Source organism: Chenopodium quinoa, unplaced genomic scaffold, assembly GCF_001683475.1.
Source record: "Chenopodium quinoa cultivar QQ74 unplaced genomic scaffold, ASM168347v1, whole genome shotgun sequence".
Taxonomy (NCBI): domain Eukaryota; kingdom Viridiplantae; phylum Streptophyta; class Magnoliopsida; order Caryophyllales; family Amaranthaceae; genus Chenopodium; species Chenopodium quinoa.
Genome location: NW_018742418.1, coordinates 884,227 through 956,315, shown reverse-complemented (window position 1 = coordinate 956,315; position 72,089 = coordinate 884,227). Strand labels below are relative to the sequence as shown.

At 37.4% G+C, this 72,089-nt stretch overlaps 3 protein-coding genes and 1 pseudogene across 4 annotated transcripts; 3 read left to right on the top strand and 1 right to left on the bottom strand.

The window, feature by feature from the left end:
- Positions 1-2,479: 2,479 nt before the first annotated feature.
- LOC110708347 lies at positions 2,480-6,065 on the bottom strand. 2 transcript variants are annotated; one of them, XM_021886465.1, is made up of 6 exons: positions 5,909-6,065; positions 5,614-5,784; positions 4,949-5,122; positions 4,070-4,261; positions 3,262-3,362; positions 2,480-3,180 (listed from the first exon to the last, which is right to left on the bottom strand). In XM_021886465.1, the coding sequence occupies exons 1-6, from the start codon at positions 5,967-5,969 to the stop codon at positions 2,668-2,670; spliced, it is 1,212 nt and encodes a 403-aa protein (XP_021742157.1). In that variant the 5' UTR covers positions 5,970-6,065; the 3' UTR covers positions 2,480-2,667. The 2 variants fall into 2 exon arrangements, with proteins under 2 accessions (XP_021742157.1, XP_021742163.1); XM_021886471.1 differs by having other exon boundaries at positions 2,851-3,184; positions 5,909-6,059.
- A 23,818-nt stretch (positions 6,066-29,883) lies between these two features.
- Positions 29,884-48,553, top strand: LOC110707623 (AP-1 complex subunit gamma-2-like). Its single transcript, XM_021885652.1, has 13 exons — positions 29,884-30,275; positions 33,324-33,626; positions 33,755-33,896; positions 34,367-34,540; positions 34,817-34,996; positions 36,605-36,759; positions 37,470-37,560; positions 38,286-38,449; positions 42,969-43,023; positions 43,325-43,447; positions 43,542-43,637; positions 45,040-45,148; positions 48,429-48,553. The coding sequence occupies exons 1-13, from the start codon at positions 30,244-30,246 to the stop codon at positions 48,551-48,553; spliced, it is 1,749 nt and encodes a 582-aa protein (XP_021741344.1). The 5' UTR covers positions 29,884-30,243.
- Positions 48,554-50,535: 1,982 nt separating this feature from the next.
- LOC110708338 (aspartic proteinase CDR1-like) lies at positions 50,536-52,226 on the top strand. Its single transcript, XM_021886452.1, has one exon. It carries the CDS (start codon positions 50,588-50,590, stop codon positions 51,968-51,970), a length of 1,383 nt encoding a protein of 460 aa, XP_021742144.1. The 5' UTR covers positions 50,536-50,587; the 3' UTR covers positions 51,971-52,226.
- A 5,845-nt stretch (positions 52,227-58,071) lies between these two features.
- LOC110707036 lies at positions 58,072-59,788 on the top strand (annotated as a pseudogene).
- The last annotated feature ends 12,301 nt before the right edge of the window (positions 59,789-72,089 follow it).

Sequence of the window (72,089 nt, the reverse complement as noted above, 5' to 3'; positions counted from 1 at the left end):
TAATTAGAGGTGTCTACCGTGCGGTTGTGCAAGATGGGTTAAGGTTAGGTGGGTCGCGGGTTGGGGTTTCGTGACACACGACACGACCCATGTACGGTAGGGTGGGCCGGGTCGTGTGTGGGTCAGAGAAATTGGACACACTAGGGTTGGGTTCGTTGGTTAGATAGGTCGTGGATGGGTTGAGTTAGGTTCGTGGGTTAGATGGGTCGTGGGTGGGTCGAGCTGGGTTCGTGGGTTAGGTGGGTTGGAGGGTGGGTCGAGATGGGTCGGAGGGTGGGTCGAGCTGGGTTTGTGAGTTAGGTGGGTTAGGGTCGGGTGGGTTCGTGGGTTTGGGTTGATCTGGGTTCGTGGGTTAGGGTCGGGTGAGCCAAATGACTAAGTGGATTGTGTGGGTCAAATATCTAAGTATGTTTTTTTTAATAGTTTTGAACTTTTATTTTGAAATAATATTTTGCACATATTTTTTTTTAAGGTTGTTTAATTTTTACAAAATTAACAATTTGATGGCTTGCTCTTAATTAAGATGCCTACGTATCCTTATATCACAAAATAAGGAATCAAAGCCAACGTAATTCTTATAATTTTAAAAGATTTTCCAAACCTTCAGCTTTGACATCGGGGTCAAGAATAGCAACGATTCCATAAATAATTGGGAATTCACTAAAATAAGTATGCCACTTACGTTTCATGCTATCAAGAATGGGACGAACTCCATTAATTTTCATATGCTCTTCGATAGTGTGAACAACTTTAACACACTCCAATATGACTAAATGAATGTTAGGTTCATAGATATAAGAGAAATATGAATTGCATTATCAAAAACATTTAAAACATCACGAACAAAAGAGGCATTAGTTCAATGACTTTTAGTTATTAACTCACTAGGATCAACACGAGTCTCATTGTAAAGTTGGGTCAAAACGTCACGATACTTTATAGCATCATTCAACAAATTGAAAGTAGAATTATATTCCAACGGGTAGGGGTATCAATAGATCATTGTCTTTTCTTAAGACCTCTCTCTTTACTCATAGCCATGTACTTCCATCTAATTGAGGAAGTAATCCTAATTCATTTTATAACAGTTCGATCTAATTGAGTTTAGCAATGGTTGCAACTCACCGAGACCCTTTTGAACAGACAAATTCAAAATATGTGCACAACATCTAACGTGCAAGATATTACCACCCAACAACAAATTCAACTTAGAGTCACTTTTCAAATAGTCAATACACATTGTGATTGCAGTTATATTATCAAGAGACAAAGAAAAAACTTTACCATTCAAGTGAAATTCTCTTAAACAATCCATAATACGAACTTTGATGTTAAAATCAGTATGTCTTTCTTCCATAGCTTGAAAACAGAGTATACGTTTTTTAATAAACCAATCATCATCCACCCAATGAGCAGTAGAGCAAAGAAAAGATTCGCCAAAACAAGAAGTCCATGTATCACTTGTAAAACTAACACGAACATCAAAAGTACAAAATAATTCAATCAAACTACTCGTATACTTATAATAAGAAGTTTGTGTGGGCCGTGCGGGGTTGGATGGGTTAGGCAGGTTGGGTGGGTGGGCCATGCGGGTTAGGAGGGTCGTGCGTGCAGGGTGGGCTGAGTCGTGGCCCTGCGGGTTGGGCATGCAAGGTGGGCTGGGTCGTGCGAGCTGGGTCGGGTTGGGTGGGTTCACGGGATAGGTGTGTCGAATTAAATGGGTCAAAACGGGTTGTGCGAGTTGGACCGAATCAAACGGGTTAAAACAAGTTGGGTTGAAATGGACTGTGTCTAAAATTTTAGACCCACGACACAACCCGAGCTAAAATCGGGCAGTGCCGGGTTGGTACCGGGTTGAAACCGTGTCGGACCCACGTGACCCACCAGCCGTGCGGGTCAGGGTGGGCTAGGTCCAACCCGGCCCATTGGCCACCTCTACATGTAATGATGCATTTATTAATATACTAGAGTCCAATAATACTTAATATTTAAATTTATTTTAAATTATCAACAAAATAAGTATTTTTTTAAACCGTGCATCACACGAGCACTGTACTAGTAATACTCTACTCTTTAGTTGTATGGCTATAAATTCCGCAAGAATATTAGGGTGCCCATAAGGTTTTGCAATTCTTGTAATAGCAATATTGAGTTTTCGGTTTAGACAATTCAATTCTTTTTGTACATTTATTTGGGAATCCCATATGGATTATTACTTGTATCAAATCAATTATTTTTTGAATTTGGATACATGCAATTCCTTCAATACCCAGAGGATGCTATTGTATTTTTATTTTGCATAATTTTTTATACAATCCCTTATTTTTTGATCTTCTTGTGGACCTTCTGAATTGTTTTTTGTTTGTTTTTTGGTTGTGAAAACCAAAGGGAATAATGACTTTGTGTTGTACTGTTGTACCAAGTCTGAAACTAGAGGTTATAATAGTCATTAAGGAGCATATATAATCTCAAAAACCGATTGATTTTGGGAATAATAAAAATATGTTGATTGGAATCACTGCAGCACAAAATCAAGGACAGCTAAACTTCAGCAATCAGCAGTATCCCTACTTGACGGACCTTGGACCATATATAGGCCCAATGTCATTTGAAGAAGCAACAGAAACACAGACAATAAGTTATTTACAGCAGCAAAGTTGAAGTAGTTCATCTCCTCTTGACTACAGTAGAGACCCCAAGGAAGGTTTCCTCAAGTACAGCCGGTGCATCCACATTGAAGCTTTCTATATTAGCTTTGATCAGATTATCGATCTTCCCATGACAGCTATCATCTGTCTCCACAACACCTTTGTGCTTCAATACGTTATTAAACATGTTGGATGATCCCGAGTCTCCATCAAAAGTGGTCAGACACTTCAACTGGTCAGCATATTTTTGAGACAGAAGACACTCTGAATTACCCAAGTTGTCAGAATCTAAAAGAGAAACATACTCCTTACATGCAATACTAGAAGTAAAGCTAGGATAAAACATATTTACTATAAAGCTATACATAAGAGACAGAAGAGAGAAAAAGGGCATAATCAGCTGCTTCAAAAATCTGATTGCTGGACTAGCAAGTACGCTTCTGGTGCCGAAGCAATGCATCAAAGTTTGTCTCCCCGGATTCATTCGGTAAGACGTCCATGACTTGCTGCTGTTGAGGCGTTTGAACACTTCCTGTCTACAAAATATTTCTTAATAAAGGTAGAAGTGTCCTAGCTTATGATAGAAAATCAAACATATAGAAATGGCACTTACAGTCCGGATTATGTAAGGACGAACAGCGAAGCCAACTAGCAACCCAACAACGCATGAAAATGCGAGGGCTGCTACCCATATTGTAGTAGACCCCACGGAACCTAAAAAAATAAGGACATTAACACAAAATTTAGACCATTTGAAGCAAAAATTTGTCAGAATCACTTGAAAGGGACACAGGTTCAGATTAAGGTAGCTAAAAGTAGGCTGACTACAGGACAGTATCAGTTTGTCCAAAGATACTAAAAAAAACTCACAAAGCTCTTCCTACCGACAATTTAACAAGAGGCACAAGAAAGTAATAGGCACAGTGCACAAGCAAATTGAGCAATTCCTTTAACTTATTTGTTCATAGTGTCAAAGAATACTTCATGACTAGAATGAAATGAGCAGACACATTGAAATAAAATTTTAGAATCTCTTGTGCACAAGAATGTGAAGAGAGATAAAAAGGAGAGAGGGGGCATCCTCTCCCACACCCTGAAAACAAGACCCTGTCCACAGAAAACTCTCCCCCTTGCTCGATTGTATGAAGTCCTACACAAGTTGACAGAACTAGCACAGGATATAAGAAGATTAAAAACTATGGAGTTGTGAGCAATTAAGTAATTAACCATAAGTTGAGATTATCAATGTTTCTTTTTGTGAGTGTTTCTGTGTTTGTGTGGGTGGGTGGGATGGGGGGGAGGGAGGGGGGGGGGAGTTGGAGGATAAGGTTGGGTGTAGAAGCTATACAGGCTTCATTAGTTTGATACTTGGGGTATAACTTCACTACTTTACTCAGGGATTAACACGGGATTAGAGATACCAGCTCTTGAATGAACACAATCCTCCTGCTTCAGATTGATCTGGCGTATCAATTTATTTCCATGGTCCATAATCAGTAGAGCACACATCTCAGGAACAAAGCATAGCTCAAAATCTGGAGAAAAAGTTGCATCTTTTCCAGGTCCATCAACACGACCAGGCTTTGTGGAACTTCCCGCAATAGTAGAGACACCTTTAGATAAGTCAACACAATTATATCAGCTTTGAGAACCTTAACTACAAATTCAAAGGTCAGTGAATGAAAGCGTAATCGCATACAGAAGTCATGTCTAGCAGAGCACTGAGTCTGTGATCAGTTCATCATACAACCATTAACCATCACTTTTTATTGATAGGAAGTCAACTTCCTTGAGATAAAATGATGATATAGCCATGCCTTAGATGTCAAACTTATGTAAAGGCATCTGTGATTTCGGAAAAATTTGAAATGAGCACGAAGTAACAGCACACAGACACAAGGCTAACTCAGAAATGTTTAGTATCCATTCTTGATCTACGTGAATCAAATTTAGCATTTGTTATACCAATTTTCACAAGCAAATATTTCTACTTCAACAAATATACCCCTTGAGATTTAGAACATGACATATTGACTATAATATGCCCATCCTGCCTTACTTCCATCAATATAATGTTAGTTGTGATTTCCATAATTTGTAATTAAATACAACTTTCCACAAAAATAAACTTTTCTGGCATGCGATGATAAAAGCTTATTCAAGATTTCTATCACATCCATTTTATTCGGGAGTAATCTTACAAAATCAAGAAAGTTTTCAACAATCATACTGCTACATACTTCAAATAAATAATGAGAGCATTGATGATCAAAACACAATTAAGGACAAATAAAATGAACCTGAAGGACTAATCTTTCGAATGACATGATTGCTTCTATCAGCAACATATACATTCCCCTTGAAATCCATAGCAAAGCTTCTAGGTTTGTTAAACATAGCTGAACTAGCATCGCCATCAGTGTACTTTTGCTCCCCATTTGGCCCATTTCCGGAAAACCTCTTCACCAAACTCTCTGAAATAAACAGATATAAAACCCAAGAAAAGTTAACATAAAAGAGATTCCACCAACAACAGCATCAAAACTCCTGAACGATGTTACTTCGACTTGAATTCACATACAGAAGTACCCATTAGTACATTACCCAACAAGAGGATTTTACAAGGTGTTAAACTTGGGCATTTCTAGAAAAAACATCAAATATAGGAACTGAAAAATAGTTGGAAGAAATACTAATTTATAGGAAACGAATAACATAAAATTCTAATCATATTTAACCATATGAGCAGAATTTAGAAGGGAACAAAATCATCAAAACAAATTCTCCAATGCACAACTTTGATCATCAATATCGTTTTAATTGGCCAATAAGATAACAATTCTCACTTTAACAAGATCAACAATACCCATCATTTATTCCAACATTTCATCAGCAAAAAAACCCAAGAAACTGAAAAATTATAAATAATTTTTTTAAAAAAAAAAGTTAATAATAAAAAAAATACCTTGGGAAAGTGGAAGAGAGAGTGTGTAAAAAACACTGTTAGATGAATCAAGAAGGAGGAGATCATGAAATCCTGGGCGAGATGCAACTGAGTAAGGATTAATTTTGAGTTTGTTGCCATCAAAAACTGTTGTCACTGTATACCCACCTTCATAAATCACCTCTGAAAACCCTGAAAGAAAATAATTCAGAAAATTAATAAATTACAGTATAATTTGAGTGATAAATAGAGCCAAACAAATAAACAATAGATAATAAAGAGAAAGGTTTGATTTATAATTTGATATTTTTACTACCATGGAAGATGAGTAGGTTAATTAGGGTAAAGATGATGACAAGGTGAGGAAGAAGACCCATCTCAATTTCACGGAAAAAATTTTAAAAACGAATGAATCGATGAAAATGAAGAAAAAAAAGACCTTCATAAGGAGTGAAAAAAAAAAGGAATTGATATATATAGCCCTTAAATATACTTTTTAAAATGGAATTAAGTTAGGAATTTATGATAATATCACGCGCAAATCGGTGTAATTATCCTCAATATTTTCTTTTTTAACTTCTTATATATACATAGCCCTCGGGGCTAAGTTTATCATTTTCCAAAAAAAAAATGAAGAAAAAAAAAAGACCTTCATATGTAAGGGCTAGTGAAAAAGCTCTAGTTATCGATTTGAAAAAGGGAAAAAAATGCCATTTATTTACGAAATTGCCAACTTAATTTACAAAATCTCATTTATATTTTATATACTCTCTCCATTTCGAAATAATAAAATAATCGCAACAAGGACACAAAATTTTAGAAAAATTATACGGAGTAGGGTGGAACCAAATGGGAAATTTTACAAAACAGAGGGAGTATAAACTTTCATCTGTTTTTAGTTAACACGCTTTATATGTTTTTAGTTATACTTTGGTTAACTTTTGTAATTTATAGATATAAAAAACATGTTCATTTGATTTTATTTGAAACGTCTCAATGTAAATGTTATTAATATCCTTTATATATATATATATATATATATATATATATATATATATATATATATTATTTTCAATTTTGGTCAATGATTTTAATCATTATAAATAATGTACAACAAACGTGATGAAAGACACTTGTCAACTAAAAACTTGAAGGAATTATAACGTTTTAGGGTTTGTAATCGAGTCGAGTCAAGAATTGACAGGTCTACTTGTGTCGGAAATAATTTTTAACATTTTTATTTTGCATAAGATTTTTTTTAGAAAAAAAAAATGGAAAAATGGAAACCCAACACCGTTTATATACATTCAGGTGCACATAGAGTAGGTGCACCCAAAATATACTCCCTTCATTTTTTTAAGTACCCCATAGTGATACGACACGCATGTCGATGCAAAACTTTGACCACTAATATCTTTAATTATCATTAACTATAAATTATAATAATTGAATATTAATAATCTACTCATTGAGACGATTCCAACAAATACTCACAAGACTATATTTTTTCTTATATATAATTCACAAACATTGGTCAACGTATGCTTAATGAATAGTGCCAAAATCCTCAATAGGCCAGGGCACTTACAAAGACGAAGGGAGTAGTTTTTTTTTTCCTCTTAAAATGAGTAAAAAACAAATACTAAAAAAATATTTTAAAAAACTCTTGGATGTACCTAGCATGGTTGCACCTAGGTGTATATAAATTTTTTTAATGAGCACCTTTACTTACATTTTGGTGTTAACTCACTCGTGCAAGTCACGAGGTTACATTTACTTTAAAAATATATGCTCCCTCTGTTTTTTTTTTTTTTTTTATTTGCATCACTTTCTCTTTTATGATTTTTTTTTTATTTTTTTTTTATTTTTATTTGCATCACTTTTATATATAGTAATTTTATACTATATTTTATTATTTCTTTTTTAAGTTTAAACCCCACCCAAATTATTTTATCATTTCTCTCTCTCATAGTCTCCAGTATTCTCTCACATACTTTGACTTTCATGTCCCCACATTACTTTTACCATAATAAATTATTCATCCACTCACATTATTATATTATACCAAATTCATTCTCCTAAAACTCCGCGTATTTACAAGTGTTGCAAATAAAAAAAGACGGAGGGAGTATATACAAATTCAGTGATAAAAGTCGCATATACATATTTCTCATCATTCTCATTTTTTACATACATTTCATAAATCTCTATTATACTTGTTGCATTTTTTTTCAGTTGACACACTTTGATTTTTGCATTATTCACGAACTACACTTTGATTAACTATTCTGATTTATAGCTACGACAAAATATAGTCATGTGAGATCCTAAAACATTGAACCTAGAGTAGGAAGGAGAAAGGATCACTCACTCAATTAAAACAGAGGTTTGGACTGTCCCCAAAATTCAATATGAACTTATAAATAAGTCCTTCCATCCTTGAAATCGCAAATTGAAACCCCACTTAGATATACTAGAGCAACGACCTTATTAATAACCTCAAGCACGAAGAAAAAGCTACTAAACTTAGCATCATAAGAAACATTTTTTTAAATAATTATTACTTTAAATAATTAAATTTATTTTAAAAATTTGAAAAAAGAACCAATCGTATAATGACACATGTCATGATTTATATTAATGGCTAACGAAAATAACGATCGTTTGTCATTAAAAATACATTGATGTGCTTTTGAAAAGTGAAGGGTATTTTGTAAATTTTGAAAAACTCGAGGGCATTCGCAAATTCACCATATACCCCTGAGTTTTTTGTTTATGCACCATATATTTCTGAACTTTTTTAAATTCATCATATACCCTCGAATTTTCACAAAATACACCATATACCCTTGATGACTAATGATTGTTAACTTCGTCAGTCATTAGGGTTAATTATAACCCAAAACCACCCTAAATACATTCCCCTACCCCCAAAACCACCCACATTCCTTCTTTCCACCCCCTAAACCACCCAAATTTTCTTTTGGAAAAATTAATGGGAATGATCCGACCTTTAGCCCATTCTTTTTTAATAATCCGACCTTTCGATTATTATTTAATAATCCGACCTTTGGGGGTCTTTAAGTTTTATTGGTCCCATTTGACCAGAAACCGGTTGAAGAGGTAATTTTTTTTTTTGTCATTACATAATTGGTAAAAAAAAAACAAAAAAAAAAATTAAAAAACCCAATAATTCAGCCATAGCCCACCACCACCCAAACCCAAACCCCAAAACCACCATCCCCCTGTGCCGATTTCCCCCCTCCCCCTGTGCCAATTTCCCCCCTCCCCCACGCCGGTGACGCGACCTACAATCCCACCGCACTCCTTCAATTTATAATGGATTAGTGGGTTGTGTTGCGAATTTCGGGCGCTTTTTTTGTTCGAATTGGTGGCTGTCGATTTGGTGGTTGGTGGCGTGTGGTTGAGTTGGTTGTCATCGGCTGTTTGTGGGCTATTTGCGAGTCTACAACGGTATTGGAGGTGAGAGATGGTGGTGATAGTGGCGAGGGGGGTGGTTTCGGTGAAGCCAAGTTTGACAGGAAAGGGAATTAAGCAAAGGAGAAGAGGAAGGGGTGTAGTGGTGGCGGTGAAGTGACGGTGCATCGGTGGTTGATGCGTGTGAGAGCAGCGAAGTGAGCTGCTGCGATTGTTTGCTGGGTGGCGTGAGGTGGTGCTGATTGTGGCTGATGTGGTGGCAGTAAGGGAGCAGGGTTGTGAGTGAGGAAGACGCGGGGGTGGTTCGGTGCTGCTGGTGATGGTAGGGCAAAAGCAGGGGGAGAGTGAAGGGGAGGTAGGCCGGCGGCCACCGGCGTGTCTGCCAGAGCAGGTACCGGCGGCAGGGGGCTGGCCTTGCTCCCTGGTGGCTGGCTGTTTTTTTTTATTATTATTTTTTTTTAGTTATTTTTTTTTCTGTTTTTTGTTTTTTTTTTGTTTTTGTTTTTTTTTTTGTTTTTTTATTTAATTTTGACCAATCACAGGTCGCCACGTGTCATGTAACCTGTTATAACAAGTTACATGACCTGTTGGGACCAATAAAAATTAAAGACCCCCAAAGATCGGATTATTAAATAATAATCAAAAGGTCGGATTATTAAAAAAGAATGGGCTAAAGGTCGGATTATTGCCATGAATTTTTCCTTTTCTTTTTTCATCCTCAAAATCAACCATACGGATATGGTTATGGAGATTTGGAGTGGTTTCGGGGGGTGAAGAAAGGAGATGAGTGGTTTCGGGGATAGAGGAGAGATCTAAGGTCGTTTTGATGCATATCCAATTTCACTCATCTTGTTGTCATTAGGGGGTATATGGTGAATTTTTTGTAACAACTCAGGGGTATATGGTGAATTTGAAAATTTTCAGGGGTATATGGTGAATAAACAAAAAACTCAGGGGTATATGGTGAAAAAACCGTTAAAAGAACGGAGGGAGTATCAATCAACACTAGGCGAAAAATGGTCTTTAGCATCGGTTCAAACCCCCCATTGCGCACCGGTTTTGAACCGGTCTAGATTTGGGGATGCCAAATCCCAATACTTTTCACACCGTTCAATATCGGTGCGAAAACATATTTTTCGCACCGGTTCTTGATGTGAATCGGTGCGAAAAAGTCCCCAAAAATATTAAAAAAAAACTTTTCGCAGCGGTTCTGGCTGTGAACCGGTGCCAAAAGTCCTGTCTCGCCTTTTTTTTATATAAAATACTTTTCGCAACGGTTCTGGCTGTGAACCGGTGCCAATAAATGGTTTTTTTTTATTTTTTTTTTATTTGGCAATAAATAATAATATTAATATTAATACTAATAATAATAATATGAACATGTACATCCTGCATTAATTCTACCATTATTATTATTATTATAATATTATAAATAATAATAATAATAATTTTTTCTAAATTGAAATAATAACAATACATAGATATTAATTAATAATCCCAAATGCAATACAATGAAGTGTCATATTTAAAATTCCTCCAAAAAGAAAAGGTAACATATTTACAAACAAATGAACAATACAAATCAATAATGTAGTTAACAAGTTCAAAAAGAAATGATATTTACAAATTAAATGTGATGAAGGACGCCAACATGTCTCGAACATCATTAAGTTCTTTGCTCATTAACGGACCTCCCTTTTGTACCTTGCAAAACTTGGAATAAACAAAAAGTATGTTAGAATTAATTACTTAGGTTATGCATGTAAAAACACATGTACAAGTTCAGTTAGGCAAAAATTTATTACTTAGGCCTATATGACTACTAGGATGCCTATTTTCTACATTTCTTGTCAAATCAACTCATTCTTACTCATAACATGTCATTATTACTTAGTTATAGGCGGCTAAGGCTTGAAATCACATGAAAAGAGCAATTCAAGTGTTTTCGGACGCATTTTGACCCAAAATGGCCTAAATAAGGCCTGTATGACTACTAGGATGCCTATTTCTTACAATTCTTATCAAATGAACTCATTCTTTCTTATAAAATGTCATTGTTACTTAGTTATAGGCGGCTAAGGCTTGAAATCACATGAAAAGAGCAATTTGAGGGTTTTAGGACGCATTTTGATCCAAAATGACCCAAATAAGGCCTATTTGACTACTAGGATGCCTATTTCCTATATTTCTTGTCAAATGAACTCATTCTTACTCATAACATGTCATTATTACTTAGTTTTAGGCGGATAAGGCTTTAAATCACGTGAAAAGAGCAGTTAAAGTGTTTTATGACGCATTTTGATCCAAAATGACCCAAATAAGGTCTATATGACTACTAGGATGCCTATTTCTTACATTTCTTATCAAATTAACTCATTATTTCTCATAACATGTCATTATTGCTCAGTTATAGGAGGCTAAGGCTTTAAATCACGTGAAAAGAGCAGTTAAAGTGTTTTATGATGCATTTTGATCCAAAATGGCCCAAATAAGGTCTATATGACTACTAGGATGCCTATTTCTTACATTTCTTATCAAATGAACTCATTCTTTCTCATAACATGTCATTATTACTTAGTTATAGGCGGCTAAGGCTTGAAATCACATGAAAAAAACAATTTAAGGGTTTTAGGACGCATTTTCATCCAAAATGGCCCAATTAAGGCCTATTTGACTACTAGGATGCCTATTTCCTACATTTCTTGTCAAATGAACTCATTCTTTCTCATAACATGTCAATATTACTTAGTTATAGCCGGCTAAGGCTTGAAATCACATGAAAAGAACAATCTAAGGGTTTTAGGACGCATTTTGATCCAAAATGGCCCAAGTAAGGCCTATATGACTTCTAGGATGCCTATTTCTTACATTTCATGTCAAATGAACTCATTTTTTCTCATAAAATGTCATTATTACTTAGTTTTAGGCGGCTAAGGCTTGAAATCACATGAAAAGAGCAATCTAAGGATTTTAGGACGCATTTTGATCTAAAATGGCCTAAGTAAGGCCTATATGACTACTATGATGCCTATTTCTTACATTTCTTGTCAAATCACATGAAAAGTGAAAATAAACTAAGTCAATGGCATACATCATCAAGGTGTAGTGTGTCTGTACAACGACTCAATATGTTAAACATGAATCCATCACGTATAGGCCACAATCAACTCCGTTATCTTGTTGTGCGCACTAGCATAGGAACAAAGTACATGAATCAAACATGCATAGCAAATTAGAAACATTTTACGCATTGTTTATTACAAAAATCACAATATCATGTGGCATTACCATCGGTGATTTCCATGTAGGACCTTGAGGAGCTCGACAATTTATCTTCTTCATAACATTATAGAAAAGTAAGTTCAAATATGATTAGTATGACTAATAAATGAGTTAGGTAATGATAATCAACACTGTGTAGCTATATTTACTTTTGCAGTATGGACTTCATGAGGAACTTTTTTGGATGAGGCAACCGAGCTGAATCAAAAAGGAAGATTGTGTTACTGGAAACACAAATCACCAGCAGGGTCCAATGCAAACTACATAATTCACAATAGAAAAACAAATAAATATTAGCCATGTATAACATATAATCAGGGGAAAAAAATGAATTTGACATAATTAGACGTACTCCTCATAACATGGGGCGAATATGAACTTGTCTCCCGCACGCACTGATTCCTTGATACTCCGTTCAACATAGTACAACACGTCAGGGTGGTTGCCTAAGATTCTAGTAGTGGAGATCTGCTCGGGGCATAACCACCCAACTTGACACGGAGAATCAATGTCACGTAAGTGCTCCTGCAGTGCTCTGCATGCATGATAATAGAATATTAATGGAAAAAGAAACGACAATCACCACTAATCTGAATAACATAATTTGAGCGGCATTGAATTACCTCATGAATGTTTGAATGAGGGAAATGTTAAGCATTAAACCACTTAGAAATTCCTTCACATCTTCTCTAGTGAGCCATGCACTTGCATCGTCATCATAGTTGAACAATGTCTTAGGTAGTGCAACTTTAATGGGAGTGTCACTAGGCAACATACTTACAAAGTTGTGCAGAGAAGTTAAATCTTTAGAGAGCGACTGAAGGACCGTGTCTGCAACAAGTGGAGTAGCTTGCATAGCAGAACCTCTCGAAGAGTTCTTGTTCGACGCTTTTTCACTCTCCGGCCGTTGTCTACTCCTCTTCTTTGGCACCGGTTGATCAATGCTTTTAGGCTGCTCCACCCTCCTTCTCTTTGGAGTTTGGCTTTTCTTTGAAATCTGATAAAACAAATCACACAATTGGTTAGAAAAGAAATCCATCTAACTCTTGGGAAGACCACCGGGAGTGGAGTAAAGAGTGAACCCAAAATCTTACCTGGTTGATCAACCTTACCCAAGCACATGGCCATTGAACAAAGATACCTTTTCCTCCTAAAGTGTAGTACTCTCATCATCCTCTAAGGGCATTGTACTAGGATGTCCTCGAACCCGGCATTCACATAATTGATCCCGATCGAGTAATGTTGTGGCCTAAGCGGTCGCAAATGGACCGTACCTTGTTCGGCCGGTTGTGCACTACCATACGCAACCAAATGCAAAGCTCCACTTTTTTATTCGCCCGGGTGAAGAAGTGCACAACGGGTCTCTTCCTACACCAATTTGAAAGATCACTTATTAGAACCAAACATATCATTAGGGATCGTTTCCTACACAATTGATAATGTACCCATATTCACTAAGCTAGAACTAAACAAAATCACCTGTAAATCTGGAAATTCATGAGGTGTTGGATTATCAAGCTCTCTCGAGTCCGCATGTGTAGGAGTACCACCCTGCAACAAGAAATTAATTAATGCCACCTTAGATCCCACGTAACTCAATGTGCCAAAACTAATAGATTTGAAAATACCTCATGTATTTCATCGTCTCCATGTATTTCATCTTCTCCCTGTCCATGTGGGTGACTACATGAGTCAGCTGGTTTAGTCGAGGGGAACGGCAAGCTCGGTAAGTTCATTTGCTTCGCCCAAGCATTGAATTCACCTACGATCTCGTTGCGCACTTGTTCCTTAATTGATGCCACTGTGGCAACCAAGTCATGTGGTGAGTTAACACTTGCTTGAGATCTTCCTGATTTGATATATTCTGGACCCATCACCTTTTCCCATCCTAGCAATGTCCCTCCCGCACCTAATACCTGTAATCCCCCATATTTTTTTTTATAATTGTATTTTTTTTTTTATACCAATATTTTGAAGTAATTTTATACTCGTATAAATATTTTCTTTTGGAAAGATTTGACAAAATAAAACCAAGAAAAAAAAAACTTTAAACCATATTTTTACTCCTAATTAAGTAAACTTACCTTATTTCTCCTTGTTTTTTTTTAAAGTAAACCCCTCCCAAAAACCCTCCTAAATAGCTTCCCCCTTATTACTCCCTCATTCACTATTTCCCCTCATTCACGAAACACACACACACAATAATAAAAAAAAAAATTCGCTGCTTCCTCCCCTTCGCTGCTGCCTCAACCGGAAACCATCATCGGCGACCTCGCTGCAGCCCCGTACCACCACAGCCGGTTCCTCTCATCTCCCTTCTCTTCTATCTTCCTCTCTTTTCTTGTTTAAATTCTTCAAAGCTTTAATCTTTACATGAATTTTTCGTTGATTAACAATTATTATAGTTTGATTATGTTTTTGAGTTGTGAAAGATTGCAAATTTATCGAGTTTATGATATGTTAAGCATATAATTAATTTTCAGATTTCATAATTTGTGAGATTAGGGTTTAAAACCTGATTTCATGGTTTTAGGGCTTAATAACGTGTTGCTAAAGTTATTTAATTTGAGCATGATTTTGTTGTGATTTTACTATGACTATGATAATGCTTAATTCAACAGCAAGTTCTTAATTTTTCGTAACTAATTTCTGAATTTCCGTTCGTAAAATTTCTTAATCACTTTTTAATCGCATTTTGACTGTAACTCGTCTGATTTTCGCAAAAAAATAGTGTTTTTCGTGTGTAAATGACGTTCTAATCATAACTCACTACCTTTGGTAGTGAGTACCACCCTCTCGTGGCCAAATTCAGCTTCTAAGTATGGTTTTTATGCAGTTTTTGATTTTAATCGAAGGTTTAATTGAGTTTTCATGAAACTAATTAAATTATAATTATATATTTCAAGTTTAGATTGTTGTAGTCCTATATTATACTATTAAACTAAAATTTTAGATTTTAATCTTAACTTTAAATAGCTTTAAGTCATGGTTTTATGATGGGTTTTCAAGTTCTCAACATACTAACGTACTATATAACGATTATTTCAAATAAAAACGTTTATGCGGTTGTTTTATAATTTTAAACTAAATTTTCAAATTTATAATGTTACTTTAAAATGCTGAAATCTTATGCTATAAGCTATACTTTTATGATTTTAGCATATAAACTCATGGTTCAAGTACTAAATATTAACTCTGGCTATTGGGAATAATTTAAGAGCATTATTTCAATGATTTAAAGGATTTTAAAGTAGTTTTATTGCTGTAAAATATATTGCTTGAGTGATTGATTGAATTACTATTGTTTGTTTAGGAGAGGACTTCGTAGAAGGTGACTTCTAGCTTTAAGGTGGCCAATCAATTTGTTTACTCAAGGTACGTACAAGAATACGAGGAACCTTGATTTTAGGAGCATGTTTAGGGACTTGGAAAAACCTAGAATCATGCTAGGGAACTTGTGGATTGGTTGGAATTGTTTGGTAATGAGTTGTTTGATGATGAATGTGATGGTTAGTTTAATTCATGCTTGAGAATGTGCATTGATTTTTCCTTATGAGCAGTATTTATGCAATAATGTTCAAAGTGAGCTTAGAAGCAAAGATATAATGAATTATTTTGATTACTTGTTCGTTTGTATTGAAATGGAATGAGTAAAGGGAGAATTAAAGTCTTATAAGACAAAGTTGAGAATTTGTGGTGCCTTATGCACTTAAGGTGTTTATACACCGAGGTAGTTAAAGGATGCAATAATAAATGCTGTTTGTCACTGATAAATTGAGAATTTAATTGGAAACTTGAATGATTGATGTATGATTGGTTGAGTTGTTTGCCTATGAGTTATCACCAAATTTTAAACTGGTAAATCACGTAAAGTGCAAGAAGGATGAGCAATAAAACTCTGGATTTGTGCACATCTAGAGTAATGACAAACATGGGTTGGGGTTCACGGGGTATTAGCCGTGCACTTTTTCAGAGGTCGTCTGATCTACGAGTCTCTTGTTTTAAATTCTTTTAAAGTATAATGAGTTAGATGAGATCTCATACTAGCTATGGCCACGGAGTCGCGCCCGTCTGCCGTTGGATGTTTATTAATGTCTTCCAAAAGGAGGCATAGGGTTTTCTTATTTATTGTTCCGGAACGGAGCACAGGGGGACAACCCGGTCTATTGCTTAATCCAATCAATTAATGAAGTGATCAATGCTATTTAAATAAAAACTTAATAATGAGTAACTATTGAGTCATGTGTTCGAGTCAATGACAATATTGTGAGTGTATGGAATGCTTGTTAGAATCATGCTAGGACTTTTTACTATATTTCGTAGCTTGTATGTACTCAGCGTTGCTGATTGCGTGCTTTTGTGTGTTTTCTTTGGTCATGGCCTTCGCCTTCAATGACCCTGTAATGATCCAATTATTACACTTGTAATATTGGGGAGCAGATTCATCACAGGTTTTTGCATAAACTGTCTTGCATCAGGGTGATGGGATTTGAGTGGAGAGTTGGTTAACCAGATAGCTAATTTCATAATACAGATTGAATTTTATTTTGGTGTTGGTTCCATTACTTCCTATTTTACTGGATTTGAATAAGGGCCGTTATGGTTCCAACTTGTAAGACTTTAAGTTTTGACTTCCAATTTTGAAGCTTATATTCTTTTTGAAACTAAGTTAGTTTTCCGCTGCTGATTTCTGATACTAGCCTTAAAGTTTGAACACGTGGCGGTAGCACTCCAATAATTCTCTTACAGGTCTTACAGGTTATACAGGTCTTACAGGTCTTACAGGTTTTACAGGTTATACAGGCTTTACAGGTTATACAAGCTTTACAGGTTATCACAGGTTTTTACAGATTTTCTTTTAAAGAGAATTATTGGGGTGTTACAATACCCGTCCTGGATGGTAGGGCTTTCCCAAAGCCAAGGTGAAAGGGTCTTTTTTACAGTTGGGACGAGCTTGCCTTTAACCAGTTCTTCAGTGTACTTAATCTGTAGCAAAAACAAAAAGGCAACATGTATATAGTTAATGTTTTTGTACTGTGATATTTATGCAAAAGCTTCATAAAGTTCATAGTTGCTTACGAGCTTATCTGCCATTTCTTTGGTTTCCGGAGTCTTGATGACCCATTTTCCGGTTTCCTTGTCACGCGCATGTAGAGAACAAAAGAAATCACCAGCACGACTCACCGTAGTGATCGTGGAATCGGAGGGTTCTTTGGAGGACCCTAGAAGCGAAGTGGGTTATACTCCATCCTTGACCCACGTTTCCCTCCATTCACCAAATGTCTTACACCCTATACGATGGGTGTATTGCCTCTGCAATGAATTTTTGGAATTTTGCTCCCTCAGTTCCTACATGAAATGTTAGTATCATTACTTCAAAAAGAGTTAATATATTATACAATTGTCATTAGATTTACTTAAACTTACAATTGCTTCCTTTTTACTTTTTTGAAGAACGAAAGCTTCCCAATCATCCTTCGATACGCTTCACCATTTTTGCCATGGGAGTTGCTCTTCCTCGATGACTTCATCATCATTGCCACCTCCTTTCTTCTTCTTTGGTTTTTTCACAACTGTCTTTGTGATCCAACCACGAACTAAGGTGGTCTTGAAGCCTCTGAATCTTTCCTCTAGTAAAGATTCAAACACCCTTCGCTTGGCGGCATCGTTAGGAATATTAAACAGACTCTGCAAACACAAATAAAAGCGATTATTAGTTTCCCCTTTGAAATAACAATAAAGTGAAGGTTTTTATAATTGTGTAAATGTGCAACAAAACACTTGCCCTTGTATCATTCCAAAATGTATCAATCAATCCTGGAGATACTTCCCGCCAACCAAGTGTAATCGGGAATTTGCGCGCACAAATGCCAACATAAACAGCATATTGACGACGCCATTTGCCTGTAGGTTGGCCCGCCTTGTCGTACTCCAGGACCATGGGGCTGACGGGTTTCTTGAAACTTGTCGTCGGACCCCTCACCTTTTTCTTAGCCAGTGCCTTCACCCCTCCTCCACTTTGTCCTTGGCTTTGAGTGTGGGAAGTAAGGTTCTCACCAATCGTCTCAGAGATTGCATTTTCAATAGGAGGCGCTTGTTCAGCTGAAATTTCAAATTCATCAAGCCTACGCTCCAACTCATCCTGAGCCTGATCTTCTGCCTCACCCAAATCAGGCTCCTTGTTCACATCATACAACTCGTCCTCATCCTCAGAGAAATCATCATCATCATCCTCTACATCCTCGACACAAATACGGTCCTAATCGTCCGCCATGAGATGTAAACACCTGCCATTACAAACATAACACGTTATTAGTTGTAAAATAAATAAATTTGTAAGGTAAAGTTATAGCAAAGACCCAGGGTACCCGGTACCGGACCCGGAACTGGTCTCATCAGTTTCGGAACCGGGTCCAAAATGTTGGACCCGGTTGTAACCGGTTCCGGGACCGGGTCCTGAAATTTCAGACCCGGTACCCACTGGGTACCCGGTTCAGTTATATATTTTAAGTTTTTTTAAGCCCATATATATAAACTAATACAACCCTAAAAAGCAAACCCTAACATAAAACCAGCTGCCTCCTTCTTCCTCTATCCTCTCTGCTTTCTCTCTCCTCTTTCCCTTCTCTTCATCTTCTTCTCTATTTCTCTTCGTCCTCGCATGACCTCCTGCATTCCATAAGAGATCTAAATAAAGTACACCCAAAATTAAGAGTGCAACAAATGAAAACATAAGGCGCATTATAGTTTTATCCAGTATCTTGCTATTGCTAACTATAACACAAGAATGACATAACTTGTTCATCTTCACGTCTTCGTCGCCGAACCAAGCATACTTAGAATCATCATTAGCAACACGAACCTCAACCATTTTTAATTTAATTTTACAGAATCAAATTAGTATTTTCTGAAATATTTTTCAATTTAGGTAAGGTTTAAGGCTGGTGGCTGGAATTTTTCTATGGTTTCAAGTTTTTTTTATTTATTTAATGGCTAGAAACGCAACATATCAAACCGGGTACACGGTTTTGGAACCGGTTCCCAGCGGTTCCGGTTCCTGATCTTAAATGTTGGGACCCGGTTGTTACCAGTTCCGAGTCTGGTTCCAAAATCTTAGACCCGGTACTAACCGGTTCCGGGATTGGGTCTTTAGTTTTACACCGGGTACCCAGTAGTGCTCACCCTTAGTTATAATCAAATATAAATTGCTGAATTATAATACAAATCAACATAGAAAATGGGCAAGTGTAGGTCGTTTTTATTCCATATTTCAAATGTTTTAAAAGTTACTTCATTCATTTAAAAGAAAATGTGAAAAATGGGCAAGTAAGTTAACACTTTCATTCATTTTCACCTAATCTGTGATTTAATAATACTTTCAACGCCTACAATTTTAAAATTGCTGACAAATAATACCTCAATCTAATATTCCTTCGTTGTGGTCTGATTGCATATAATTGGCTTGGTCGTCTATGTCATTTGGTGCAACAGGTCTAGGAACAGTGAAAGGTACCGAGTCATCAAACGCATCATATTCTTCCTCATCCTCGACATCTCCAATGCCTAGGATTCTTCTTTTGTCGGCTAGCACAATAGACCATTTTGAATCGGCTGGGTCAGTTACATAAAACACTTGCTTAGCTTGAGATGCAAGGATGAATGGTTCCGCACTATCATTCAGGTGGCCAAGATCTACAAGATTAAATTCATCACATTTGACGTTACGCCTGATATTATCAACCCACTTACACTGGAAAAGAGCAATCGTGAAGTTACAATAATCAAGCTCTCATATTTCTTGAATTCGACCATAGTATGACAACTCTGCATCAACGGGTGATTTATCCTTAGCACTTGTAAACTCCCTTGACGATGCCACAAGTGTTACACTGCTGTTTTGGGTCGAGGAAGATTTCAAATCTTGACTCTCAGTCCAAAAAGTGTACCCATTTATGTAATATCTCTCAAATGAGCGAACATCATCCCTAGGACCATAAGCAAGCCACCTTACTGTATCAGTGACACTCTCATCCATTCTACCCATCACTCGATCATGAAACCAACTCACAAACCTCTTATTATGAAACTACATCAATTCCCTTTCACCTTTCGATGGAAATTCATCATGCAAACTAGCCATGTGCTCATCTAAGTATGGGTGAACATCTGCAACATGGTGCAACACATATAGGTGTGCTTGTAAGAACTTATCTCGGTCAGGTGACATTTGTTTCGACCCGATTGTTCCCTGACCATCAAGTCTCCCTTCATGTCAAGAAGTAGGAAGACCAATAGGTTCAGCAACAGCTATATAGTCGGCCACAAAATTACCAATCTCCTCACCCACGATCCCTTGAATCATACTTCCTTCCGGGTGAGCCCGATTCCTTACCTTATTTTGCAATGTACCCATGTGTCTTTCAAAAGGATAGCACCACCTCATGAACACTAGACCGCACAACTTAATCTCACGCACCAAATGAAGAATAAGATGCACCATTATGTCAAAAAATGAGGGTGGGAAGTACATCTAAAATTTACACAAAGTCACAACCACATCCGCCTGCAAAGCATCAAGTGTACAAGTATCAAGCACTTTGCTGCATATTGTATTGAAAAATGTACAGAGGCTTCTAATAGCTTCCCCCACGTGCTTCGGTAAAATACCACGTATTGCAATTGGTAGGAATATTTGCATTAGAACATGACAATCATGGGATTTCATACTTGTCAGCTTCAATTCTCCATTTAAGGATACAAATCTTTTCATGTTAGATGTGTACCTTGATGGAACCTTAATGTCGTACAGACATGCACAAAACATCCGTTTTTCTACCCTTGACAATGTGTAGCAAGCCGGAGGTAAATAAGCCTTGTCATCCTTGGCTTTTCCTTCATATTTCTTCTTCGACGCATCCGTGGCCTTTCCCTTTCCATTGCTCTTCCCCTTTCCTTTTTTCAAACTCATTTCATTTTCCTTTTCCTGCTCATTTCCCTTTCTAACCTTTTTCTGAGCCCATAATTCTGGACGAACCCCCATCGTGCACCCTTTCCATCCTTTGTTTTGCCTTGAATATTCATCAGCGTTCCCACAAGAGCATCACACACATTCTTCTCTATATGCATTACATCAAGACAGTGCCTAACGTCATGTTCTTTCCAGTACGGAAGCTTCCAAAAGATTGATTCTTTTTTAAAGAGAGCACTTGAGTCCGCAATTTTTTCTGTTTTCCCAAATACTGTTCGTATACCCTTAACTCGAGCATTAACCTCCTCACCAGTTAGTGGCCTAGGCGCAGTCCCCTCTTCCGCTTTCCCATCGAAAGCCTTTTTTGCCTACGGTACGGGTGATCGCGCTTGAGCAACCTTTGAGTCCGCACGTACACCTCTTTGTGACAATTATCAAGGTGTATGCTTGGGGTGTCATCAATACAAATGGGGCATGCTTTTTTTCCTTTGTTCTTGTACCCAGACAAGTTGCCATATGCAGGAAAATCATTAACGATGCACATAAGAGCTACACGCAATGTGAACATCTCATTCTTATGAGCATCAAAAACGGAAACCCCTCTGTCCCACATCTTTCTCAAATCGTCAACAAGTGGCGCAAGATAAACATCTATGTCGTTTCCAGGTTGCCTTAGCCCCGTTATTAGTAGTGAAAACATTACATACTTACGTTTCATGCACAACCAAGGAGGCAAATTGTAGATCACTAAAAGTACCGGCCATGTGCTGTGTTGGGTACTAAGAGTGCCAAATGGATTCATCCCGTCCGTGCACAACCCTAGCCTTAAATTTCTGATTTCATCACCAAATTTCCCAAACTTCATATCAATGTTCTTCCATTGCGGGGAGTCGGCTGGATGCTTCAGCATTCTGTTTTTCTTTCTTCCTTCTGCATGCCACCTCAAGTTTTTAGCGTCTTTTGGTGTTGAGAAAAGACGCTTATACCTTGGAATGATGGGAAGATACCACAACACCTTAGGAGGAGGTCCCTTCGTACCAGCATTGCAACTCATGCGCTTGAAGCGCGACTTATTGCATCGTGGACACTCCTCCAATTGTTCATATTCATTTCGATAAAGAATACAATCATTAGGACATGCATGTATCTTCTTATACTCCAAACCAAATGGACACATGAGCTTCTTTGCATAATAGTAAGACTTAGGAATTACATTCCCGTCAGGCAACATCTCACTTAACACGGTCAACAAAGAAGTAAAACTATTGTCCGTCCATCCATGCTTCGACTTAATGTTAAACAGTGTTAGCACAGCTAATAGTTTGGAGTATTTTTTGCACCCAGGATACAAAGGCTTTTTAGAAGCCTCCGATAATGACTCAAACACGTCACCTTCAACACCACGCATCATCTCATCCACCCCTTCATCCTCCACCTTATCCACCTGATCATCCTCAAATCCATCCTCATCACCATTATCAATATTCATCATTCCTGTATTCCTCGTTCACACGAATATCATTGCTTCTATCATGCACATCATTCCCATCAACATCCCCACTGTACTCTCCTTCTTCACCGTGCCAAATCCGCACATGGTATTTAAGCCTAAACCCACGAAAAACTACATGATCTTTAATGATATCAACACTATTGACCACCTCCACATTATTACAATCAACACAAGGACAATAGAGGCAATCGACACCCATTCTGCGCTGATAAGATAAAGCCCTCTAGCAAAACTCTTGAACCCCTTCAAAGAATTCCAATGTATCACGTCTACCATACATCCAACCACGATCCTTCTCCATTGAGTAAATTGTCTCTAAACATAACAACATATTACGAATAATGTATAATTGCTACATATATTATATATGTAAATCAAATTCAAACACACACCATGCATATAACATTCTTATAGTAAAAAAATGCATATATGCTTCCAAAGGGTCCTTATCACTCCAACCTAACCCATCCTTGAACGTGTAATCTCACTAGTGAATGTATGTCGACTTTCCAATTTTAAGGAAAATCTAGCAGCATTACCCCCCAGTTCTCCAAGTACACGATGTAGATAATTACTTACCCACATATGTACCCAAAGAACAAGGTGAGGAAATGATAAGCCAAGATGTTCCTTAAAATTGAAAAAAGAAGACATACATTCACCACCTAAGTGAGAGTAAACGTTCCAGAACAGTCCCAACCGGGGACTATTCAAGACTTTCTCCTAATGAGAAAGCCTTGAACGGGTATCTAGGCATATGATGATGCAAACATTTATATATTGTTGTATTTATTTGTCATTAAACAATACACAAGTTGTATTAGCATGAAAAAACTTTCATTAAATGAATAAAGAAAAAGAAATATATATTAGAAAAGTTTATAATTCATACCACTATAGCAAGTACAATGGATGTATTCCTTCTAACTTCCCACTTGAGCTAAATATGTAGTCTTCAAGCTAAACTTGTGCTTCAATTCACATATGAATCTATAAAAAAAAATAAAAAGAAAAAACAAAAGTTAGTAAGTAATTAATACCTACATACATTGCTAAAGTATAACGCATCATTAATCAAACTAACAATTGCTAATCACTAATTTTTTTTAAATTTAGGGTAAATAATGTAATTCCACTAATATATTCACTAATTTATAACACAATTGCTAATCACTAATTCAACCACATTATATTTTACATACCAAAATTCAACCACATTATATTGTACAGTAATTAATTGATGGTACAAAAATCAAGATATGCTCAGTGTTTTTTTTTTTATTTTTTTATTTTTTTTATGAAGCAAGAGATGCTCAGTTAGAACTAGTATTATTATCCCTTGAATAAGAGATCGAAAATTGAATTCGTATGTCTTTAATGAACTGAAAATAGAACAAAATAAGACAAAATAGACAATACTTGTATTAATTTCATAGTAAACTGAAGCTGGATTATACAAAAGATCTCTGTGATAATTGTATTCTCTTAAGAGACATTGTAGTTCAAGCACATAGTATGTACTACGTAGCCCTGATCAAACCATAAAACTAAGGGTTGAAATTCTACCAAGACTCGAACTAAGCAAATGTGAAACTATTTACTGTGCTATGATGTTTGCTTTGCCACAGATTCAAGTGTTTGCAGAATGTTGTCTAAGGATTTGTCAATTGGAAACGCTCAATGTTACAGGCTTTGTCATAATTTTGAAATTTGAAAACAACTATGTCTAATCTCTTATTTATATTTTTAATGAATAAACTTCTCACTTCACTCATTTTCTTATTTATTTTAGTTTAGCACTTTTTTTACTTTGTTTTATTATTTTATTTTATTTCCCGGTAACCCCCTTGTGTTAACTTGGTTGTTTAGGTGGTCGTTCGAGGTTCGAGGCTCAAAATTGAGCACGAGCAACAAAGACTACTACCTATTCTGCTCCCTGCCTCCCCCTTGTTGGTATGTCACCTTCAAACCAACACAACTCCACCAATTCGCACAAACAACCACGCCTCACCTCACAAACCCCACTATCTCCTGTTCTGCCAACACACATCAACACCAAGCATCAACCACCACCGTCACCTCTCATCCCCGACCACCATCAACCTCAATTAATCATAACAGCGCCACCCCACAACCCACACACCCTCAACACCCTTGCTTCAATTCGATCCCTCCCACCACAACAGCCACCATCAGGGTTGGAATTCTGCATTAATGATTCTAGCACCACTCACCATATACATAGCATGTACAAGAAACAATCGCAATTACAATCTTTACAGCACCCTAGCATTTTACGGAACCAAGTCACCCTAGAATACTAGCATACTAGCATTTTACAGACAATGTGCATACTAGCATTTGCAGGACAAAACCAATTCACCCTAGAATACCAAACATGAAAAATGTCCACATAAATTACAACGCCAATACCACACAAAAATGAAGCACAACTTACCTTGGTAATTGCCTTAAGATCTGGTTGTTTATGAGGTACTCTTTTGTCCACAGCACCCTTCTGAGAACCCAAAAAACATTAAAATCAGAAATGTATATCACAGATAATAATAATAATAATAATAATAATAATAATAATAATAATAAAAACAAAAAAATGAAAATCAAACGTGAAGAAATAACAGCAGGTGAGCAGACAACCCCTAGAATTATGAAATTGAAAAGCAAATCAACGACAAACCCTAGATTGCGAAGGAATTCAATAGATTAAGAAGACCACAATATAAATCTTACCTCGAAGCTGCTTCAATGGAGGTGAGAAAGCTCAGAATCCGCTTCAATGGAGAATAAAGAACACGACTTCAATGGAGGAGAGATATGGAGAGAAAAGGAGCTGCGCGGCAATGGAGCGAGAAAGCTCATAACGGCTTTAATGGAGAAGGTGAAAATTCGGAGGTGGTGGAAGAGAAGGCGAGAACGAGAGAAGAACGGAGATGGAAAAGCAGGAGGGGAAAAAAATTAAAGGAAGAAGAAGATGGAAAAGCAGGGGGTAAACAACGAAATTTAGGCGGTTTTTTTTTTAAAAAAAATTTGCACTGGTTTGAACTGGTGCTAAATCACAATTTCGCACCGGTTTGGTCTGAACTGGTGCGAAATCCCTTTCTCCCCCCCCCCCTTTTTTCTTTTTTAATTCGCACCGGTTCAAACCGGTGCGAAAAAACTGATTTCGCACCAGTTTATTAGGAACCGGTGCAAAAAGTCTTCCTCCCAATCTTGCCCATTTCTTTTCCCACCGGTTTTCAAGAACCGGTGCGAAAAGTGCGGTGCCTATTTTATTTTTTCTACTAGTGCAAATACTCCATTCGTTTTTATTAAGTAACACACTAGCTTGCGCGTAGAGTTTTTGGAAAAATAAATAGTGAAAGACTTAAAAAAATAAAAAAATAATAAAAAATGTTTAAGAAATTGAAAGTGTGTCGCTTTTAAAAGACGGAGAGAATACTTATACTAACTACACTTCATATACTCCGTACTACATAAACCACCAACATTTGTCGATTTTTATTACTACCTTTGTTTAAGAATAATTGACACGGATTGATCGATCTTTTTCACTATTCATCTATGTAGTATTAACTTTAACCGTATATTTATATTATATAAAAATACTCAAATTTTATCAAATGAATAATTAAATTAATTTTAATTTATACGGAGTATTTCATAGTATGAATTTTTTTTACGTGTATTTTCATATATTGATGAATGATTAAATGTATACCTTAGCATGTGTAAATTATTTTAAAACAGAAGAAATAAAACTTTTCAAAGTATTTTAATAATCAAATATTGACTATACAAGTAGCGTAAAAATACAAGACCTGCCATCCACTCCAAATTTTCCTTTGGTAAATATTTCATAACAGTTTCGGTGTTCGAGACACTCTTCACAAAAGTAACATTATCTCATAATCTTGTTCAACATTTGCCTTTTATGCAATCAACAGAATGAAACAGTTGATCATCTTTTTCTCAACTACACTAGAACCAAAGAAGTATAAAGAAAGTGGCTAGATTGCTCAATCTCATTTCTAAAATTAACCGAAACATTAGTGTACTTAAGAAAACACCCAAACACTTTAAGGAAATTTATTTTCCTCATTTAGAGTATTTGAAAAGAATGGAATGGTATAATCTTCCATGATGAAACCTTTGACAAGTTTAGGATTTACCATCGAGCGCAATTAGTGTTCAGTGAGTGATATATACCAAAGAAGTCTCTTAGATACCTTTTCCTCTATGGGATCTCCCATTCTGAGATCCCATAATCATTCTTCTCATACTCAATATAATCCTCATCCATCCATTCTTATATCATGGAAGCCGCCTCCCAACAATGTTTTCAAACTCAACTTTGACGACTCGTTTCATAACAACTCAGCAACACCAGGAATCATCATTAGAGATAGTAGCGGAGCACTCTTCAAAGAGCTACTGCTCTTCACAAAGGAGTCAAACTAGCTCCTCATTGTGGCATTCTAAACATTAAATTAAAGGTGATAACCTATTAGTCATCAACTCATTAAAAGACATTTGCACAGTACCTTGGCAGATCGAGCATATTATTGAAGACACTTGTTCTCTCCTTTCTCAGTTTCGTAATTAGAGTATCTAGCACGTCTATCAAGAGGCAAATCGCGCAGCGGATTAGATAGCTAATGTGGGCCTTTTAGTATCTAATAGTATGAATATTGATGTTTGTAATTCCTCTAGTTTATTTTCTCTTTTATTTTGATACATTAGAAAATCCTTTCCTGAGAGAAAGGCTATTTTTCTTACATAAAAAAAAAGGTTTTTCTAAGTTATGCCCCCATGATTGTTGAGTTTCTAAGGTGTACCCCATGCTTTTTAAAAATTATAAGATGTGCCCTCCAACTTAAGTTGTTTATTCAATTGTACCCTCTGATGTTAATGCAACATTAGTAATTGTGTTAATTATTAATTACCCCACTTTGGAGAGAGATTTCATGTCCAAATTGGGTTAGAGATATATAAGGGGATTAACATTAAGCATTTTTTTCCACATTTTCTCATCCACTTTTTCTTTTTTCTTCTAAAAGCAACCATTGATATGTGAAATTTTGGTGTACTTTTTCTTCTTTTTTTCTCATTTGCTTCTCATTACTTCCTATTTTTATATAATTACTAACTGTAGACACCTAAAAATGTCTCCCAAAAACCAAACCTGATGATGAACAACCTTTCATCGCCATTATTGGCCGGGTTGAGTATTTAATCTTTGGAGTGCTTTAATTCATATTTAATCCAATACATTTCATAAACCAACCCAATTCTTAGCCCATTTCCCCAAACCATAACTTATTTTCCTCTTTTCATGTCCACATCACAAAACCGATCTAAACTAATTTAGTGGCCCTATAATTTTGAGCCAAATATTATTTGGTTGGATAGGCCTTGAAATAAGCTTTCCAATGGTATACCATAAGCCCAATTTCGATTTAAAACGAAGAAGATATGAACAAAACACTAAAACTCAGCCCAAAATTGACACCCTTGCACTAAAACGGCCATATCTTAAAATCTACAATGACCTGATTCTAATTGGGTTTGAAAGTAGACTTGAAGAACTTTCCAAAGATATATTATAAGCCTTATTCCAAGTTACGGATCAAAAGTTATCGAAGTTTTAAAAACTCGCAAAAACTGGAAAATACCGCGCCATGGTAAAATTACCGTGACACGGCCGACATTGACATGACATGCCGACCTTGCCATGCCTCAGCAAAAATTGTCGTGAAACGGCATTTCTAGGGCTTGTTTCTTCGCGGCACCTCATTTCTATGGTTCCGTACCTCACCCTTCACATTTTCTCTATAAATACAAGGTTGATTTCACAGTTTCGGGGCACCAACACACATTCTCATCTCTCTCTCTCTCACACATTCTAAGCCTTAAACCTATTCTCCTAATAACACCATTCCTTCCCTAAGCACTCCAAAGAGTCCATACAACACCCGAACTTCCATACTTAAACCTAGGCGTGAAAGGTAGAACCAATTGACAGTTTGGACCAAATCAACTCTATTTCCCTTTAATCTTATTTCAATTTTATTTATTATTCTTTGAAGTTACTAACGTTTTAATTCATGATGTAGCAATTTAAAGAAACGTGGAATGTGAGTACTTAATTCACTTAATTACTCCTATTATTATTCTTATTGTTAGTATCATGATTAGGTTTATTATTATGCTTTGATTTGACTAATGTATTTATGGTTAAATTGCTTCCAATATTATATTGTTTATTTTATTTATTGATCACCATATTGCATGTTTAATGGGATATGTAATTGAATATAACGCCTAATAAGATAATTTGGACGACCTGTTTAGGATCCTTTTTAATCTTATTGTTTAATCAAGTGATCATAATATTTTAGAATTATATGTTGCATTAATGTTCAACCAATGTAGCTTAATAATAGTTTGGAGCAAATTGAATCTTTGTTTGTATGCTTTTGAGATGACAGTAAATACTTTTCGCAATAAGAATCGAGGAGAGGCCAATACGGGCGAATATGACTCCACTTCGTACCATCATCCTCAATCCTTCTTTCGTGGTTCCGAACCATATGGAGTTAGTAATCTCATAGATTATGAATGGGGTGTAACCTTCACGGATCAATCGTTGTTACCTATCGTTGTCTCTTAATCGTGGTTGCCTTTAATGAATCGTGAACAATTTACAAGTTCCTTAAAAACTTGTTGGCGGCTCCCTACTTTGCTTTGTCTCTAATCACGTCCCTAATCGTATATGTCAAATCCCGCTTCCTAAGAGTGCCAAGCATATTTACACCATACTTAAGTAGGCGCGCTTTAAACGACGCCTACACTAACGTTGAGTTAATGTCAAAGACTACGGTTGATTAAATACCTTAAGTTGGAGGGCACAACTTGTAATTTTGAAAAAGCACGGACACACTTTAGAAACTCAAAGGACATAACTTAGAAAAACCCAATAAAAAAAAAAATATTTTTTCTAATACTCGTAGTAAAATATGGAAAAAATAAATAAATAAAAATTAAGTTATGTGGGTGACTTAATTTTTTCAATAACCCCCATGTTCCTGAAAGTCTGAGACACACATCTTTGTGCTTGCTTTCTTTCTTTCTTCCTTTTTTTTTTGGGTGATTTCAATTTACAGAGAAACAGCTTCAAACTCTTCTCAACAAATTATATAAATACACCCAAATGCCATTCAATTTCAACTAAAATAAGCACAATTAGCATAATCCCATCAAATTTTTTTACTTTTCTCTCTCCTAATCTTTAGATCTCACTGATTTTTGTTTGATCCCTTTAATTTCAACTCTGATCGCTGGTTTCTGCTTACCAGATTCGATTTGACTCTTTGAATTTTGTTGGGTTTGTATTTTTTTCTTTAATCGAATCGAGACACTGGACCCAATCATGAATCCCTTTTCGTCAGGAACCCGTTTGAGGTGAGTTTTTCAAATACCAATGTTTTAATTTCAGTGTAGATCAAGTTTTTAGACCATTTTATTTCATGGGTTGCTATGTTTTACTTTTGCAACATTTTTGTTTGTATTTTTATTGATTTTATGGGTTTTTTGAATTTCTTAATTTGAGGTTTAATTAGTTTTGTAGTTGAAAGTGTAATTGGAAGAAACGAAATGTGATCTTTAATGGTTCATTTCAGTTAAATTTGCCATTTGTTTTTGAGTTTGTTAACTTTTTGATGAGTTTGGAGTTAATTGTATTCAAGAGAGATTTCTAGTTAATTGTATTCCATAGGGCAATTTTGGAAGAGTGAAGGTTTTAGATGTTGGATGTTTTAGGGGGAGCAATGTTGAATTGTCGACAAATCGAGGTCTATGAATGTGATGAATCATGTAATCATTTACTCTAAGGGGATGGTGTTTTGGGTTTGGATATAATGGGAATTTTCGTTATATTGATGCTGCACATGCTTTTCGGACTCTTCTAATAAGCCTAATACTAGACTGACATAGTCACAAACTGATAGTCACTCAAGCAATGTGGCCAATGCAAAACCGCCGACCCATTTCAGGATTTTTCGTTATAGTAGGGTACAATCAGTTGATCAATATTATGCAGTCTTACCACAGTTTCCCTAGTGATTGTTATGTAACTTAGAGAAATCACATTTATTCACAAGGGGCTGATCAACTATGTCAGTGTGGGTCAATGTTGCTGTTATTAAGTGAGGACAGGTGATCCAGAGGATGGACTTAATATTAGTAAATTATGCAATTTTGTAATTACTTATCTGAACTGTGTAATTTTGCTTCCGCGGTGTTCATGGGGCTATGGTATAAACTTGGAAGGAAATTTTTGGAATTCACATGTACAACGTATTGAAATTAAATGGAATAGGAATGTAGCAAAGTAAAGTGAGTGTTTCATGTGGCTATGATAAATTTTTTGGGAAACTGTAAATATTATATATTTATATAAAGGCTATATGAATTAGGGTTGTAGCAAATAAAGTGAGTGTTTTCTTATTGCTTCATTCTTTGGAAAGATGAAGACAAGAAATAACACATTGGCTTAATTTTTAAGGTCAAATTTACATGGATATAGTTTGGTTAATTTTCAATTTTCATACGAATGATATGACAAAATTCAGCCAACAATGTTTGCAGCTTGGAGTGAAAGTTCCTAAACTTCGTCGGCCCTTTTCCCCCGGCAATACTCATTGAAGTCCTAGAATACATTGCTGGCAATATGAAAGCCAAGCCCAATCCTTCCCGCTTTCTTAAAGTGACTATTTGGACCTGAAAGTAGTGCATAGAAATAAGCAAGTTGATTGGGGATAGCAATTCTTGTTTGAGGGATGTATCTAGTGACTAGATCGTCTAAATGGGTAGCAATTAGCATGCAGTTTGAAACATTTAAAAGGATTGTCATAGCAAATCTTCTTAATATATTGAAGTCTTAAAATTTTCATTCCCCTTCATGATATGACTAGGATTATTTTTGTTTGGATTTTGTATTCCTATTAAATGGTTGTAGTTCTCATGCGGTCATGCCCTAGTTTCTCTAGTTTGCTTTGGTTGAATGTTCTTTGTGTACAAAGCTTGGAATGGTGAGAGTTACAGTGTGAATTAGTTGTTTTTCTTTTTTTTTTTTTTGGGGGGGGGGGCGGGTTGCAGATTGGGTCATGAGATGTTAAGGGCTGAGTATTGGAAATTTTTTTTTTTTTTTTTTTTTTTTTGGGGGGGAGCAGATTGGGTCATGAGATGTTAAGGGCTGAGTATTGGACAACAGTTGGAGATGTCTAGAGCAGTACTACCAGATGTTGCCACTCTGCAAGCACTAGAGGTCTAAATCCAGTTTCCTTCTTTTCGTAGTGATTTTTGGGAGCTTTGAGGAGTAGGGGATATTACTTTGCTGGATACTATTTTTATGAAGTTATGCTGTGTTGCTGTTCCTTTTTTCTGATGGACTGGTTGATCGCTGAAATGCTGCCACCCAGTGGCATTTAAAGCATTTGTTGACTGGCATTGTTGGGGGGGGGGGTGAGGGTGGCAATATTGTGGCGGCATGAGTGGGGATGGAGAGGCCTGACACCGGCAGCAGGCATTGTGATTACAATGGCAGTGATTCTAGTGGATGGCGGTGGTTTTGCGAACTCAATACCTTGGGAGTTTAAGAACCCAATATCTCGGGATTTGAAGGGTGCCCCCTTCCCCTGGTTTCAATAATAGAAATATGGTGTTTTTTTTTTTTTTTTTTTTTTTTTTTTTTTTTTTTTTTTTTTGAATGACAATAATAGAAATATGTTGAACCAAACATTATGTATGGTTAATTTGATCCAATTCCATACCGAATCCAAATATTGTGCACTTAAACTCCCCTTTAAATGCTCTATAGTTTGGATTTTAGTATCATTGACTTCATTGTATGATATTATAATGTGTCAGTGTCACCTTTTATTGTGCTGGATGAGTTAGCTTAGGGACGAGCTTAAGGGAATCAATGTCTTTGTGTAATCTTCTAACTAGTAATGAATTAAACTCCCTCCCTTTCATAGTTGTCCAATTCCTCCATATTGACTTTTGCTTACCCATGCAAAACTTTGATTATAAATGATCTTATCATCTACAAGTAATAATTCTTAAAGTTAATACTTTTGAAAATATACATAGAGATAAATTCAAAATAAATTAAATGATAACAATTGTTTTTATATATTAGTAGAAAAATATGGTCTGAAGACATGCGAATAGTGCAATAATTATTATGTTACTAATTTAAAAAAAAATCAGAGGGAATGATTGCATGCAATGTTTCTCCCTCTCTTTCTTCCTTTCCTTTTTCAATTGATGATCAATGTTGATCACTGATTGTGCAGTACTTCTTCATGCCTAGGAGGTTAACCTTGTTATCCCACCACTCTCTTGACTATTGAGTGTTTATTCCTTTTGGTTTATTTCTTTTATTTATTTATTATTTATTTTTTTTGGCTGTCGTAATCTATCTTTAAACAAGCTATCTTAATGCAGGGACATGATTCGTGCTATACGCGCTTGTAAAACGGCAGCAGAAGAACGTGGAGTTGTCAGAAAAGAATGTGCAGCTATCCGCGCTGCCATTAGTGAAAATGATGCAGATTACCGGCATCGAAACATGGCCAAGCTCATGTTTATTCACATGCTTGGTTACCCTACACATTTTGGGCAAATGGAATGCCTGAAGTTAATTGCCGCTCCTGGATTTCCAGAAAAAAGAATAGGATACCTGGGACTTATGTTACTTCTTGATGAAAGACAAGAAGTTCTTATGCTGGTTACAAATTCTTTAAAACAGTATCCTAACACCATGATGGTTTTTGTGTGGCTTTTGTTCCTCAATTAATAGACTATACTAACACGCGTGCCTAGAATTTTTATTATATTTGTTTGCCCCATTTTGCATCATCCTTAACATTTTATAGAGATCTCAACCACACAAACCAGTACATCGTGGGACTTGCTCTTTGTGCTCTTGGGAACATATGTTCTGCTGAAATGGCACGTGACCTTGCTCCAGAAGTAGAGAGATTGCTTCAATTTCGGGATCCAAATGTTCGCAAGAAAGTAAGATCTCATCTGAAATAGATACATGTCTATATTTAGAAGCAGATATATGTTTATGAACATTTCAGTTCATGTTTAGTTCATATCTTATATCTTAACTACATATTATGTCATGTTCTAGTAGTCATGAAACTCATGATAACTTCATATCATAGTTTCATTTGGGTGTGATTTTGGAATAGTACTGCGTCAACATCTGTCTGTTTGGTTTGAGCGGATGCTATATGTATACTCAAGTCCATTGAAAAGAAAGCTTGAAATTATATTTATGAGCTACATGGTTAAAGATGTGATTGTGGTGCTTGCTGCTGCAATTTTCTCCATTTAAGTTGCTTTGAATTGTTTACATTATAGTAATAAGCATGAATATTCCATGCTGAGTAGGAAGTTTACAATGCATGCCTTATTCCTGGTGTTGCCATTGACTTTAAAACCATTACATGCTGAATAGCAACTTCAATGTGATATAGGCAGCACTCTGCTCAATCCGGATTATAAAGAAAGTCCCTGATCTGGCGGAGAATTTCATAAATCCTGCCGCTTCTTTGCTCAAAGAAAAGCACCACGGAGTCCTGATAACTGGAGTCCAACTCTGTACGGATTTATGTAATATCAGCAAAGATGCACTTGAGTATTTCAGAAAGGTATTATTTTGGTCTTCATTCTGTTCTTATTGGAAATAAAGGGGTTCTTGTTTATTCCCAAAGTAAATTATCTAATCTATTGTTAGTTTTGAAATTTCTCAAGGATTTGTGTTTCTTGTTTTGTGCAACATTCAGCGGTCTGTAGTCCGGTCAAAAGTAATTTGAGAAATTTACAAATCCCCCCTCCCCCCCAATACCCTCTTTATGGAGAGAGGTGGAGGAAGCCCCATTCTGGTCTATTGTAATCTAACCAATTTGGTTTTCTTGATCTTCTAGAAATGCACTGATGCTGTGGTGAAAGTTCTAAAGGACCTTGTCAACAGTCCATATGCTCCAGAGTATGATATTGCTGGAATTACAGATCCTTTCCTCCACATCAGATTGCTGAGATTTTTGCGTGTTTTGGGTCATGGTGACGCTGACGCTAGTGACTGCATGAATGACTTACTTGCGCAGGTTTGTTTATTCTTCTCCTTGTCTTCCTTAATATTCCCCTAGTTCACCTAGTTGAATCCTCCCATGCTAGGGTCAAAATAAAGATAATGTTTGCCTCAATAAACAAATTATAACACAAATGAGTTTAGTAGGATTTATGATTGCATTGTCCCATACCATTATCCCAAAGTAACTTTGTTTGGGATAGTGGTCTGGGACCATGCAATACTTTCTTGTTGGGAGGGGGATAAAGAACATAGGTAGCAAAGTCAAGGATTAAGCATTTAAGTAATTATAATGTGAAAAGGCAATAAGAATAGTCTTCAAAAAAAAAAAAAAAAATAAAAAAAAAAATGAGAAGTTGGATGGGAATTTTAGAAGAAGCTAGTCATAGCTTTTCTGCAGGGCTTCTCTGGATTGTCTTGATGTTTAAAAACTGTGAGTTATTCCCAATTTTTGTCACTAGAAATGGTTAGTTTTACCTTTTTCAAATTGGCTCTTATAATGGTCAATTAGGTTGTCTTTGTTCAAAAGAGAATATCCTATTGACCTGTTGGTGGATGAGCATTTTATTTCAAATGCTAGAATGGGCTCAATTGAGCTGTTTGGGGATACATATAATATGGAATTGGATTTGTCTCAATTCCACACTCTTATTAAAACAAGCCCAAAACTAGAATTTGGAAATTCATCTTATATTGTCATTTCCAAATTCCATCTATTACCTCCTGGCTATTTCCAATTTTACCTCATATGTCTACGCTAACTCACTCATTCACTCCACTTTCAACTTTTCCCTCCGTTCTTCAATTTTTGACACCATGGATTTGTTTTTCAAGCAAGCCATCTATATTTTGCAAGGAACACCAGCGACAGAATCTGCACTGACCATTGCTAGATGCAGATTCAACATGTAGCCTCTAGTAGTAAGGGCACTAGACCTGATGCTAGAGGAGAGAGAAAGTGGGCATGAGAAGTGAGAAAATATTGGGGTTATAGGTTTCTTTTTTGGGCTGTGATTTTATTGAAGGGTTTTCTCATTAAGTTCTTGATCTGAACTATCATGGGAATAAACAAGAATTTATGGTTGAAATTCATGGTGGTAGTGGAGGAACGCACACAGCGGCAGTGAATGGGATGCAATGGCTGCTGCCGAGGTGCTCAATTCTAGAAATAAAATTCCTATGACTTCAAACTTGATGTTGAATTTACAATTCTGGAATCCAAATTATTCATATTTCTCAAACACTAGATTTGGAATTGAATGTCAACATCATTTTGAATTTGAATTCATGAACTTCAAATGAGTTGCAGGCTCCCAAACCTTCCCTAAATGTATACACCCCTTAAATTCACTTTTGATTCTTTTTAATGAATTTCTTTCAAGCTGGGTTGATTCTTGTAAGATTATTGCTTCAAAAAGGTGTTTCTTAATTGCATCCAGTTGGAGGCCATGAAGCTAAATTCCATTTGAAGCGTTTTGATCACATTTATGATTTCTCGTCCACATTAAACTGGATTGGGTTTTCTATTTTGTTCATCTATTTATGTTGCTGTGTCCTTTATCATATTGTATACAATATGGTGTTGATCATAATTCCTTTTTTGATTATGTACATTTTATTGTAGGTGGCAACAAAAACAGAGTCTAACAAGAATGCGGGAAATGCAATCCTGTATGAGTGTGTGGAAACTATTATGAACATTGAAGATAATAGTGGTTTGCGTGTACTAGCCATTAATATTCTTGGAAGATTTTTATCGAACAGGGACAATAACATTAGGTATATATCTTTTAATTTTCGTTCTTGTTTTTTCTGTTCACTCTCTCTCAGACTTTAAGCTGTTTTTAGATTGTGTAATATGTTTTCCTCAATTTCTGTTTGGTCATTTTCTACTTTATTTGTTCCAAAAGTTTGTTCTAGCTTACTTTTTGTGCCTCTAAGAAATAACTATTGGAGTATTGGTTGAAGAGGCAATATCTTCTTCATTTGATCCAAAGATACTGTCCCTCTAGAATTAATAGTGTTTTGCTGGGAATCCTCCTTCTCACCTTTGTAACATGGCTAGTAAATAGTATAATGGTTTATGGATTTTACATTGGCTTTCTATATTCTAAGTTCTAATGCTAAGCTGTAATCATGTGAGGTAAAATGCGTGGGTGAATCCCAGCAGAAGATAAAACAATCTTGAAAATTTGTAATTGATCTATGCAGCTTTTATTGTCGACCTTTTTTCCGTTAATTTTTTCGTTACTAATCAGTTGCTTAGGGAGTGCATTTATGCAGCTCTCATGTCCATTTGCTGTGCATTGGTCCATTATGCTTTCTGTATGAATTTCATTCAGTTTTTGAGGGGATGAAAATGATTTGAGTCACATAAAAGAAAATAATTTATGCTCTTTCACTTGCTTTGTTATCTTGGTTATTGTAAGGTCATTTTAAGGAGCTATTATTATTATTATTATTATTATTATTATTATTATTTTTGTCAGATATGTTGCCTTAAATATGTTGACGAGGGCTATAAATTTTGACGCTCAAGCAGTACAGAGACATCGAGCGACGATCTTAGAATGTGTGAAGGTATTTTCTATTTTGCTACTTGTTTGGCTTCTGTTGTCGATTGTTCATGTGCATTATGTAATTGTGTGTCATCTGTATAACTAGTATGGACCCCTCAATTTTTATTTATTCATCCTCTATAAAAATCCAGTCATTCGTGGCTCAGCGTTTTGGTTATATTAATACACATTGCTCTTTTATCAACCAGTTTTGTACTTCTACTCGTTCAACATCTAGAATGTGGCATTTTCATTGCTCTTTTATATTATAAGTAGGTACTTCACAAGTGGTTTAAGACTTTCAGAGAAGGCTATTTAAAATAGTTGGAGAAAGAAAATTTGATATATACTAAAGGACATTAGGACAAAGGGAATAGCTGAAAGGTGAGATTCTGATTCTGTCAACAATTTTTGGTGAGGGTGATGATTGCTGAAGGCCAGTGGCCAACCAATTGTTTAGTGATTGTTTTAAAAGTTACATTTCTGATCTCAAGGTCAAAATTTAATTAATATGTATTATATGGTCAATATGGAGCGATGCTAAATGCCTAATGGTTGCTGACCCATAACAATTTCTCTGTGTGTTGAATAAGATAACTGCACAGAGGATATTTTGTTATTTTCATGTCTTCTACTCTAGATAAGTTTCTTACTGCCACATATTTGCAATTGGATGATTGGTATGTGTCAATCATATATCTTTAAATAGAGAATGACTTCTGAGTTCTAAATATTATTTCTTTCCAGGATTCAGATGCTTCGATCAGGAAAAGGGCTCTTGAACTTGTGTATCTTCTAGTGAATGAGAGTAATGTAAAGCCTTTGACAAAAGAGCTAATTGACTATTTGGAAGTTAGTGACCTCGAATTTAAGGAGGATCTTACAGACAGAGTCTGCTCCATTGTTGACAAGTAAGTATACTTATATTGGGTGTGTAATTCATGCAGTTGTCCATCTGTAATGAGTAATGCAATTGAAGCTTGTTGTACTATACGCTTTGTTATTTATGCATTATCTTTGCTTAATTTTTGTTATGTAAGTGTTACTATTTGGGTCCTTGGAAATGATTAAAATGCCGATTAGGTCTATACAACTATATATGCACCTAAAGGCTCATAATTCAATTAAACAAATTTAATGTAATTTAGTGAATGCAAATTAATCATATTTGACATCCTAACACTCTCAAGAACATGATTTTATGGGAGTTGGCCTGGCAACTTGGCAAGTGATTCAGGGAAGCATGCCTTTTTTTTCTTTTTTATATATTTTTTTTTTTTGGACATACGTAAGCTTTGGTACCTCCATTTATGAATAAAGGTTACTGTTTATTGAAATGTGTTATTACAAGTTTGCTCTTCTCCACCTTGGTTCTTGGTTTTGGATTATAGTTACGTTTTTGTTTAACCAGCAAAAATAAATGAGAATTAATTCTTTCTTTGAGGAGGGGTCAACTGTGGGCTTGGTGGCTGGGGGTAGCAAAGATATTAGAATTGCTGTACGACAGACTGCCAAAGGCAGTGGCTGCGAAAGCAATACATGATTGGCATATATAGAGAATTACAAAGCTTGAGGGGCATTACTGACCTAAGGTGCCTATCATGAATATGGTCTTATAACTTAATTTTCCAAAGACCTTAATGGGAATTATTACTTATGGACTTATCTAGATTTTAAAGTCTGTGAAATATCACTATTGGTAGTAGCAAGGGAGGAAAAGGAAATAAACCACTAACACCCCACCCAACCCCCCCCCCCCCCCCCCCCCCTTGTGGATTCCCCTACTGGTGGGACTTGGGGATAACAAGTTGTATGTATCCATAACCATTATTAGACATCACAGAAAAACTGGTTGAAGTTATTGGCCCCTGTTTATGTGGTTTTAGGTTCTGGTGAAACTAACCAGCTAAGCTATCTCAGGTTTATACTTTTAAGCTTTGCCTGCTGGCTAAAGTCGATTTCGGTGCTGCGTAGAAAGGCTAGGTTCATTCTTTCACATTGGGAGGCTGACTACATCACTTTCTGTCACCATATTACTATGAAGACCTTGTTTAAATGCTCTTAAATAATCATACAAGACATTTGTTCTTGGGGTGGGGGGGGGGGATATATTTTTCCACTTTCAGCTAGGATTTTTATGAGTTGGATTTAAATGATCAATATATATATATATATTTATTTTTTTTTTAATTTTGTTGGTATGTATTTGGTTGAAAACTTCTTTTGCTGGTCAAATATTACAATTGACAAACTTTTTTTATTGCAAAATAGAGATTTATCAGAGGTTGAAATCAGAATTTTAAGTTTGTTGAACTTGAGTATTATTTTTACACTTTTTTTCCACTTTCAGCTAGGATTTTTATGAGTTGGATTTAAATGATCAATATATATATATATATATATTTTTTTTTTTTATTTTTTTGTTTTTTTAAATTTTGTTGGTATGTATTTGGTTGAAAACTTCTTTTGCTGGTCAAATATTACAATTGACAAACTTTTTTATTGCAAAATAGAGATTTATCTGAGGTTGAAATCAGAATTTTAAGTTTCTTGAACTTGAGTATTATTTTTACACATTTTTTGCCCCCCCCCCTCCTTAATAATCATACAAGACATTTGTTCTTGGGGGGGGGGATATATTTTACCACTTTCAGCTAGGATTTTTATGAGTTGGATTTAAATGATCAATATATATATATATATATTTTTTTTTTTTTTTATATTTTTTAATTTTGTTGGTATGTATTTGGTTGAAATCTTCTTTGCTGGTCAAATATTACAATTGACAAACTTTTTTATTGCAAAATAGAGATTTATCTGAGGTTGAAATCAGAATTTTAAGTTTCTTGAACTTGAGTATTATTTTTACACTTCCCCCCCCCCCTTGTTGCTAATTGATTAAATTTTGTGAAATGTGACTTAAATTTCCTAATTTGTAGTAGTTTTAACTTTATCATATGTCATATCCAATAGTTGTAAGATTCTTTTTTTTTTTTTTTTTTTTTTTTTTTTTTCCCTATGAAATGCTTTATTTATTGCAAAGAAATTGCAACAATTGGGTTTCATAGATCTTCAAGAAAAGAAAGTTTTCATCCTCCACCAACTAGTAATCAGCTAATCACCCATATACCTCTGATTACCTGCCTTTTAATTCCCACCTCCCTAGCCACCTTAGCCAGTCAGCATCGATGACCCAACATCACCAAACAATGCAACTTAAGGCCTGCTAGGCTCTGAGGTCTGTCAGTTCAAAGGCTGCTCCTTTATGCCAGCCTCCAAGCCCTCCCATATTCCTCAGATTTCTGCTGCCTTCCTTTCTTCTCATTTCTACCCATATTGCATTGCATTTGATGCCCCACCCTCCCCCATCACCGGCGATTAGCCCTCATGCTTTCCATTTTCTTTTCAACGCGGTCTTTCTCTTTTCTTTGAGATTTGAACCATTGGACCCTATGGTGATCAAATGTGATCTGTAGTTTTAAATCTGACCTTTCTGGGCAAGTTTAACTACAATAGGGTCTATTTGTGTCTAGGGTATGCGGTCAAAAGTAGTTTGGGTTTCTTTTGTGGTGGTTATGGTATTTGAGTGTGGCTAGGCCACTAGGGTGGGTTGGTTAGCAGTGTTCATGGTGGTTGATGGTACTGGTGGCTTTGAATTGAGGCAGGTTGGTGACTAGCTAGGATTGAAGGAAAGGAGGTAAGGGGTAGGGGTGAATGGTGTGGGAAGTTGCTCTTTGGCTTTGAAGGTGGTGTAGGCTGATTGCTCTTGAAGATGGTGGCAGCTGGTGCTCTTGAAGGTGGTGTAGGTGAGGCAGTAAGCCGGCACTTGAGAGAGGTGTTGGGGTTGTGTTACTTACCTGGGTTGTTTTTATTTGTTTCTATTTTTATTTTTTATTTTTTATTATTTAAATTTTAATCCCTTGTTAGTTATTCGGGTAAGGGCATGGTTAGTCATGTCTAAAACTTGCCCTATATAGAAGTGTTGCTATGTTATCGAACGGGGGAAGTATCTATTTAAATTAATAAATTGATACTCTTTTTTAAGAGCTTGCCTTTCTCTATATGATATGTCAGCTGCTTTCTATATGATATGTCAGCAGCTCTGCTGCTGCTGCAAGTTTGACAACTGAAGAACCCCTCCTTCATTATTTTGAGCTCTTCTGTATCTTTCAACTATTTGGAGCTGGGAATTTTTAAGGAAGTAATGAACTAATAAAGATCTAACAGTGTGTTTAGTCAGCTTTTGGAGGGAAAGGGAGGGGAGGCAATGAGAGGTTAGAGTAAGATAGGTGAGGGGAGGGAAAGAGCAAACTTCCAATTTCCACGTCTTTATAATGGTGGAGGGGATTTGGTTTGTTAAAAGAGGAAGGGAAATAGATTCATACAATTCCTTTCCTTTCTCTTCCCCTATTTCATATCCAGACAAGGGAGATTCCTTCACATTTACTCCCGATCTCCTATCCAAACATATCATACTGAAACCATTTTTCTTGTCGTGGTTAGATGATATTTATCAATGTAATTTGTCTGAGTATGAATCTTGGTCATGTGTTTGTTGGATTGCTGCTAGAGTTTCTCACCAGTCAGGTCATTGTTTGCCGTGGGTGTTAGGTAGAAGGGCCTGGGTTGTTAATTTCTTGTTGTGTGCTTCTGCTTTGTTTTATTTTAACAGTATTTAGTAATGCAAATTGCGCTGCTCTAACAAAAAAAAAAAAAAAAAAAAAAAGAAGGGAAAACCATGATTCTGGGTTTGTGACAGCATAAATATTACTATCAGTGTTGTGTGTAGTTATTTAACCAAGTATTAAATTAATTAATAGTACTTAGACATTTTTTGAAAAAATTGAAACCCAACATAGAATGGAAAATACATATAAAGCTACAAATATTTAATTATAGAAGTAATATCACTAAGGCTGGCTTTTTTCCATCCCATATTCCCATGTGAGTGGCTTCTTAATCTTACCTGTTTCCCATCGACCTAGGTGATTAAAGTGTACTAACTTTGACCCTAAGTTGCCAAAACTTGTATGGAGTTATGATACAAAACTTATTGTATCTCTAACTTTTTCTTAAGAATCTTTTATTGCAAAATTATCTTTTTATAGTATTTGTGATAATGTAATGATAGAGATCAGTGATAATATGTAAAGATCAAATTTGGCCTGTTATATTAGGAAGAAGAGAGAGGGGGGTGGGGGGGGGGAGGTAGTAAATAGTTGGTAGCTGTGAAATCATAAATTAATTATTAGGTACATGTAACATGATAGTTTTCCATGGTTATCATATGCACTGTGTTTAATAGAAAAGTCAATTTAGTAGAAAGTGTATGTATCTTGTTAGTTGTCACTCTTGTCTTTTGGTTGTGATTTGGTTGAGTGTTAATTTGGCTGATAATTGTTTATTTGGTGAATGTTCTTGTTGTTTTAGGTTTTCACCAGATAAGATTTGGTACATTGATCAAATGCTGAAGGTTCTTTGTGAGGTATGCACTTGCTTGGTCACAGTAATGGGGGTTTTAGCTTGGTTGGGAAACCTGTTTCATATCTATAGTTGTTTTGATGATGGGTTTTTCATTCCCTTGTTTGAATGAGATGCTCTCAATATTTTTTTTGTTAACTAGACCCAACCCTCAAATAGAGAGGAAATATACTGAAGGGAGGTAAAACCTGAAACTAAACATTTCAGAGGAAGCCAGTTCTCTTTTCCTTTACCATGGGGGTGGGTTATGCTCGTCTGTACTCTTCATTTTTCCAGAGCATTGATCGTTGTGGTTTCCTTAGCAGGCTGGCAATTATGTGAAGGATGAAGTGTGGCATGCTCTTATTGTTGTTATAAGTAACGCTGTCAGTCTCCATGGGTATACGGTTAGGTCCCTTTACAGAGCTCTTCAAGCATCAACTGAGCAGGTATTGTCTTTGTTCTCATAAATTAAGTGTTCATATTGTCATCCTGTTTTCTTTTTGACAAATAATAACATTCAGCTGCTGCTTTTTATTTCAGGAAACTCTAGTCAAAGTGGCAGTTTGGTGCATTGGAGAATATGGTGATATGTTGGTCAACAATGTTGGGATGCTAGACACAGAGGACCCAATAACTGTGAGTTCATTCTGTTCTAAAGTCTCTTACTCTCTTGGTTTGAAACATAGCTCTGTTTTGTTTGTTCTCTAGATATGGATTCCTTTTTTGTGTTGCAGTTGCAGGAATATATTCCCACACTAGGATCACATTGCAACTCTTTTATGTGGTTTTGAGTTATAAGATAATATATGAAGCAAGTTCTACCTGTTTCTTATGCTGTCTAGATCATTGTCTAAAGTTTCAGTATGTCTGATTGATGAAAACAGTATCCTTGATAAATATACTATGCTCTTTTTACTTCATATTATTTTTTTTTTTTGGTGGGGGGTATTTGTTTGGTAGCCACTGGTTCATTCTGATGATCATGATTTGGATGAAAGAATAATTATCGTTGATGTGGGTAAAAAATTTCAGCTACAGCCAAATGAGGCATTTCTAAGATGAATAGGGGTGATCAAACACAGTATAACTTGCTACCCTATCTTCTGCAAATCCATCTACAATTCTTCAAATGATCGAGAATTTCTGTGTGTGTGTGTGTGTGTGTGTGCGAAAACATTCTTAGTATTTGTCCCCATGACAAGGATAAAGACCAAAAGACTAAAACATCCACAATTTATGCCGAAACCTAAATCTGTAACTGTAAGCCCCCCATGTACCCCCCTGTAAATGTTAAATATTTAGTGCCCTACTGACTTTAGCACAACAAATGGCTGGGCACTGAAATCTTTTATGAGATTTCCTGGAAGTAGTATCTAGCAGTTTCTTAGATGATGTCACAATTTACTATATGAATCTGCTAATTAGCATAATTCTTTCTAATTATAGTAGGAGCATATTCTTGCTACTTGTTAGTCTCAAACTTGGGCCTCCTAGTCTGTCTAGTACGTATATAATTCGTCGGGTTTTTTTTTTAGATGAAACACTTCTTGTTTCACAGTTGCCAATGCATATGTTCAACCAGTTAAACCACCAATAAGTAAAAATCTTAGTATTTGATGTTTGGAAAATATAAATTAAGACGAACCTAACAAGACCCCACATGACTTTTTCCTTATGAAAGTCACTGTAAGAATAGTCTGTATAATATGTGCGTAGTGTAAATTTTAAAGTGTTTCGTTTAAAAAAATGGAGGAAGTATTTGTTTGTCTCCATCATTAGATCTCTCTCTCTCCCCCTTTTTTTCTAGGTGGGGATTGTGCTATCTACTTTTGTTACCATCAGTTGGTCCCATGTGGTGGCGACAGCTTTGGATTCTCTGCTTGCATTGTAAGGCTGTGCCTTGCTTAACCTGCTGAAAATGATCATTTTATCTTAATAATCATTTGGATTGCCATTTTCATTCTTGATCTTGCCGGTAATCCACTATGTGTGTGTGTGTGTCAAAGCTGGTTTAATATTTTTGAGGTTTTCTGAACAGGTAACCGAATCTGATGCAGTGGATGCAATTGAGAATGCTATCAAGAGTCACAACTCGGATGTTACCACTACATTAAGCCTATGGGAGACGAAGTCCGGATCAATCCCGGGCATTTCTGCGGCTGAGAAGGCGAACACGTCTCCACTGGCCCGTAGGAGTTGGACGAGTGCCGCACGGGTGTTTGGCTCCAGTGACGACCCGATGCTAACACATCTGTTCGGATCTCCTACGGTCAGTTCTATTGACTCGGTCAGGTCATCCGTTTCCATGCTCTTAGAGTTGGATTCCTCGAATTCCGGCCTGCTATCAATATTAGCAGACTTTCCTGACCGCGGCTGGCCATCAGAGTCGTTCGGCTCTGAGGCGGAGTCAGCCTTTTGGCCCCCATCAGATTTCTCGTTGCCTGGGGCTTCATTAGCCGAAACGTCTGAGCCTCTCGGCTTTTTGGCGTTTCGGTCCCGGTGCTTTTCCTCCCCATCGCCACGGTCGCCTCGGCGAGACGTGGATGGCTTGAGGTGATTGCATCGGCGGGCTTCTTTTTGACTGCCCTTTATTTTCTCGGAGCGTCCCTCGTCTGAAACGTATATCATGATTTGATGATACGTGGAGACGACTCCTTGAATGCCGTGAATGAGGGGTCTCCCCATGATCACGTTGTATGCAGATGGAGCATCTACGACCAAAAATTCGGCCATGATATTCCTAGCTGCTCGGCCTTCGCCGATGGTGACAGGAAGTGTAATCTTCCCGTCAGGATACGAGGAAGAGCCGTTGAATCCAGACACCGGGTAGGGTGCGGGGGCCAGGTGCTCGGCTCCCATCCTCAGCTGGTCGAACGCTCCTCGGAAGAGGATGTTCGCCCCGCTACCGCCGTCGACGAGGGTCCGCCAGACGTTGCGGTTGGCGATGCCCAGAATGATTACTAGTGGGTCATCGTGGGGGTATACCACCCCCTCACAGTCTTCGGCTGTGAACAGGATGTTCGGCGCCGGTGACTGGGACTGCCGAAGCTCAGCCTGATGAATCTGATGGGTTAGACCCCTCAGTTGGCGTTTGGCTGTGCCTCGCGAGATTCCCCCGGAAATAACCAGGATGTCGAGGGACTCCTTGCCCTGAGGTCCCTTATCCTTCTTCCGAGCGAAGTTGAGGTCCTGCCGAGAATCTTTTTCAGCTTTTTTTCTCCTCGCGCCTGTCCGCGAGGTATTGGCTCAGGTACCCCTTGCGGACCAGATCCTCAATCTGGTCCTTCAGCTGGACGCAGTCCTCGGTGCGATGTCCGGGTGAGTCATGAAACTCGCACCACTGGTCCTTTCCCCTCGTCTGATGCCAGGGAGGCAACGGACGAGGTTTTTTGAATCTCCCCTCGTCCTTCGTCGTGCTGAAAATCTTAGCACGGGGAAGGGAGAGTGGAGTGTATGAATCGTACCTTCCCGTGTAGGGAAAGTGTCTTTCCTTCTTCGGCTCGGCAGCAGAGGACGGTTCTGAGGCCTTAGCCTTCCCTTTCCTCTGCGCCGAGACTTCGGGCTGCTGCCCTTTCGGCTTCTCAATTCTCGGACGAGACTGAGACCTGGATCTGTTCCACTCCTCGGCTCGGATGAACCTATCCGATGCTTCCAAGGCTTCCTCCAGGGTCTGCGGGGGATGCATGACCATGAAGTCCAGGAACTTTCCAGCTTGGAGGCCGTTCCGTAGCGCGAACACGGCCAGGCCTTGATCCAGGCTTGTGATTCCGGATGACTCGTTGCTGAAGCGAGTCAGATAGTCGCGGAGGCTCTCGTCCTCCGCCTGCTGCAGACTCATTAGCTCTGCAGTGGTCTTCTCTCGGCGGTTGGCCGTAGAGAATTTGCTCTTGAACTTGTTGGAGAGGTCGTTCCAACCGGTTATGGAGCCTTCCTTGAGCCCTTTGGTGATCCAGGATTGGGCAACACCTTTGAGGGTCGTAGGAAAGTATTTACACCAGGTAGCCTCAGACCTCGGGTTCAGATACATGTGCCCCTCGTAAGAGGCAATGTGATCCTTAGGATCTGAGGTACCATCGTAAGTAATATGTGCCGGGATTTTGACCGTTGGCACATGCTCTTCCAGAATCCACTTCTGGAAGGGCGAGTTCGATGGAACCATGACCGCCTTCCCCTTGTACCCGGCCTCAGGGACCTCGCTCCCTCCTCTCTCAGAGGTGGAAGTGGTTTTCGTCCCCGGCTGAGACAAGGTTGGGTGGGGTCCGGTATCCTCTGGGAAGGTGAGGCGGCTATGCACACTCACCTCCCTCGAACCCAAGCGTTCGTGAACGCTTTGGCGGGCGAATTCCGGGTCCTTGGAGGGCCCCATGGAATTCTGAGCTTCAGAGTGGTCAGAGGGTTGAGGGTTCCTCCTCCTCTCCTTACTGGAGTTTCGGGTGTCCCCTCGCCACCTCTGGCCGAGCTCTCTATGTGGTGGAACTTGTCCACCATCATCCTGACCGATCCTCCTTTTCAGGTTTCTCGGCTGGCGATCATCAGGCATCTGGATTGGAGCCCCTTGAGCTTTAAGGAACTCCATGCAGATGGCCACTGCTCTGGCCACTTCCTCGGTGGAGGGTCCGGAGGGAGGAGTCTCCCGCGGATGTGACCTGGATTGCACGCTATGGCGCGGCGGGGAGTTCCTCGCACCTGAGCCACTCGGTCTCGGGGATGGCCCCGGCTGCCGAGTGTGGTGCGAGGTGTTCTCCTCCTGGAGGCTAGGACCTCTTGAGGCTTCCCTTTCCGGAGAAATGGGGGCCTCCGATTCGGAAGAGGCTTGCTCCGGGGAGGGATAAACCGGCTGGCGTTCCCTCACCGTAATCCGGCCTCCTCCCTTCTTAGCCTTCTTGGAACTCTTTCCACTCTTAGTCATGGCGACTGCCGGAGTGTTTGATGACTGACGCGAAATTTAGTAGCGTTCCCCACAGACGGCGCCAAATTGTTTCGGATGAAAACAATCGAATCTCGGAAGATCCTTTTATCTTGAGGGAACTTGGTCTCGGTCCGAACGACGCAGGAGCCGAGGGTTTCCTGCACAACAAATACACGTAAACTAGCCTCGGGGGGACGCCGAGGAAGGCCCCTCCGATGCTTAAGTCAGTATATTAGAGAGAGAAAGCTGTGCAAGAGTTTAGTTGCTTGAGGCTTTATTGTCTTACCAAGAATTGACCAAATTGTTGGCTTTTATACCTTGGCTAATGAAGGAGGCGGATTGGGCCCGGAAGTCAGTTGGGCTGGGCCAAGCTGATTGGGCCGTTGACTGACCTTGACATGGCTTTGAGGATGTTGATTTTTGACTTTAGCACATTTGGAGAGTTGAACCTTAACCTTGGGCTTTTAATTGGATCATTCAGTGACCAGGCCCAATTGGACTAAATTGGACCCAAACAGTACCTACAGATGATATGGTTCATACATCCATATTTGGGAATGTTGCTCAAGTTAACTTTGAGGTTGGGTATGATTTACAAGCAAAAAGGGTATCATTTGTTCCAACAGACTGCACCAAGTATTAAATTCCATCAAAGCTGTTACAATATATTCATGTACCACACTATCATTAAGAAAAATAGGGAATGTTTTGGGGAAAAAGCGTGATGATCTTTCATTATTTATGACATTTCTTGATAACTAACCATGTGAGATGAAGTCCATTCAATATGAATACGTACTAGTCCACAAAAAGGTTTCAATGTTCATATTATTTATCTACTTCGATACTAAAATAAATATTAAAGGATGATCATGGAAATTTTATGTTAAATATATTTCTATTAATCTATTACTGTACTGCCTTTGTGATGTATGGTTTACATATTCACAAATAATGGTATTTCTCATAAAGATATTCAGTATTTTTTTTTTAATGGTTTAGAAGAATATTCATTCGCTGATTTCATATAAAAATAAGAAAAGAAAGGAAAAAAAGAAAGAAGAATATTCATTGATAGTCCCATTTCTAGCTAAAAAGCAAGGAGTCACTATTGATATGTGTGTGAAAAGAAGAATTTCTCTATGATTGTAGGGTTGCAAAAAGAAACAGAAAGGTACTTTGATTGTAACAATGAGTGGATTGAAATGAAGGGGTGAAGTAAAGGTGCCAAGAAATAATGTGAAATGTAACAAAAGGAAGGCTTGTCTTGATAGGAAGTGGGTCTTATATAAAACAACAATGTAGCTATACTAGCTAATGAGAATGTACTATGCTTTATAAATCTTCGTTAAAGAGTCTGATCACACATAAATTCAACCAAAAATCAATTAGTACGACAATCTGATCCATTAGTTTTATATGCTTACTATTCTCCCCTCTTATAATTCAAAATGAAATATATTATCCTAATTCTCACTTGTATATGTAAGTCTGTTAAGTATTGACTAATCTAATCAATGTATGATAATATTTAATTCTATATATATCCAAATAATTTACAGAAAATTATGAAAACCATATTTATCATCAGAACATTCCTTGTAGGAAGAAAAAACTTATTAATAAGCCCAAGATATTTTGACAAAGTTTGGTTTTATGCTACTCGAAAGTTATAGTTTTTATTAAGGAGAACTCAAAAGTTATAGATAATTCGTAACGTCAATTTCGTCTTTTCACACCATCCTTTTAGAATCATGATCAAAGTAAGCGCGTATAGCATATTTGGATTCATACTAACTAGCAGTGGTATATACCGTGACTTATTGGGAGCAATCCAAGAAGTCTTGGTCGACGTTTGTAGACAAATTACTTCGACCTTAAGATTTTCTTACTTAATTGTTAACTGTACTGTCCACTAACTGTACCGAGTAAAATCTAAAAGAACACGAAGTATTCCCTTCGTTTCATGATATCTTACCCATTTTGAGTTTCGCATTATCAATTTATGTGCTTGCTTTGAGCGTGTACCTTTTTTTTTTTTTTTTTTTTTTTTTTTCTAATAAACAAATTAAACAACAAAGGTTATCATGACAATGTAGTTAAATTACTCTAAATGTATATTTTCGAAGTTATTTATTTTTTGTTAATAAATTATTATAAAGTTTCTCCCTGTTTTTTATTTTGTATTAAAAAAAAAATTTATAATTACTTCTTACATATTTGTACATTAAAAATCAAGACGAATGTGACAAGATCCCACATGACAATTACGATTTAAGGTCCCGTTAAAAAAAAAAAACTATAATTTATGATATACATTATATTTATCGTCGAAGAACAAATTTTGTGACGGAACCTCCCACGATGGAAATAACATAGAGAGTATTAAAGATTAAAGTTGCAATTTTGGCAAATTAACCTTATTAGTTAACATGAATAAAGTAGTATGAAAACAAGGTAGAATGACACAAGAAAACAAAAGACCTTGACTAGACTAGACATAGTAAACGACGCAAATCTCGCAAATTGCATTGCGTAGTATGTTGTATGCATCTATTTGCCTTGACAAGGATATGATCATAGACTTTGATTATATAAACCCATGTTAACCATGTAACTACTTAACCATAACATATCTATTATTAGCCATTGGCACAATCTTTTCTTAGCAACCAACATGCATGCTTATAACTTGCCTAATATTCTCCTAATTCTTTTGCTAGCATCATCCGCAATCTTAAAACCCCCTAATTCAATCTCAGTTGAGGCTCGAAAATTAGCCACTTCTAATGGTGTCTTCAAGGTTGAACTCATCCATCGCGATTCACCACTTTCGCCTTACTACAACTCTTCCATGACACCACAAGAGCGCCTAAAGAGAGCACCCCTAGGCTATATATCACATGGCCACAACATTCAACTATCCTCAACAATTTATAACCTAAATGATGAGAAATCATACGCCTTAGTTCCTAATGGTGGAGGATACCTCATGAAAATCGCCCTTGGTACCCCAAAAGTCGAATTCTTAGCCGTTGCAGACACGGGTAGTGACCTTATTTGGGTCCAATGTCAACCTTGTAACAACTGTTTCCGACAACAATCTCCACTCTTCAACCCATCCAAATCTTCGACCTATCATGAAATCCCTTGCAATTCTCCGGATTGCACCCATCCAGACCTTAAAAGTGGTTGTGCTTCGAATAATTATAACAACAATAACAATAACAGTAACGAATCACTATCATCATCATCATCATCGTGTTTATATCAGTGTATTTACGGTGATAATACTCAAACTACCGGCGTCCTAGCCACTGAAACACTTAGCTTACCCTCTCCTGATGCTACCTCACCGAGTCTTTCGTCCACATCCCTTTTCGGGTGTGGGATGGACCAACAAGGCTCTGTTGGCACCCAAGGAGAGGGGATCGTTGGACTAGGGACAGGCCCGTCTTCCTTGATCTCGCAACTTGGTTCAAAAATCAACTACAAGTTCTCTTACTGCTTAGCTCCTTTAACTTCCGACGTCTCAAGCAAGCTTACCTTTGGAGCCGATGTAACCGGGTCTGAAGTAGTGTCAACTCCCTTCAAAATAGGAGAACGCCCCACATATTACCTCCTTAACCTCGACAGCATTAGCGTCGAGGGTAGGGATAACCCGGTCCAAATTCCAGTACGTATGGACGTGATCATCGACTCTGGCACCACTCTGACAATGCTCCCATCTAACATCTACATCGACTTAAGGGCTGCTTTGGTGAATGCCATTGGACTTAGCACCATACCGAGCCCAATCGAAGATTACGACCTCTGTTACAATACAGAGTCCTTAGGGCAGTTTAGCCCTCCAAACGTTGCATTCCAATTTCAAGGGGCCGAAGTCGTGTTAAAGACAATCAATACATTTCGGCAAATTGAGGACAATGTAAGTTGCTTGGCAATGTTAGCTACGGATGGTACTCCAATATTCGGGAACATTGCTCAAGTTAATTTCGAGGTCGGGTATGATTTACAAGCTAAGCAAGTTTCTTTTGCTCCAGCAGAATGTACTAATTAACTAGCTTAATTAATCGTTATTTCTATTTTTACTTGTACTTCCTAATGGTTAGGTTTGTTTGTATGGGCACAAGTATGTTTATATTGATATTTCTTCATGTAATGAACGTTTTGAATTTCTGTATCAATAAGCTATAAGCTTCATGTATGTCTGAAAGTACATTTGCCTTATATTTTCTGTATCAATGTGAGTACGTTTTAGGAAAGTTATTATACCATTTGGAAATAATAAAAAAACTTAGATTGAAATCATGCAAGTACGTGGTGTCATGGTGATAAGTATGTAGAGGTGTAAACAAGCCGAGACTTAATAAAAAAAAAAATTCAAATAATGATTAATTAATTTAATAATTCATTATTGTGGGTTTTACTTCAATTTCGATCTCATAAGTTCAATTATGTTTTGAGCATATGAAAAATGCGCCTAGTTTTTACAGTTTTTGAAGCTTTTAAATGAGATTAAACATGAGCATAAATGTATTCATTCATATAATTAAATAATTAAATTCATGAATAACTTGTTTATAAATTATAAACTTTCTAGATCAAATAAAGTCGTTTATAAGATAAAGCTCAAAGTGTGTTTAATAAAAGTTTGACCTATTTTGAGGTCTTTATGTGTCAAGGAATAAAAACAAAATTTTTTAATTTTTTTTTATTATTTATAAGCTCGTCTCTGTTAAAAAAAATGAGCAGTTTACAAACACTTATAAAACCTCCTAAGCTCATGATCAAACTCGCTTTAAGTTATACCTCCGATTCTTATTACTCGCAACAAACTAGTGTTTTGCGGACTCTTAGACAAAAGATCTTAAGCATGATTATTAAAAAATAAGAACATATACTTAAGTAGTAATTCAACTCCCCAAAAAAAAAAAAAAAAACAAATTCAACCAAAATTTAATTAAATAACTCAACACCATCGGCATCACCTAGCTGCACAGAAACCACCCACCACCGAACCAAGCAAACCCAGCATCGACGACCCCAGTACCCAGCTAACCTAGCACCGACGAACCCAACAACCACCGAACCCAACACCAAGCAAATAGTATTATTCTTATTTACTAATACTAATATTTTGTGCCTATGATAAATTTTGTGATCTTCCTAGGTGTATTTTTATTATCGCATAGGCACTATATTAATTATTCACGATGATTTGATAAAGTTTGGTATTATGCTACTCATAAGTTACAGATGGTTCGTAAACTCGTAACAAGTTCTAATTCATATTGTCCTTCGATTATTGATCATATGGGAGCAAGTCTCTCTCTCTTTATTTGTCTTTTGATAACGACTTGGGAGCAAGTCTTGGTCGTCGTTAGTAGACAAGTTGCTTCCCTTTGTTTCTTAAGGGTATGGTAGAATATCCACTAATTTTCCAAGCTAATAGACCATACATGCTCATTTTCTTTGTTTTATAATATCTTACCCATTTTGACATTTCACTCTTGTTAGGGTTGGTGAGTGCACAGCGGGAGCGAAGATGTATTTGATTGAGAAGTATAAATTGAATTGATAATTTGGCAAGATAATTAATATAAATGAACACACGATTTTATGTTACAACGAGCACTTTTATTCCACTATTTGAAAGTAGGAGAGTATAAGAGCCCTTGAGGGTGATTATTACAAGAGAACTCTCACTATAAGAAACTCACAAGGAGTATTATGATAGTAGTGGAATATTACAAGGAGGGAGGATATTTTTGTAGAAAGACTTGTGTTTGGTATGACTTCTTGTGTTGTGTTGTTGTTGAATGCCCTTGACCTATATTTATAGGTGTAGATGGAGCTTGGAAGATTTGTGTGGAAACTTCCACATATGTAGATATTTTTAAACTCTCCACATAAATCTAAAATTTTCATTGGCATTTAATAATTCTAGATTTTTCCTCAATTCTCCATCCTTCTTGTGTCCATAATATTCTAGAAAATTCAAGTAGGATATTATTTCAGAAGCCTCTAGAATATGGATAATATTTCGACCAAAATAATGGGCTTATAAAATTTGGGCCATACCCAACAACTCTGCTTATGTGCTTACTTTAAACGCATTTTTTTTCTCTAATAGACAAATCACAAAGTAAAGATGCGCACAGGCTGCTCGACTGTGTCAGGATGGGCCGTGTGGGCCACTAGGCTTACGTTCTGTACTAGCATATCAGGCCTACGATTGGCCAAGATTCATGTCGTTTCAATCTTTCATAATTAGTGCCCATACACAACCCAACCCATGTGTCATGCCGTGCTAGCCACCTAATAATTTATACTAGTATTTTTTTTTTTGGTTGATTAGTTAAATACAAGCGAGTCAAAACGCATGCCGTCACGTCATGCTCGTGCCAAATTTTGAAAATAAAGCCCGTGCACAGCCCATGACTTACCGATGTGTCTCTCGTGTCATATCGGACTTATGACGGGCTTGTGCCAAATCAAACCATTATCATGTCATGCCTAACTAGCTCAACCACAAAGGTTATTATGATAATGATGTTTTTAGATCATTCTTAATGTATATTTTCTAAAGGAAATACACTTTAATAATCCCAATTATTGTCGATTTACTTCAAATAATCCCAACTTAGGTTTATTTTTAATCCTAACTATGTCCTGACTTTGCCTCTAATAGTCCCAAAAACCGGTTACCTGTCGAAAAGGTAAAATTTTATTTAAATTTTTTATACACCACATGTAATGAAATGATTGGCCTAATATAAAAAAAAAAGATAAAATAAATAACAAAAAATAAAAACAGAAACAAATCGTGAAATCAGAGCCAACCTTCCCCCACCGGCCAATTAACCCACAACCAACCGAAAACGGGCCGGCCACCTCCCTAACCCCCCGAAAATGATCGGCCGGCCCTCCCACCGCCCAAAACAATCTTAGGCTATGTTCTTTTAAACTTCTGGGCGAGTAGGCAGAGCAGAGCAAATTTCATTATTATTATTATTATTATTGTTATTATTATTATTATTATTATTACATTATTATTATTATTGTTATTAAATATTAAATATTATTATTAAATATTATTTATTATTATTTTTAAGTAGAACATATTTAACTAGAGCAGAGCAGAGTAGAGTAGAGTACATCAGAGCAGATTTCAGAAGAGCAGAACAGCTCAAAAGAACAGGGCCTCGGCCGATCAACGCCTGCTTTAAACGAGAAATCAATTTGGGGCTGATTTGAGGTGATTTACGAGCTGCTCTGTTTTGGAGGTTGTTACCGGCGGTTTGTGGTTGAATGGCGAGGCAATGGTGGCGGTTTATGGTTTGGTTTGTGTTTGGTGAAAGTTGCAGTGGTCGAGAACTTGTGGTTATTGGTTGCAGTGGCGCGTCTGTGAGTTGTGGTTGTTGTTGTTGTGGACGGTGGTTGGAGGATGTTGAGATTGTGGGTGACGGTGGTAATTGGGTTGGTGGCTAGTGATTGGGATTGTGAGGTAGTTGTTAATTGTGGTGTTAAGTGGAGGGAGTTGGAGCAAACAACGAATAGCTGCTGTTGGTGTTGATTCGTTTGTGTGCTTGGTGACGAGGGTGAGTTAGTGTTTGGATTGGTGAAGGAGATGGGTGATTTGTGATGGCAGAGGTGGTGCTTGGGCTGGTGTTAAGAAGGGGAGTGTTTTGGTTGTGTTGTGGTCAAAAGGTGTAGGAGGTTGTTTTCAAGGGAAGATGGGTGGTTTGGGGACCGGCTAGCTACGGTGGTTTTTGGGGTTGGGAGGGGTCGACCGGCCTTTTCGGGGGTCAGGGGAGACGACCGGCCATTTTCCGACGGGCTGGAGGTTAGCCCTAGCGTTTTGCGGTGGCGTAAGAGGAGGTGATGGTGGCTGTTAGGGTTTTAAGTTTTTTTTATTCTTTTTTTTTTTCTTTTTAATTTTGGACCAATCACGTGCTGACACGTGTACTGGTTACCTGTTACAACAAGTCAACAGTGTTGACCGGTTGGGACTATTGCAGGCAAAGTCAGGGCATAGTTAGGATTATTAAGAAAATAAGCCTTAGTTGGGGTTATTAGAAGTAAATCGGCAATACACTACTAGAAAACAAGCGATTTTTTTACGGAAAAATTCCGTCGGAAACACCCTGTTTTTCGACGAAATTATGTCGTCGTAAACGTGTTTGTAGGAAAATCAACCTTTTCCGACGGAAAAAATTCCGTCGGATGAGATTTTCCGGCCCGAAATAGTCCATCGAAAATTTCCGACGAATTTTTTTCCGCTGGAGATTTCCGACGGAAATTTCGTCGGAAAAAGCTGCAAAAAAAACAAAAAAAAAAAAACCCCATCCGCCACCTATATCACCACCACCACCACCAGCCACCCCCTAACCCGTAACCCCTCCACACCCAAAACCACCACCTTAACCCAAAACCACCACCACCTAAACCCAAAACCCAGATTATCGAAAATAAAACCCCTTACCACCACTACCTTAAACCAAAACCCAGACAATCGAAATTTAAACCCAGAAAATAAAACCCCAAATTAACCACCCCTACCTTAACCCAAAACCCAGACAATCGAACAAAAAACCCATAAAAAAAAAACCATAAAACATAAAAAATAAAACCCTCAAAAATCGAAAATAAAAACCCCAAAATTTGAAAACCATAAAACCCCCAAAAATCAAAAATAAAAACCTCAAAAATTTAAAATAAAACCTAAAAAAACGAGAAAACCACATAAATTCATCAATATAAACCAAGAAAAACGAAAAAAAAAAACAACATTCCTTCCATCATGTACTTTGGGTTTACAAGGTCAAATTCAGATCTAGTATTTTCATGGACGAATTTGACCAAAAAAACCATACTTCATTTTAATTTATGCTCGAATTTCATGGGAAGTGAGGAGAAAAGGAAATGAGAGTTGTGTGCAATGGCGGCCCAATTGAAAGTGGAATTGAGGAGAAAGAAGGGAAGTGAGAAGAACAGAGGAGAAGTGAGGGGAAGCGAGATTTAGAGAAGATGAGAGGACAGAGAAAGAGAATCGTGAGAGAGAAAGAGGGGAAAGGAAGAGGAGAGAGAAAGGGAAATGAAGGGGGGGTGTGGCGGTTTAGGTAATTAGGGTTTCCGGCTTTTTTTAAAATTCCGTCAGAAATTTTAATTTACGACAGAATATTCCGTCGGAAAATACATATATCCCGATGGATTTATATTCAGTCGAAAATTTCCGACGGATTGTTTGAATTCGTCGGAAATATCCGACGGAATTACGCGTCCGTCGGAAATCAGCTGTTTTCTTGTAGTGATTATTATAGTGTATTTTTCCTTACTCCCTCTTTTTTTTTATATACATATATTATATTATTGTTACTTTTTGCTCTTTTGATGTTACAAAAAATTATAAAAATTACGTACATCTTACGGATCTTGAATTATTAACGGAGACAAACACAATAAGATTCTACATGTCAATAAATAAAGGCATATATTTATCGTTTAAATATATATAGATTTTATTTTATTTTTTATTTTATTTATTTATTTTTTGCGATGAAACCTCTTAAGATTTTAATAGAGGCAAAATTATGAAGAATTAACGCAAAGAGTTTTAATGATCAAAGTTATATATATATATATATATATATATATATATATATATATATATATATATATATATATATATATATATATATATATATATATATATATATATAGTGTTCACCATGGTCATGTACACTTTGTTCATTCAAAGTATCATTCAAAGTACTAGGTACCCATATAGATACAGGTGCGTACTATAATGATCAATTAAAGTACCCATTCATCCTAGGATAATATACAAAGGAATGTGCATGTTATGTTTTGACGGGTGTCATATTTAAACAAATGCGGGGTGTACGTCCTAATTTTTTAAATTATCAAATTAGTTAACATGGATAAAGTAGTGTCTGGTGAAGGTAGTATAACACAAGAAAACAAAGACCTTGACTAGAGATGATTTGACATAATAAACGATGGAAACTTTGCAACAAAGACCTTAACTAGAGACGACTTGACATAATAAAGTAGATGATTTTGCCTTGACAAGGATATGATAATTAGTCATTGATTTTATAAATCCATGTAACCACCCAACCATAACATATCTCTTATTAAGCATTTGCATAAACTGATAAACATTTTTATTAGCAACCAACATGCATGCTTATACTTTGCCTAATATCATCCTAATTCTTTTGCTAGCATCGTCCTCTTTCTTCGAACCCCCCTTTTCGATCTCAGTTGAGGCTCGAAAATTAGCCACTTCTAATGGCGTGTTCAAGGTCAATCTCATCCATCGCGATTCACCACTTTCGCCTTACTACAACTCTTCCATGCACCACAAGATCGCCTAAAGAGAGCACCACTAGGCTATATATCACATGGCCACAATATTCAACTATCATCAACATATTATAACCTAAATGATGAAAATTCTTATGCTTTAGTTCCTAATGGTGGATCATACCTCATGAAAATTTCCCTTGGTACCCCAGAAGTCGAATTTTTAGCTGTGGCAGACACGGGTAGTGATCTTATTTGGGTCCAATGTCAACCTTGTAACACTTGCATCCAACAACAATCTCCACTCTTCGATCCATCAATATCTTCGTCCTATCAAGTAATCTCTTGCACTTCTTCGGATTGTGCCAAACCAGATGTTAGTACTAGTTGTGCTTCGAATAATAATAATAATTACAACAATTACGAGTCATCATCACCGTGTGCTTATCACTATGGTTACGGTGATCATACTCAAACTAACGGCATCCTAGCCAGTGAAACGCTTAGCTTATCCTCTCCTGATGCTACATCGCCGAGTATTTCATCCACATCCGTTTTCGGTTGTGGGACGGACAACCAAGGCGCTCTAGGCATCCAAGGAGAGGGGATCGTTGGACTTGGAACAGGCCCGTCTTCCTTGATCTCACAACTCGGCCCTAAAATCAACTACAAGTTCTCCTACTGCTTAGCTCCCTTGACATCCGAGGTCTCAAGCACGCTTACCTTTGGAGCCGATGTCACGAGCCCTGAAGTAGTATCAACTCCCTTCCAAATAGGACAACCGCCAACATTTTACCACCTTACTCTCGATAGCATTAGCGTTGGGGATAGTGAAAATCCGGTCCAAATCCCGGTAGAAATGGACGTGATCATCGACTCTGGTACCACTCTTACAATGCTTCCAAGTAGCATCTACAACAACTTAAGGGATGCTTTGGTGAATGCCATTGGACCTAACACGGTATCGAGCCCAATCGAAGGTTACGACCTCTGTTACAATACAGGGGATTCAGGGCAGTTTAGTCCTCCAGACGTTGTATTCCAACTTCAAGGGGCCGATGTCGTGTTAAAGGCAATCAGCACTTTTAGGCAACTTGAGGATGTTAGTTGCTTGGCAATGTTAGCTACAAAAGCTTCAGATAGTATTCCGATATTTGGGAACATTGCTCAAGTTAATTTCGAGGTTGGGTATGATTTACAAGCTATGCAAGTTTCTTTTGCTCCAGCAGACTGTACTACGTACTAGCTACTGTACTGCGTATATTCCATTTTTATATTGTACTACCAAATGATTATACTACGTATTTGTTTGTAAGGGCATAAGTATGTATCTGTTATTACTAGTTCTACACTTCTACATGTAACATACTTTTCGAGTTCATGTATCAAGAAGGTTAAGCTATAAGCTCAATATATGTATGTATGTATGAAAGTAGATTTGCATTATATTTGGAGTATTTGGAAAATTATTATACCATGGGAAAGTTTTTGGTGTTTTCCTGCTATAGATTAAATGCGAGTACGTGGTGATAATTATGTAGGGGTGTAAACAAGCCAAGACTCTCGATAAACAACTCGAACTCGACTAAATCTCATTTATGTTTGTCTTATCTTCTATATGATCAATGAGACTAGCTTGTATGATTTTTGAAGCTTGATTAATAAATGAGACTGAACCCAAGCATAAATATATTCGTTCGTATAAATTTATAAACAACTTGTGTATAAATATTCTAGATCAAGTAAGGTCGTAAAGTAAACATCAAAGCTTGTTTAATTAATTAACGTTATTCACTTATATTCACATTCTGTAATTTCCAATTAATTGGTTATCAAATATTAAAAAGCTTGACTTTATAATTAGTTATTGATTATTATCTTTTATTTTGAATGAGATTTTATAGTGTCGATAAGGAACAACCCAAATTTCGTTTCAATTATCTAGTCTTGTATAAGACGGGCTTACGTTTTAAGACAATCAATTTGAAGATATATTTAACAATTTTAATAGTAACTTTAATCTTTTTTAGGGTAACTTTTGATTTGTAATGAATTATCAATTAATCAATAACATAATACTAAAACAGACATTAAGAATGACACATGTCACTTTCTGGTGTTGTTTTTTTCCCTCCAACAATATTCTTTCCTTTTTTTTTTTGGTACAATTCTAATTAAAAAAAAATATAACAACACCATTTATATCAACTCTATAATTTCAATACTATATATATCAACTCTTTTTATTTCAATACTATGTACATCTAACACTACATATTCTTTAAATTTTATTCATTATATCAACTCACGTGCAATAATCATTCATTACATATTCTTTTTATTTCATTCCTTTCAGTTTATAGTCTTTTATCTTAGACCCGGTTCACATCACCTTATTTTTGCTGAACTGAAATTATTTTTACTAAACTGAAATTATTTTTGCAGAACTTAAATTATTTTTACTGAACTGAAATTATTTTTGCTGAACTGAAATTATTTTTACTGAATTTCTATTATATTTTTTTTAAAGTTACTGATTTTTACTAAATTGAAATTAGTTTTACTACACTGAAATTATTTTTATTAAATATTATTTTTTAAGGTGAAGTGAAGAGGGCCTTAATCTTAAACAAATTTTTTCCCAATAGCTCCTTCAAAGCTTTTGGATATAAATCAATACTTATCACCTAGCATCATGAAGAAAATTAAGGATTATTATTTATTTCACTTCTTATATTAATTCACGTGCAAGCAATAATAATCACAGCTACTCTTTATATATAGCTTTTAAATCATCTTTTTTGACAGAAAGAAGAATATTATCATTAATAAATAGCCATACGACATCTACAATAATAATATAAATTTGTAAACCACAGATCTAGAGAAAATAACATAACTTTTACAATAAAAATCATAACTATTTTGCATATCGGGCATAGCTCACACTCCACCGCTTCAAACTTGACGCGAACAGTGAATTTCGATGTCCTTACATCTTTCCAAGTAGAGACCTTCACAATCTGTGCTGATGTTTTGATCGTAGAGTTGATGACGAACCCTAAACCCATGTCAATCCAAATCGCCTTTTCAATTATTATTAAAACCTAAAAATAAAATTCTCATCCATGGATGAGAATCAAAATCCTAGAAAATTAGGAAAACCCAAAAAAATTGGGAAATACTCTTACAAATGGAGAGAACAAAACAAAGCAAAACAAATCAAATAAGAAATAAGCGAATTGAATAATAAAAAAAAAAAGGATCGAAAATAGTCAAATTTCCGAAGAAATTAGACTATTTCCGGCCTAAACAGCCAAGAAAATTAAAACCCTAAAGAGAGAGGAGAGAGAAGAAAGAAAAGCTGAGATTTAAACTAGCTTTTAAATCATCTTGAAATTGAAAATGTCGTCTAATGATATTTTATAATTTTAACATACACTTTTAACGCTATTAATATTAATTATTTTCACTATACTCATGTTAACATTTTCGTAATATTAGTTTTGCACTATACGGCCCCGTTTACTGCACCTTATTTTTGTTAAACTGAAATTATTTTTACTGAATTTAAATTATTTTTACCGCACTAAAATTATTTTTACTGAACTGAAATTATTTTTGCTGAACTGAAATTATATTTACTAATTTTCTATTAATTTCTTCTATATAGTTACTGAATTTTACTGAACTGAAATTATTTTTACAGAACTGAGCTTATATTTACAGAACTGAAATTAATTTTACTTAATATTATTTTTTTAATATTACTAAACAGGTTTTACTTCTTATGGTATATTTTAATTACAATATATTTTGAATTAACTATTTCATTCCTTAATAAATTGATACATACAACATCGCGCGTGTCATAATTATTAATTAACAGCTACAACAACATTGTGATTATAATATCCCACTATTTATAAATTATAATAAAAACTCTATTATTCACTAAGGGTGTGTTCTATTCACCTGATTTTCACTTATCTGAACTTATCTTATCTTATCTGAACTTATTAGACCTTATTAAAACTTATTTTAGTTGTAATTTGTACTTGGGTAACCTATACCAGAACTTATTTTTCCTGAACTGAACTTATCTGAACTTTTTTTTTTGAAACAAATCAATTCATTAATCAAAAGCCATATGACATCTACAAATGAAATCTAACTCAACATATACATAAAACTGAATCAAATAAGGGTTTCCTTTATCAATGCTACGATCATTGAATTGATCTTGCACTGTAGTACATCTCTCGTACACATCGTTGGAATACACAGTCTTTTCAGAGAGTCGGTCTAACGATTTGTTGTAGTCGTAAGGATGATTTTCATCTGATTCACTTGAACGCCTCTGAAGATTTAAAAACCGTTGCGATCCCAGACAACTCTTTACCAACGATCAGATAATAAGGCAAAAGATGATTACCTTTTTAATAAACCCTAATACACAAAAAAAAACCTAAACAAAAACAAACAACAAAACTAACAAAAACGAACGACCACTACTAGAAAACAGGCCATTTCCGACGGAAAAATTCAGTCGGAAACACCCTGAATTCCGTCGGAAAACCCGTTTTCGACGGAATTTCCGTCGAAATCGGTTGTCGGAAAAGGTTTTGTAGGAAAAATGACCTTTTTCGACGGAAATTCCACCAGAAGAGGAATTCCGACACCGGAAAAGTCTGTCGGAAAATTCCGACGGACACAAATCAGCCGGAAAATTTCGCCAAAAATTCCGTCGGAAACTGATTTAATGAAATTAAAAAAAAATGTCGCGCCACCACCGGCACTGCGTATCTCCACCACAAACCCCTAACTAACCCTAACCCCAACATCAGACCACCACCACCACTACCCCCCACATCAGACCACCACCACTCCACCAGCTGCTAACTAACCCTAACCTTAAGCCAGACCATCAGTCCGCCACTCTCCCCACCCTAACTCTTAACCCACCTAAGCCCATAGCCACCACAAACCCAGCGCCACCCACCACCACCACCACCAAACCCTAAACCAGTCCCACCTAACCCAAACCCTGATCGAACCCTAACCAAAACTCCACCAAACCCATAACCAAATCCATCCACCTAAAACACCCAAACCCTAGCCCAAACCCTGACCCATTAGATGCCCAACACCACCCCATCAGACGCCCAACACCACCCACAACCAAGATCCCTACCCACCACCCACCTCACCAAAACTTGTAAACACACTAACCTACCTCACCACCCACCAAAACCTGTAACCCACCTCACCAGCCACCAGAACCCCAACCTAAACCAGATTCCTACCCACCACGACCCCCATCCCAACCCACCAACACCCCCACCCAAACCAGATGCATTCGAAACAACTAGCCCAATCCCACCTTAACCCTTACCTTGAACACAAACCACCCACCACCTCCGCAATTCAACCATACATCACCATAAATTTTATAAAAAAATCTCAATAAACAAAATAAGAGAAAGAGAAAAGAGAACTTACGTTGAATTCCATTAAAACCCCGAAATTGGCTTGAATTTGGGTTTTAAAGGTCAAATTAGACCATGAAAAATCTAGAGTTTTCATGGTCGAATTTGACATGAAAAACCTTATTTTGTTCAAATAATTACAACCCTAGTCGATTTTTCATGCGTGAGGTGTTGTGAGTGGGGGTTGCGGGTTTAGGCTTGGTTTACGGAGAAGAGGACGAGAGAAGAGAAAAAGGAGAAGAGGAACGAGAAAAGGACGAGAGAAGAGAGGAAGGAAAAGAGGATAGAGAAGAGAGAATCAGAAAAGAAGACTAGAGGAGAGAGAATCAGAGAAGAAGAAGAAAGAGGCGGAAGAGAGAAGGAGAAGAGGAGAATGAAAGAGAAATGAGATATGAAAGGGGGAGGGGGATAGTACCGCTTTAATTAAGGTTTGTATTTTTATTTTTTATTTTTGTAAATCCCATAATTCCGTCGGAAATTAATTATTTTTCAACGGAAAATCCGTCGAAAACCAAGTATTTTCCGATGGCTTTAAATTCCATCGGAAATTTCCGACGGAAATTCCAAATTCGTCGGAAATTTCCGACAGAATTTAAATCCATCGGAAATTTTGTTTTTTCCGACGAATTTTCGTGTCCGTCGGAACACATCCGTCGGAAATTGACCTTTTCTAGTAGTGGACTCCACCATAGGAGACACTCCACCATAGGGAGATGGACGAATATCTACACCACTCGTGTTGCTTTATTGAAAACAAAATTGCAAAAGTAAAGAAAATTAAGGGAAAAGAGTAGGAAATAGTCTAATTTCTAAGGAAATTAGACTATTTTCGGCCTAAATGGCCAAGAATTTGGAGAAACCCTATAAGAGATGAGGAGAGAAGAGGAGAGGAGAGGCGAGAGTTTCTTAGGCTCTGGTTAACTTATTTGCACTTATCAAACCTGAAATATGTGAAAATAAGGTGAACATAACAGACCCTAACTTTACAAAAATCTAATAAGAATATTGATACAACATTGTGTCGGTTCAACTGTGTCAACAAAATGGAGACGTGATAGGGTATATAACATGAGTTCTAAATAATCAAACTCCCTGAATTTCTTTCATATTTATAAAGTTTAACGCATCAATAACCTTTATATCATTGTCAAAAAAACAACCTTGATGTCGGTATAAGTAAACAATTCAATCTATTTTGTTTAGTTTATAAATGTAATTCTTTATTATAATATAATAATTGCTAACATAACTTTAAAATTCGTTACTAAGTTTAGTAAAACTCGTGCGTGGCACGGGACTTTAGCTAGTTCGGTTATATTTTAACGTTTAATTTCTAATGAATACATGATATGAATGAAGGATAATATGATTAATCTAATACATTATAAGTGTTTTTAAGGGTAAAATTTATGATAGGAAAATGGTAAGTTTTGTATTATATAAGGGTACCTTTAAATACATTTAGGGTAACTTTTACCCGACTTACAATAAGTTAATGAAAATCCACCTTAATCAAGAATTTTTTATTTCATTTATCTATCTATATCTATACTATATATCAATGTAATAATCACCGGATAAGACACTTGGCATAGTTTTGTGAAAAAATTGTCCCTCGAAAATTCTATTAATTTATTACTCTCTCTGTCCTAGAATATATGACACAATCAACTTTACACACATGCCAATGCACTTGTTTGAATTTATATTTTTTTGTAATAGGATATCAAAAAACACTCCCTCCATCCCAAAATTTTTATAAGAATTTTAAGGGTAGCTATTAATTAAATTCGAATTTTTTTTCTAAAAGTATTACATAAGTGAATTAATTTCAATTAACTCCGTTACAATTGACTGTCATTATTAGTAAGTCTTATTATTATGAATACTTGCATTGCATGGGATCAAAACTATATAATACTAAAACATACACTAAGAATAACACTTTTAACTTTTGTAGTGCTTTTTTTTTTTTTTTTTTTTTTTTTTTACTCCGATCCATAGCTTTTTTTTTTCAAATGTCATGAACTACTTATGGTAAATATATATAAAATATTCACCAAATCATATAATTGTTATAATTTTGATTAATATTTATTCCTTATTTGTGATAAAGTATTTTCCATATCAATTACTTCGTATAATATAAACAATATACAATATCTTTAAACAGGATAATATACATCATATTTTCCTCCTTCAAATTATATTAATATATTTTAAATAAGGTAATTTTGTAACAATATATAAAAAATGATGAACCTTTTAAATCATTATCATCATTATTTCCTACAATGAAGAGATTTTGGAAGAAAAACTCGTCATTCTTCCCTCCCTCCCCTTCCCCTTTATTTCCTTCCCACCTCTTCACCTTCCCCCACCCTTTGATTTCCTCATGCAATACTATTAAAAGTAGTTTTTTTTTACTTAACGTAATTAATTTGATGAGTAATAAAAGTATAATACAGCCTTATTCACTTTACCTTATTTTTGCTGAACTGAAACTATTTTTACTGGACTGATTTTTTTTTTTTTTTTTTTTTTTGCTGAATTGAAATTAATTTTATTGAACTGAAATTATTTTTGCTGAACTAAAATTATTTTTACTGATTCTCTGTCGTATTTCTTCTATAAAGATATTGGTTTTTACTTAACTAAACTTATTTTTACAAAACTAAAATTATTTTTGCTGAACTGAAATTATTTTTATTAAATATTATTTTAAAGGCAAAGTGAACAGGGCCTACCTAGTTAATCAGATGTGAAAGTAATGAAAATTAATTAACTTTATGTATATGTTACCCATTGAATTTAATTGTCCTTTAGATACATTATACGAAGTGTTATATAATTGGTTGGTGTGATAAAATGATAAATTAAGCCATAATCACACGTGAAAAATTATGGCCTTGTGCAGTGGGTTCAAGCCTAAATTGACCAATACTTTATTATTATTATTATTATTATTATTATTATTATTATTATTATTATTATTATTATTGTTTCGGGGTTTTCTGATGTCCTGCGGGAGAGTTACAATTCCGAGACTGGAACCGGACGCCTGTACCTGCAAAATAACGGAGACTCCTGGTGGTGGGAGCTCCGCCTCCAACGGTCAAGTTAGTACTTGATTAAGGAGTAATTAATGCGGAAATTAAAGTGATTGGGTCTCTCTAGGTGAAAGTGTTTAATGTAGGTAATCTGCTTTGTTAGCGAGATCAGCCGGTTATTACTGTGTGTAATTAATGTGTTTTTTCGTAATCCCCCTTAATGAGGATTAAGGGAGGTATTTATAACCTTGGGAAACGTGCCCATCCTAGGTTTAGGTTAACCTAGGGCTGATTGGGCTTCCCTCGGAAGTTGGGCCTGGGTGGCCGGTTTCTCCATTAGGCATGGAGTATGCCACATGTCATGACATAATAGGTCCAAGGTGGACAAATAAGCGCGTGCCACGTGGCAAGCCCTGACAGTGCCAACTGGGGGACACTTGGCAGGACCTGATTGGCCCACGTGGCGCATTCCGATTGGTGGGAGCAAAATCCCCTAATCATTTGCCCCTCACAGGTGGCACGTGACTGGTCACGTGTTACCTGTGACAGGTGTCACACTGTAACAGGCGACGACCTTCTACAGGTGTCAGTCGGCGAAAGGCCGAGAGATTTTCCTGCCTAAATTTTAAATTCTGAAAGTGACCCTTCGCCTTCTCACTTCGCCTATATAAGGGAGGATTGTCTTGAGTCATTTTCACACTTGAGAACTTTGAGAGAGAACATTCGGACCCCTGAACTTGCTCTGACATTTTGGACCTTTTCTGCCTACCGCCTGTTCTGACAAGCCGACTGCACAGGATTTTCAGCACTTCATTAATCGTCACTCGTTCAGGTAACTGTCGGTTCTCTTACTCTTACTCTTAATTTTCTTTTTATTTTTTGAAATGGCACCACGGAAGCACACGACACGACCTAGGTTAGTGATCAGCCGGTCACCGGGGACGGCTGAATCTAGGACTAGGAGTGCCGCCTGCCCTTTTCCGGACCCATCTTTGCCCTTTATACAAAGTCCGACTGTATCTGTGTCTATGCAGAGCAGGATGGCCAGAACGAAAAAGACTGCTAGGATCTCAAATTCAGACGGCTCCTCCCACAGAGTGCCGCTTAGTGAAACATCTGACCAGGCGCCAGATGTGGAAGTGAAACAAGGCGGCCTGAAAGCCGGCAATTCTGTGGGAGGAGTCATAGTGACCCCTTCCCATTTAACAGTTAACAATTCTGCTCCTTTTCAAAGAGAGGAGGCGGGCCCCTCCGGGAGAGGGGAGGAGTCGTCCTCTTCGGACTCGTCAGAGGACGATTCCGAGTCAAGCTCTTCTAGCCATGCTTCTTTGGACACAGAAGAGAAAAACAGCCGCCTGCAAGAGGCGAGACTCTCTCACGCAGTTGAGAAGGGGGACAATTGGGCAGAGCCATCCGCCTCTTACCGAGAGCAAAATACCCCCTACTACTGCATGGTACCTCGGGGCCGGATCACAGCCATGCAAGAGAAAGTGGAGAGCTTTATTGCAAACCACACCATGGGCCCCGACTTTCTAGTGTTTGTGCCGGATCCAGAAGACACAGTCGTCTGGCCGGCTGGTACCAGTTATGATAGCGCCTGCTTTGGCTGCTACGAGGCGGCCATCAAGGCAGAGCTGCGCTTCCCATTACATCCGGCTGTTCAGCGGATCTTGGATGGGTATGAGTTGGGGTTATGGAAGTTAGCCCCAAACTCCTGGGTCAACGTACTCGGCTATGTGGCCGGGTGCGAACTGCACGGGGTGGAGCCGAGCTTCGAGGCTTTCGCCCATATGAACTATCTCAGCCGGACCCCTAAGGCAGGCGGTACCGGCTGGTATCAATTGACAAGCCACAGGGGCTACCTCATGACGAGAGGTAAAGCAAACAAGTGGAAGGACTGGCGGAGCACCTTCCTCATCATTGAGAGTTCAGACACTGAGCTGAACAAGCGCTTCAATAGGTGGAACAGGAATCCGCCCCTTCTTGCAGGCGGCCGTAGCATGCCGCCTGTTCCCCCCAAGGCTAAGAAAGAGATCCTTGATAAAGGACTCTTTAAAGTAGAGTCGAGGGTCGACTCTACTTCAGGGGTACGAGAGCAAGTACCCCTGCACTGCGTCCCGAGCTTCAAATGGCTCTACGACGAGTACTTTTTGGCCGCCTGTGGCCTCAGCAGTCGGTGCTCAAGAGGTAGTCGGCCTGTCGAATACTCTGTTTTTCCATACATTTCTTGTTATGACTTTTGTTAACTTTGCTCTTTGTTTTTGCAGCTGACGCCATGAGCAAAATCACCGCCTCCAAGACTGCGGCGGCCATGTTGCGGGCCTCCATCATGCAACAAGCTTCAACCGACTCCCCCAAGAAGGGGGCACCCTTGGTGAGCTCCGAACCTTTCACCCTCTTTTTGGAGTTGTGTTTATGCATATACTGACTTTTTTCTTTTTTAGACGGGCGCTCCAAGAGCTTCTTCTTCCCAACAGCCGGACCCCAAGGCCCGGAGGACGACTGTTGCGAGCTCTCCTAGTTCTGCCAGGAAACATGCGGCGGCTGAGAAACAGCCGGCCACTTCTTCTAAAACTCCAGCTGGGCCACCTAGAAGTATGAAATTGTCCTTGTAAATTTTAGACTTGCTCCCTTCTTTACTAGGTCTAATCCGTTTGTTTATGCTTGATGCAGCCGGCCCTCAGGAGCCTGACTTGGTAGAGATGGCCAAGTCTATGATCAGGGCAGTTCCTCCAGCTGAAAGGGAGGCGGTCAGGGGTGTCGGCACCCTTGACCTAGACGGGATTGCAGGGGTCCTTGCTGAGGTATACTTAGCATATTTTTGAGTATTTGAATTTCTGGACGCCTGTTTTCTTTTTTGTTTGGAAACTGACGCCTGTTTCTTTTTACTTAGGCCCTGCTCCGAGTGAACGGCCTTCGCAAGCCGCTTGACCGGAAGAACAAAGAGGTAAAGGCAGCAAAAGCTATGGCCGCCTCCAACTGTGATAAGGCAATGTTTCAAATTGCCCAAAATGAAGTTCTGACCATTGATATTCTTTATTATCAGGCGCAGGCTACCGCCGCTGTTCGGGCTCAGTTAGAGGCGGCCCAGAAGAGGAATGTCGAGCTGGAGGCGACCATCACCAATCTCAAGGCCGAGCTGAAACCTCTTCGCCTAAAGATGTACTCATACGAAGCCTTGGAGAAATCCTTGGCCAACGTAAAGGAACGCCTGGTGACCCAAGAGAAGAGTCTTACCCAGGAGCTCTCGGAAAAGGCCGAGCAAGAGAAGAAAGAGCTGGTCCGGGAGATGATGGAAGACTCCGCTCAAATCCAGCGCATGACTTGGGGCCGCCTCTTCCCTAATGTCGACTTTGCCTCATGGGAAAAAACGTACCGCCAGTGTTCTGATACATATAATCAAGAGATCCTGGCGGCTGCTGAGGAAGAGGCGTTGGAGGAAGCGTTGGAGGAGGAGGAGCCGATAGTGGCGCTTGTGCCGCTTGGGGGTAATGCATCAAAAAAGGATGCAGCTTAAGCCGAGTCCAGCAAGAAGAGTGCTGACCAGGCGGCAGCTGCTAATATTGAAGATTTGCCCCCTTCTTAAGCTTTATGTATTCTTTCCACGGCCTACGTGCCGTTTGTTTTGTATTTACCCGGCCAGGGGGCCGGGGCTTTGAATATTTTGCCGGTCTTTAATGACCGGCTTCTTTTTAATGAATTTTTGTTTTGCCTCAAATTTGTCTAAGTATTCCATATTCTAATATCCAATTGTTCACTAGACCGACTGTTTTACATGGCCGATAGTTGCAGACAGGTACAGATAGTTAGTCACGCCACCTATGCCCCTGGACGACTGGTTGTCTGTTTCCAGGATAGACGATCAGTCGGCCATTTATACAATCGGTATTCGAACTATTTTAAGGTCTGGATCCTTTTTAGGCAGGCGGTCCTGTCATTTGTAAATTTAACCAAGTAGGAAAGTGGTCTGACCAAGTAAACATGAGTGTTACCTAGTCGCCAAGGAACTGAGTAGTAGAGATAACAAGCGGCGGGTACCGGTTGTTTCCCTTTATTCGCCAATGTTTGTTGGCTTTTTAACTCATAATTTGTTAACCTAGCAGGAATAGTGGTTGAGAGCCCCTGTTTGCTAAAAACAGGCGGACGACTCATACCTTTTAGGCTCCATACTAAGTTTGAGGGAGTGACTATAAGTTAACATAGGAGTTACTTAGTCTCCGACACACTCTAGATTGAGTAGTAGAGGTACCAGGCGGCGGAGGCCGGCTTATCCCCTTGATTCGCCAATGTTTGTTGGCTATTAACTCAATAGGTTACCTAGTAGGAATAGGGGTTTGAGTGCCCCTGTTTTCCAAAAAACAGGCGGTCTACTCAAACCTTTTAAGTTCCATACCAAGTTTGAGGGAGTGACTATAAGTTAACATAGGAGTTACTTAGTCTCCGTCACACTCTAGATTGAGTAGTAGAGGTACCAGGCGGCGGAGGCCGGCTAGACCCCTTGATTCGCCAATGTTTGTTGGCTATTAACTCAAGAGGTACCCCCTGCATTTATCCCAAGTAATACAGGCGGTCATCTGACTCAGATGTCAACTGCTACCACTGGTTTGGTTAGTGATAGAGTTATCCTTGTCTCAAAAACGGCTACGTGGTTGCCCCTGGGGACAGTCGTATAGGTGTCGTGTAATTAGTTTATAGAGCAATGTTCCACCCAAAAGGGAGCTGCTCTCTGCGACGAATTTCATCCGGAGGGATGCCGCCGGACGCCTGCTATGATGTTGGGACAGGTCGTATTAGTCTTGAAGATTTGATCAGTTGGCTTGGCGCCTGGTCTGATCATTCGGCCTGTGGCCTTGGTTAGTTCTTGGTGAACGTAGGTGCTAAGTAAGAGGAGGGTAGCCGCCTGTTAGGAACAGGGTCGGCCATGCCCTAATCTTTTTTAGCTAAGTATAAGGGGGGACTGTGTGTTTGGAACCAGTCGGCCCTCTTCTATGGAGAGTAGCCGACTATATGTCCAGACGGCATGCCCATATGGTGAGAAAATGGAGAGTAGCAGACTGTAAAGGTACAGACGGCATGCCCCTCTGAAGAGAGTAAAAATACTCAATGGAGAGTAGCCGACTGTAAAGGTACAGACGGCATGCCCCTCTGAAAATAGAGTAAAATACTCAATGGAGAGTAGCCGACTGTAAAGGTACAGACGGCATGCCCCTCTTAAGTAAGAATAAAAATTAATCATGGAGAGTAGCCGACTATTTGTTAGTAGGCGTGCCCCTCTTAGTACAAAATTGAATAATAAGTATGCAAA

What these genes read in the sequence shown, in the direction of transcription:
- LOC110708347 (XM_021886465.1), bottom strand. Translation starts at nt 5,969, where the DNA reads ATGGGTCTTCTTCCTCACCTTGTCATCATCTTTACCCTAATTAACCTA. An exon ending in TCGAAAGATTAGTCCTTCAG is followed by an intron (nt 4,262 to 4,948) that starts GTTCATTTTATT and finishes ACTTATCTAAAG; the next exon opens with GTGTCTCTACTATTGCGGGA. An exon ending in TTGTGTTCATTCAAGAGCTG is followed by an intron (nt 3,363 to 4,069) that starts GTATCTCTAATC and finishes TTATTTTTTTAG; the next exon opens with GTTCCGTGGGGTCTACTACA.
- LOC110707623 (XM_021885652.1), top strand. Translation starts at nt 30,244, where the DNA reads ATGAATCCCTTTTCGTCAGGAACCCGTTTGAG. An exon ending in TGCTGAAGGTTCTTTGTGAG is followed by an intron (nt 43,024 to 43,324) that starts GTATGCACTTGC and finishes TTTCCTTAGCAG; the next exon opens with GCTGGCAATTATGTGAAGGA. An exon ending in ACACAGAGGACCCAATAACT is followed by an intron (nt 43,638 to 45,039) that starts GTGAGTTCATTC and finishes TTTTCTGAACAG; the next exon opens with GTAACCGAATCTGATGCAGT.
- LOC110708338 (XM_021886452.1), top strand. Translation starts at nt 50,588, where the DNA reads ATGCATGCTTATAACTTGCCTAATATTCTCCTAATTCTTTTGCTAGCA.